The sequence below is a fragment of the Lissotriton vulgaris genome, chromosome 11 (genome assembly GCF_964263255.1).
Source record: "Lissotriton vulgaris chromosome 11, aLisVul1.2, whole genome shotgun sequence".
NCBI classification, from domain to species: domain Eukaryota; kingdom Metazoa; phylum Chordata; class Amphibia; order Caudata; family Salamandridae; genus Lissotriton; species Lissotriton vulgaris.
The window spans coordinates 491,802,555-491,874,643 of NC_141699.1; positions in this window are offsets into that span (position 1 = coordinate 491,802,555).

Here is a 72,089-nt window from a genome sequence, read left to right on the forward strand (position 1 = left end):
TTAGTAAGGTGTGTCTCTTGCAGCAACGCTATTTGCACCCCTCTACGCACCAGATAAGCGTGAATTTTGTGCCGTCTAGACATAGTGTGAAGGCCCCGCACATTCCAAGTGACGCATTTTACATTAGTGATCTCAGCCATTGTCCCAAATTGTCGCGTCCAGGTTCCCCCAACAACGCTCAGTCATAAAACGTTCATTATTCAATTCAACACCAATTACGGTCATCCCCCCCAACAACAACAAAACTTCCCCTTGAAACAAACCCCCTCCCACCCACCCCAGAATAGGACCCAAATAGCACCATCCAGTTCCCATCCAAACTGCACCCTCAGTAAACTCCCTTCCCCCAACTAATCCTACGGTAGCCACCGTAGGTATGCCTTAAGGGCCGAGTGCGGGCCGGGCGCCAGCAACGGGCCACCGAGTCTCGGGCTATCGAGACTAGACCGAGCACCAAATCATGAGTATCAGGCAGAGCAAGGCCCCCCAACCCCATCGGTGATTCACAGTCCAGCAGCAACTCCTACCACCTCCACACCTCCCGCAACATTCCCCCACCCAAATGGAATCAGCTCACCCGAGTTCATCCCAGCCCATCCAGCATGCCCTCAGCCGAGTCCGGCGTAACCACTGGTAAATTAACGCTGTCAGTCTCTGAGTCCTCAGTGTCCGAGTGGGCCCCCTCTCCGCCAGGTTCCGATTTTTCGACGATGGGACCGCCCTGGGAGCCAGATAAGTTGGACACCATTTCCAACACTCTTCGTCGCTCGGCCAAAGTCTCTACCGTCGAGGGCTTGCCCGGTTTACCGCGGCGGCTCCGAAGTCTTTTGGATCGCTGTTGTTGTCCGGGCTCCGACGTCGCCTGGAAGGAGGATCCAAAGCCATCTTTGCCAGCCCTGTACAGTTCAAGCCAAGCACAAACGTCCTCCGAGGTTTCAAAAAATTGGGTCGTATCATCAAGGATGACGCGGAGTCTCGCTGGAAAGAGGAGAGAGTATTGTATACCCTCGCTCCGCAGCTCACGTTTGACCCCTAGGAAGGAGGTCCGCTTACGTTGAGTCTCATAGGTATAGTCCGGGAAAATGTTCACTTGGCTGTTCTCCACCTGGTACAGGCCATTGTGTCTGGCGGCATTGAGGAGCAGATCCCTGTCACGGAAATGCAATAAAGGTGCCACCACCGGGCGCGGGGAGCGGCCTTGTTGAGGCGGTCTGGCCGGCACCCTGTGTGCACGCTCCAGGGTATAGAAGGAGGACAGACCCTCCGGCGCCACCACAGTTCGGAGCCAAGATTCCAAATAGGCCACCATGTCTCCATTCTCGATTTTATCTGGTAGGCCCGCTACGCGAATATTGTTCCTCCTGTTACGCCCTTCAGCGTCCTCCGCCCGTCTTTCCAAGTCACCGATCCGGGTCAGGGCATCCTTCATCGCAGCAGCCAGAGTCTTTTGCGCCGGTTCCAGGACCTTCACCGAGCTCTCTACCTCTTTGACTCTGTCCGAGAGCTTACCATGGTCCGCCCTGAGGAGGCCCAGACTCGTCGCAACCTGGGCGATGTCTTGTTGTAGGGCCGATCGCGTATCTGCGATCGCCTCCAGGATCCTATCGAACTGTTGCTGTAGATGAGGGCCTCCAGAACTCTCCGGATCATGTAGATCGTCCTTATCCGGCGCCTCCGTGTTTGAGGCGGCCGGGGTGGTCCCTTTAGGTCCTCTTGGCTTCCCCATGTCGGACGTGCCCTGCAGTACGAAGCTCGGCAGGCGAGCCACCAAATATGGGCGTCGGCTGTTGCTCGCCCGGTGAGCGGCCGCGGCGGAGTGGGCCTTCAAACGTCCCCAATGCAGTGGCGCAGATTTCTGCCACTACGCTGATCTCTTGGGATGAACCACCGCCGAGTCCCCGGAGGCCACCAGGGGGGAAGTGGGGGCGACCACCGCCAATCGACGTGGGCCTGCCGGTCCAAGCGAGGTTGCGGATTGTGGTCACCGATACAGCCGGTTCTTCCGATGGGCCACGGTGTAGTGTCGCCTATAAAGTTCCTTGGGGCGAGGTGATTACAGGATCTCAGCGGAGTACGGCTGATCGTCTTGAGTGGCTCCGCTCTCTTGGCCAAGACCTCCAGCCGCCGGGGACCATCTGGTGCCGAAAAACCGACTATTAATCCTCCAGGGATGTCTATGGTGTCCGGACACTCCCAGGCCGCCGGATGGATAGTCGTCTCTCCGAGAGATGAGGTGTGGAGAAGGCACGCGCAGAGCTGGCAGGCTCTTCTGGGCCGAGGGACTTGGCAGGTCTATCGAGAAGGCCCGGGCGCCATCTTGAGCTCCGCTCCGCTCCCTCCGCAACTTCGCTTTTCGACCAGAACAGTCGATTTTCGGGGTCACTCAGGTGCCTCACCAAGTCGGCCTCAACTCGATCTCCGATTTGTGGGGATCGGGGCGCCCCAAAACCCTCGGAACTCAGGATAAATGCGGGCTCAGTCTCGGAGCCGAGCTCTCAGGCGACCATCGCCATCGGCGTCCAAGCCACGCCCCTCCTCCTACATAACAACCATAATGACAGAATGATAATAATATTTGGGGAGAGGAGTTGGCCTAATGTCTAGGGCGGTCACAATAGAATCTGGGGAACTGAGTTTGAGTCTCTGCAATGACACTGAACTTCCTGTGACTCTGGGCAAATCCCTTAATCTCCCCGTGCCTATCAAAAAATTAAAGTGCAACTAGTGGTATGTAAGGCGTTCTGATACCTGATTCAATTGAAGATAGCCTCCTAAAACTAAGTCAATGTGAAACGTGGGTGATGGACAGAGCTTTCAAAAATTGCCCTCCACCATTGACACCCATATAGACCTTCCATGTTAAATATCATAATACTAACATACCCCTATTTATTCAAATGCTGCCTAACTAACAAAGTACAACTTACTACGAACTTTTAAACCACATCAAAGTAAAAGCTAAAAACTACTTTTCACATGAAATTATAATGGATTACAATATGCAACAAACAGCCAATTTCCGTTTGAAATTCAAAAAAAGGAAATACATATACATTTAACAGAGTTAGCAAACCACTATAACATGCAAATAGAATCCTCATTTTACCAAAGAAATGAACACAAATTAGGTCCACTTAAGGACTACTCCAAAGACACCTGATTTGGCAGGCTGTACCGCTCTGGACACAGCTACCAACCTAAATCCCAAATATCATGGTGGAATGTCTACGAGAACACAACGACTCAACTTGTCAAACCCAATCAATACTCACAGAACCTTTCAAAAAGAAAGAAGCTACCAACAACTAAGCAAAGAATAACCTGTAAACTAAATCAAAACTAAAATAACTAAACAAACTGGGGAAATGTACAAAATGCTAAATTCAAAGGCAGACTCTCTGTAAATTACAAATGAGTAAACTACCTAGAAATAATAGCCAAATCACCATTATGACCCATCGACCTATCAGAAAAGTCACTACTCACTATAGTCACTATTAAAATACAACAAAAACTAAAACCACTATTACATAAAAACATTTTTAAATATAAATCACAAAATTCTTTTTATAAATTAGTCAAAGAAAAATATAATAATAAACTACAACACAAAACCGGTAAATAAAATAAATGATCATAACATTTAATTAAAAGTATTCATATGAAACCCAGTAAGAGACATTATTAAAAATAAACAAAGCAGCTCCAGAATTTAAACACACACACATACAAAATAAAACTTTTCAATTGCGGTCAAATTAAAATACATTAGCATATTAAAATACAGCATCGCCAACTCAATAACAAACAATATTGTACTTACATTGCGTGACTGAAGTTCTTGAGCCACCTCCATCTCCCACAAATCCAATCCACAAAAAAGTCAAAATCAATGCTAACCAAAAAAATGCAAAAATTAAATATCCAAACTAATTCCCCCAAACGAATTCACAGTCATTGGTAATGGTGGGCATAGTATGCATAGTGGGGCTATGCGAAGCTACGTAAAGTGGGCATGAAGCTACGCTCACCCACGCAATTCGCGTAGCCCCACTGTGCGCCGCCTGCTTCCCTCCCACCCCCTCCCGCCCTCTCCTACATACCTAATTTCAGTAAATAATACCAGAAAAGTAAATTAAAGGCACTTACCTGGTCCGCGGCGTCCCGGGGCTCCCTCTTCTCTTTCGCGCTGCCACGTCTTCGATCCCAATATATATACTCTGGTCGGGAGCCCTTTCAATCATATATATACATATATATATATACATATATATATATATATATATATATATATATATATATATATATATATATATATATATATATATATATATATATATATATATATATATATATATATATATATATGATTATATATACATATATGTATATATATGATTGAAATTTGATATATATATGTATATATATATGATTGCAATTTGATTGCAATTTGAACACGGACCCTGGTGTGCGAGTCATTTGTGTGTATATATATATATATATATATATATATATGATTGAAAGGGCTCCCGACCAGAGTTTCTTCCTCCCAGGAACCACACAAACGACTCGCACACCAGGGTCCGTGTTCAAATTGCGTTTATTGGCGACGCGTTTCGACCAAACGGTCTTCCTCTGTATATATATATATATATATATATATGTGTATATATATATATACATATATATATATATATATATATATATATATATATAGCAAGGCCTTTGCTAGGCCGAAACATGTAGTTGTTTGTGTAAATAAACACCCTTGGACTTGGCACACAGTGTTTCTCTGTTGAACTCTGAGAGCGTGTTTAACCTTGTTTGCCTTTGGAGAATGTATATATATATATATCTTGCCTCACATAAATAATGTCCAGCCCTGACGCATTTCGTGTTTAGCCAGCACTTCTTCAAAGGGGCTAGGACTTGTTGTGAATAAAACAGGTCCTTCTTCCCAGCACTCGTTTGTAGTTAGGAACCCCGCCTCAGTGGGCGTGGCCATGAATATGTCGAGGGCCTCTCACCACATGCAAACTCTTGTTGTTTGATGTTAGCGGCATCGCCTGAGCAGCGAGAAGAGCCCCGCTGTGCCTCAGTGCAGTCCTGCCACAGCGTCAAACTGCGTCCGGCATTGGGGATGGGTACTGCTGATGGACGATGGTAACGGCTTGCAAAGCGACGGAATTGCCAGCACAACCCACTTGGTAAGTTAATTACAGAAAGGTGAAATGCCCGGCAATCCACTGCAGTATTACAAAAGGCACCACAAAGATCAACAGGCCACGCGGGTGGCCACACCCACTCTGGGTGGCGTATTGACATGATATATGTGGAGCTTCAATATCGCCACAACATTTAGCCGATAGAAAGCAGAGATCCCAGGAAGAAGTGCCTTTCAGGCACGAAACGCGTCGGATGGGCTTTTTGAATCTCTGTGTGGCACCATGCTGTTTTGCCTGTCTTCATCCATCGAATAAAAGCCTAATAAATACTTACCTGTCGAGGGCCTCTCACCACAGGCAAACTCTTGTAGGAACCTTTAGCCGCAGCTACAGCCCGAACTGCTAAATGGAATTACACCAAATTTGGCATAACGGTAGCCCTCGGTTCAGAGTCATGCCTTTTTGTTAAATGGTGTAAATCCGTTCAGTAGTTTCTAAGAAAATCAAAAGTAAAATCACATATATATCTATGGCTGCACAGGATCCGCGCACCCTCCCGATAACAAGCTGTATGCTCCAAACAAGGAAGTGTTGGCAGCCATCTTGTACCTTGGTAGAACCGAGGCACAAGAAAGCGGAGATAAAATGTGAAAAACACAAAAAGTGGCGGGGTAGAAACACCCTGACCCCCTAGGCCTGCTTTGAGGTTATATTAGGGTGAGAGGAGGTCTGCCACTCTATCACAAGGATGATGTAATTAGTGATGTAATTAGTGATGTCATTAGTGATGTCATTTGAGATGTCATCAGTGATGTCATGAGTGGTGTCACTGACCATGTCATGAGCGATGTAATATGTGACGTTATCAGCAGTGCATTGCGGGCGCACGAGTTATAGTTAGCTGAACTAACTATAACGGGGGAATTTCAATGGTTTTGTGCGAGTGAATGGATAAAGTGTATTCCATACTGGCAGCTAAAACAGCCAGGGCTGCCTTCTTTCAAAAGATATACATTCTCTCACACAGCAAATATTGCACTTCAGACACAGCAGCCAGTCCAAAACCAGAGTCAGTGAAATCAGATACATTTGACAAACTGCACAAGCCCTTCTTGACAAAAGTTAGTGAAGACTGCTTCTGGCCCAACAACCTAGATGCAGGTTTCTCAGGACATGATGAGTATCTGGATATCCTAGAATTTGGGAAAGAGGATGATATGTAGGATGGTGACTTATTGGTGGCCAAGGCTTACACTCTGAACATTCCTTCAGTTGGTATTCATCTATTGTTATGTTCCCTAACCTAGTCCTAAGTAGCAAAGTGACCTTTTGCCTATATTTTTTCTACCTTTCTCTGTGTAAAAGTTCTAGCACTGACCTTTTACCCCAGTTATGTGCTGAAGAATGTCGTTTGGTTTCTTGCGAACTAGTCACATTTATTATGCATGAGGATTCTTAGTAAAATCCCCTGCAAATGACATAGATAGCAGGATTAACATACTTTGCACAAAAGTAATCACTATCTTTCATCCTATGGTGACCAGGCTACTTTGTATAATTACAATTATTGGTTTAGACACATCTGCATAACAGTATTCACATCATATTGTTTGTATTAGAACCCTTAAGGCTACCTATTTGGTATAAAAGAACTGCACCTTCACGAGTAAGTGAGGGGAGACACTTCCACGCTGACACAAGAGACTGAGGTCCAGGCATGCTGAAGCTTCAACACGCAGCAGTCTGAAATCCCTTGATGGGTGTCCAACTCATGTCCAAGATGGGGTCCTTCATTCTCTCCCATCAGGTAATAGGGTTGGCTCTTTCCTAGTGGATTCCTGGATTTACATCCACATACATGTTAGGTACACTTAAGTACACTTAGGTAGGGCACCCATTGTAGGAGTACGCTTGATTACTGCCATGTTTATATGCCTGCATATATTCACTGATTTGGCACCATGGTAGAATTCTACCTTCTATTTACTCTGCTGGAGCATGTAATCTCTTACGTTAGCTTCTATTGATTATGACAGCAAATATGTTTATAGTAGATTAATGCTGGTTCAATAAGTACTTATTGAAAACATCCCCAAAGCTTATTCTGTTTTCTCTCTGAGACTAAGAGAGCACGATTGACTGAGAGAAAACTACTGCATTGTTTGCACGATCCCTGAAGGGTCAAGGGTTGTCAAGTTCGATGGTTGCCAGAAACCATTTGCTCCTTGGTAAGGTTAGTGGGCTTATTGTGGCACTGTGAATTAGCTGATCTATAGGCTGATATATAATGCGGGGGTCCAGAATCAGTTTTGACACCTATTCCTCAGTTTATGATGTCCAACAAATGGGCAGATACTATGTATTTTTTGGAACTACACAACACTATCGGACAAAAAAACAGAAGTCTGAATGAGATGGCAAGGAATTCTGAATTATCCAACCCTAAAAGTAGGTCTAGACGGTAAACTCTGCTCTGCTGGCGGAGTTCATAAAGTTGTGCTCAGTCCGTGCTATGCTTGGAGTGTGGAGTTTGTCCACTACTCTGCCAACCACCATGTGGCAGAGATTCTCTCACATGTGGATCACCTACGTTAAGAAGGCGAGTGCAAGTGAGAAGAAAAGAGCACTAGACTGCCTCTCTGAGAGATTTCTCAATGTGGGCAGTTGCGGCATGTCACTACCGCTCATGTTGAGAAAGTTGCATCTCAGGTTACGAAAGCTGTTGCTTGAATAGAAAATCTACTAGAGCGTCATAAAAAGTAGCCCCGTTGGTGAGCTGCATGGTGCTGTTCTAGCTGATTTTACAGTGTGGGACAAGTTTCCAGGGCTAAAAATCAGCACGAGCAGTGTGACAGACCGGAATTCTGCCACTCAGAGTACTCTGCTAAATCTCGCAGAGTTTTTAGGTACCTCCATGGAATTCTGTGGAGTTAAACTCCCCAAGTTCTTCCCACCACTACTCAAAAGAAGCAGGCTGATTCAGCAGTTATATAGACCAAGATGTAATAAGACACCTCCTATATCTAAATGAATGTCATCTTCAAGGGTGTCCAATTAGTCTAGAAATGGCTGTGCAAGCCTTAAGACTGAGAAGAGCACACATGTCTCTGAGAAAATCTCTGAGACCAAATAAATCTGGGCCAGGAGATAAATACCACAGATTGTGATCTGAAAATGGCAATGTTTACACAAGAATCCTAAAAAAAAGGTTAAACAAGTTCTGGGTTGCTTGCATGACACACATCTGGAAGTTGTGTGGCCCATAAATAAGAGCAGATAAATGGCTGAGTCTGTGAGAGCCTCAGAGAGTGTATCAGCATAGGAATCCAGATTGGGGTATTTTAATGAAGGTTGACCCCCTAATTGGGTGTGTTGGCTGAGACCGAAGTTTGTCCAGGGGTGAATCCTTGGGAAGCCTTTGTAAAGAAAAGGGAAGGTTTGTCATTACCTTCAAGGCACTTCATACACCTCAAACCTTGATGAGAATAGTCTTCAAAGACAGGGTCTTTGGAAATGCTAACCATGGGAGGGGTTACTAATCCAGTCATAGTCAGTTGCAAGGCTTCCACAAATGTTGACACAGAAGGGAAACCTTTAACCAGTGGGGCTATTGGAAAAATGAGAAGCCTATATTTCAGTGAGAGGCCCCAAAGCCTAACTGGGATAATGTGTAAAATTTTCAGATGCGTAAGGTAAATGCTTCCCATTTCCGTGTAGAGGTGGGGAACAGGAATACAGGATCTTGGCGAAACAAGCAGACAATAACAGAGAAATCTTGGAGGTTTCTGACTGACCTTTACTTAACTGTGCTGCTATACAAAAGAACTAGATACTTTTTTTAGAGACATGGGACCATCAAACGTTCAGTGAAAGTATGGGTGACGGTGCAGTGGCAGTCAAGGACCACCTCAACAGGGGTCCGACTGCTGTATTATAAGTACGGCAGTAGGCCCTCCAGTGAACCACTGCAACTGACATGGATCGTTGGTGTGGCAGTCTTGAGGGCGCAATCTGCTTGGTGGTACCCCTTAGGTACGGCCAGGCATATTATGAGTTTCCTCGCCCCCAGCGGTCCCACGGCTGTTCTTATGCCACAAAACTGCTGGTGGTGAGGAAACAAAGGGGGCCCCCTCTCACCCCTTTGCATGGGGGTGCATGCAGGTGGGGGCACATGTTGTGCCCTCCTGTGCCCTGTGGGCCTGCAACCCTGTTACTGCACTGCATGGACTGTGGAATCCATGCTGTGCAGGAACGTGCATTGGCAGTCCGCGGCGGTGCAGTTCTAAGACTCACAAATGAGCCCTTGTACTGCACCACTGTGTGATTGTAGCGCTGCCTGCCTGCCTGCCCTCAAAATTACTCATAATCTGGTGGACGGTTGGGCGGTGGTCCTGTTTGGTGGTGTGAGAACAGGGAGGTGGTGTAGTGGCCTGCTCTCACACCACCAAACTCGCAAGAAGGCCACTAATTTCTGAAGAGAAGAAGGACCTTGTGAGAAAAAGGTCTTTCCTCAGATCCTCATTCTAAAACTAAGGCTTTGTAAGCAGCTTCTTTTTGATATAGTAGAATGGCAGATGTATTCACCTTGATTTCAGCCCAAAAGGTTTCAATAGATGGCTTGACTATCAAAGCTAAACTATAGAGAGATTTCATCTGCTCTCAGGTGTCCTTCAGCATTCACATGATCTTGATTTCAATTACATATATTTGATAGATTCTGTCCTTGGACTTCATCATTGATTCCTGAACTTCAAGTAGGATGATCAGGTTGGAAGTTCACCTGTTTGTGCTGTTGTCCTTTTTCTGCCCCCCAGTGTTTAATTAAGCACAAGAGACTGCTGCCTGTCATAATGAAAGCCCAGAGGGTGTGGATGATTATATTTCTCAAATACATAGGGGCTGATTACCAGTTTGCTGGTACATCAGTCCATCAGTCTACCAAATGGAGGAAACTGCCTCACTGGCAGCCCGTACACTACATCATGAGAGCAGTGGTTCCACGTCACAACCGCTGGGGATCCATGATCCCCCGGCGGTGGCACGACATTCTGGCCCAGCAATATGCTGGTGGAGCTGCTGTTGCACCACCAAGCATATTCTGAGTTTACTCATAAGCCACAGTTTTCCTAGTGGTGAGCTCCTCATGAAAACTGTGGTGATGAGGTAACTAAGGGGATCCTACTGGGCCCCTTCTTGTCTCAGTCAGACATGTTGTGCCCCCCAGTGTGCATGTATCCCTGTTCCTGCATGGCATGGAATGCACCAGTCCATGCCATGTAGGACCAGACTTTGGCGCTCCCACAGCGCTGCCTTGCTAAGGAATATATGACATTAGCACAAATGCAATTACAATGCATGCTTTTACAACACAGTCTTTACATTGCAATTACCATTACATTGCATGATTTTACAACACAGCCCATTACAATGCATCTTTTAAAACTACCATTACAGCGCCTTCCAATACAACACATACCATTACAACACATATGATTACAATGCATAACATTTTTAGGGCAACAGTAGGGTACGTGTTGGATAGTGTAGGGGTAAAAATTACTAATCCCACTCCAATGAGTGCAACAGAAAGGGGAAGTGTTGGATAGTGTAGGGGTAAAAATGACTATTCCTACTCCAATCAGTGCAACAGAAAGGGGAAGTGTTGGATAGTGTAGGGGTAATAATTACTATTCCCATGTACCCCAAAACCCATACCCACCCAAATACTAAAGAAACCTTCATTACTTACCTTATAATGCGTTGTAATGGCATGCATTGTAATGGTATGCATTGTAATGGCATGCGTTGTAGTGACATGCGTTGTAACGGCATGCGATGTAAAGGCAGTTGCGTTGTAACAGTTGCATGGTAAAGATAGGTCATTGTAATGACTGCATTGTAATGGATGTTTCCCCTTGCTGAGGCTCACATATGAGCCTTAGCACAGCACGGCTGTGGGACCACCACAGCACCACCTATCAGACCAGGAGGAAACTCCTAATCTGGCAGGCAGTGAGTGGACAACTTTAGCAGTGCGGGAGCGAGGCAGTGGCATGGCAGCTCCCTCCCACACAGCCAAAGTCGCAATCAGGCCCATAATCTTGTTGTTTTGGAGGATTTCACTTTCAAAAAACATTGTCAATCCGAGTTGAATCATAAACATACAAAAAGGATCCCTGACTCCTTTCAGGTGATTGGATTCCCTGGGATTTTCTCAAGACAAAGGTGCCACAGTAGTGGCTCTACCATGTCAGAAGGTCAGTAACATCACTGGGAAATAAAGCAGACTGCAGAGGGAAACATTGTCACTGACAGAATCGGCCATGATTGTAGACCTCCTGGCACTTTCCACCTAGGATTTCTTCCCAGGGCCTATCCATTACAGGGTTCTGAAGCAGATAAAAGAGTGGTCACCTACACAAACACCTTTGATATTTCAACTATGTTCTCCTTCCCTGGAAGACAAGGTGGAACATCTTTAGTGTTTGGACCACATGGAACCATGGAGTTGCAAAGTCATTTTTGGGAGTGAACAGGATCTGGCTATTGAGTCAGCGAGCAGACGTTCTGGATGAGGAGTGAGATATGGAATAATATCCAGGGGGCCAAGTGGTCCCAGGAAGACAAATTATTTCACATCAACTGATTTGAATGCTTGATAGAGTCCCTTACTATCAAAGGCCACAAAAAACACCCCAGCAGTGACATATATATAAAGTGACCTTAGAGACAGGAGCTTGAGGGTACTGTCATAACTTGTGAAGGAGTGACTCCTGTTATACAACTGTTTTGAATGTCTGAAAAACGACAGCGCCTCCAGTCAGTCAAGCGCACTGCTTCCTTGCATTGCTTTGTACAAGACAAACAGTGAGTGCACCCGGCTCAAAGGCAATGGAGGGCAAAAACATGAGCTGCAGTCACATTTCAAAAGGGCACATTCGCCCTTAAGCCAGTTATTCTCCTCATTACCTGCCTTTCCACTGACTCTCGCATGGCACTGTCCAAAGCAGGAAAAGGTCGACAGAAAGGCAGACCCTGATTGGGCCAGTGGGAAGCTTGGCGGGACCTCCTCTATGGGCCGCCTCTGCCTCTCCCGCCACAGTAGCAGGAATTGTCAGCAGTGGCGATGGTCTTGTGGCAGTCTCACCACACAAATCATAATTAGACTGTGGGAGTGCCAAGGAGGCGGGGTCGGACCACCAACAACGGGACAGTGGGACACATCACACCGCCATTGCAATCACGCCCTTAGTACCAGCAGTTCTCTGATTTGGAAAGGGAAGTACTGCTGCAATAATTTTAATGCAAGAGTACCAGCACTTCTCAAGAGAAAGACAGTTGTCTAAATAGTGAGAAACCTGCACATCTATATTTCCATTTAAACCACTGCATGGAACATTTTCCCCTCCACTGGTACAGAGGTCGACGGGGTAACACTCATACACTCATACAATGATAGTTAAACTGAATGATAGCATTTCTAAACCCAAACTGCTAAAACCATTTTTAACTTTCCGAAAACATAAATCTTTTTAAATGAAACATTCCTTTCCATAAGTTAGTTATAAAATAAAAAATGCCAGCACACACTTCATCATTATGAAATAAAGCAGCTTTCATTCAACCAGGAACTGAAAAATGCAGGCAGACCTGTCTTTAACAATTTAATCTTGGCAAGCCACGAGACTTGGCCCTAGCTTAACTGATCTAGTACCCAGGAGCTATTTTCAACGTCATCTTTCCCAGTAATAGAGAGACGAGCTGGCTGTTCCCTTAGAATACTTGTGTCAATGACGAGCTGTAAAGTGCACTTTTACCACTTAACCCTATAATGTAATACTTATAAGAAATAAAATGTAAGTTTCAAAATGATCCTTCCTTTCAGAACGCATTTTATTAAGCAAAACTCTTTTCCAGAAGTTGGAAAAAGTGCAGTTTGCAGACAACAAGCTCGGCTAAACTTCTACTGTCCGCAAATCCAATGATGTTTATGCCTCTGTATTTAGGGAGGCACCAATACATATATTACAGTACTTCATTGTGTCTCCTCTTTTGCTGTATTTTACGATTAAGAGTACACTTGTTTAAGTTTTAAAGTTATAAGTGGTATTGGTTATTGAGCAGGCGAGTGAGTGAACAAGTGAGCAATTGAGTGAGAGAGAGTGAGCTGCTGAGCGAATGGGTAGGTGAATGAGTAAAATCTTCAACAAGTATGAGCAAGTGAGTATATGAGTGAGTTTGCCAGTGAGCAAGCTAGCAAGCTAGAGGGTGTTCAATTAAGCAAGCAAAAAGGCTAAATGAGGGTGGGAAGGTATGAGTGAGTGAATGAGTGAGTGAGTAAATGGGTTAATGAGTGAACATCAGTATGAAATGAGCATGTGAGTGAGAGTGAGAATCTGGATGGATGAGTGGATCAGGTAATATGTGAATAAGAATGGGAATGAACAAGTGAGAAAGTGAGTGAGTGAATGAGTAAGCGAGTGGGTGAATGAGAGTGTGTGAACAATAGTCTATGATTAAGTGAGGGAATGTGTGTGTAGGTGGTTAGTGAAAGTGATGAAAAGAGCGCAAGTGTGTGTTAGTGAATGGTTTAAGGTACTTTGCAATCTGACTTCCATACACAGTGTACCATACTTCCGCATGTAGAAGCCAGTGTCAAGAATGTTAAATGGGATTACTAATATGAATATGTTTTATGCCTCATTTGCACCTTGTGAATCTGTATGGCTACAAAAGGCAAGTATAAATGGTTAATGTGAAATTCCCTGAATAACGAGTGATGTCATTTCGGACCCGATTTGCTACAAAATTGTGAAAAATGACTACTATTATTTTTTGTTGAATTGTTACAGAATATTCAGTTATCAAAATCAATGGAATTTTCAGGAGAACTGACATTGATTGTACAACCTTTTTACTTTCACTAAAATAAGCACATGTAATTCATGTTGCCAAAAATATAAACTTTTCTTTTTCGCCATTCTTACTTTAAAAGGCCAAATCATCTATAATCACAGATCAAAATCTTCAATAAATTATTCTGCCAAACATTTAAAAATGTGGCCTTTTTCTAATATTTATGTGCCATTATGTAAAATGTAGGAAACTATAGCTCCTACTAGAGATATCAAAATCACAGTTACATTGCTATTGCAAAAATGCACCCCAACAGTGCAGTCTCCCTACGGCAAAGAGAAAAGTAAAAAAGTTTATTCAACTTGGAAAAAGTTTGTTACATTTTTTAAGTTGCATATATTTGTAAATTAATTTATGAATATATGTATTTAAAATGTACTATTAAGGAAACAATGTTACAGTACCATTTAGTACATTTTTTATTAAAAATATTATTTAAGAATATATTAAATATTATTAAAATTATTTTTCTCCAGTTTAAATCAAAACATAAATCACCAACATGTTGTAATTGCATTAAAAAGGTGTAGTATTTTTACGCCACTAAATTGTATTTATTTATATTTTTACTACTTAAATTAATTTAATCTAATTTCACATTATTTTTCTGGTTTTTGTTTTCTTAAGTCCCTAACTTATATTAGTTTTTATGTAAGGGTGTTGCAGTACCAGTGGTTGGCCATGTGTGGTCGGATCTGAGCTTAAGGAATATACTACAATTTTGCTGTCTCTTTTTGGCTATAGTGACATTGGAAGTGCAGTTTGTGACACCTGAATGGGCTTACTGTTTTGTGGGTGGGTTCTCGTCCTTTCTTAGACCCCTCACTGATCCTTTCTTAACCTCTCCTTACTTCTTCCTATTTCTTTCTCCCTTAAGTTATTAGTATTCCCCATTTGAGAGCAACTCCTTTCTGTCCCTTCCACATGTACTACTAAAATGCATACTTGCATGTGTGGATACTCTGCACTCGAGCAAGAGATCTCTGAACAAAAATAATAGAGGCAGAGAACCAAACATTCAGTACTACAAAACATACTAGGTAATGCAGTTTGTAAAAAGGCCTCATAACCTTTACAATTGGATGGGCCTCATTCACTAAAGTACTCACACAAATGCCGTTTAGTGTTGCCTATGTGGTATTATAATATGGTTCATAAGTTGATGTTATCTTTTATGCTGTGATGTGCAAGAGCTCTCGTACAAAACCTTTTAAAACGGCGTTTGGTGTCTTCCAGAGGGTGTTACTGTGTCAAGTTTCTCAGGTAAGTGGAAAGGGGTAAGACTACTTCAGAAAGTGGAGAAATTCACTGCTAAGAACATTGTCCATGGAAAATCATTAGAATCTGAAAAATAGATATATCTTTTCAACCAGAATTGATGTGGTTTAGTGCTCTCAAATTGCTGGCAGGACTGGTTCACTGCAGGCAGGTGTGACTGAACAGTTATAGAAAGTCTTTTCACGTTGCAGTCCTCCCTAATAGAGGCCAGAGATTAGAGAGGGGCTACGTACCCTTTGTTACCACCCCATTATTGAATTCCAAAATGTTACAGCAGTCTATCATGTTTCCCAAGTCAGCAGCAGTCAGTCAAACCTTATTCTGTGTATTTTCTTCAAAAGGGTGGGTATACAATGCTCTCTTCCGTCCATCCATTACAAAACACCAAGGGGCATATTACCAAGCAATAGCGATAATTATATAGACAAAAATTTACCGCTGAGCTGCGGCGATTTTTACCGCAAATAAACCTTGGTATTACCAAGGGTTATCGCAATGCGATAATAATCGACGCAATGCATGAATATCACTGAAAAGTCCGCGATATTCATGCATTACCGAGCTAATGCTCTTAGCCATGTTATCCACCTCCCATTGGATAACATGGCTAAGAACTGCTCAGGGCAGGTGTTAGCTTTGGAGATATTCGCGCTTAGCGCGAATATCTCCAAAAGTTGGTAATAGGAGATAGAGATGTTAGAGACTATTTTCAGTCGCTAACATCTTGGCACGCCCACTTTGCATCTCATTAGTGATAAATATCACTGTCATGCAAAGTGGGGCCCAAGATGGTCGCTATCTCCTACTAGCTGTCGCTAACTGGTGTTAGCGACAGCTAGGTAATAGGGAGATAATTTTATCTCCGCTTTCTTGGCTTTTAAAGCCAAAAAAGCGGAGATAAACCCCCTTGATAATATGCCCCCAAATTCCCTACCTTTCACAAGCATGTGCATACATTTACCACCTTCTCAGATCAGGTGGAAAATGCGTGTGGTAAAACTCACAGACTTTGGAACTCCATATTATTGCACAAGTGGAAAAATGTGCCCCACATGGTATTCCCAATTCCATGGTGTTTAACTCATGATTACACATTATTGGTGCACAATCACTGCACAGTAGTTGTATAAAAGCAATTGAATTGTCTCCCTGAGTAAAGTGTAACTTGTAATCAGGGGCTCAGTGTCTGGCCTGCACCAAAGTTAAAAATTAATCTGAACCAGGTAAAAAACATAATATTATAAACAACAGATGTGAGAAATTGGGTTGTATGTTGAGGAGACTGTGAGCCGTTCTCAGGCAAGAGTCACATTAACTGTTGGGGTGAACCATTGAAGACACTAAGGGCCTAATTACAAGTGTGGTGGTCTGAGAACAGCCAGACTCATGCGGTGCATCGGTGGTGGTCCAACCACCTCCACACTTGTGGTTTGACCGCCCGATTACAACTTTGGTGGTCTGTCCGCCATTGCACCATCGTAACCGCCAGGGAACCGTCTTTCCCTGGTGGTGGCACAGTGGTCAGGTGCTCAGCAATATACTGGTGGTACCGCTGCAGCACCATCATACATTTTATGAGTTTCAGTGGTGTCATGGAGGTCTTTACTGAAAAGGCTTGCAGTAATGAAACAAAGGGGCCATACAGGGCCCCCTGTTGTCCATGTGCATGGGGATGCATGCAAGGGAGCACAACATGTCCCCCCCTGTGTACATGTACCCCAGTTTCTACATTGCGCATACAAGTTTGGCAGGGTAGGAGAAGGCACCTGCCATGACAGTCTGCTTCTGCACTGCCAAACTTGTAATCCGGCCATACATTAACCTGGGCATTACCCTGTGGTGGCTTGCAACAAAAGCAGGCTTAAGGGCCAATGTGTAAAGTATTTATGCAACACACGAACACTAATAAAGTGAAAACACAATACAAGAACAATCCCTCACCAATTTTGAAAAATGAAGTCAAATCAATTTTATTGGAGGTATGTAATTTAAAGGTTTTAAGGTAAGTATAGCTCCTGAAAGCACAAAGCGCCACTCATGTTCATCTGGTCATGCAAGACCAAGTGAAAGTCACAAGCTCAGGCCAGCCACGATGGAGCATGGGCCAGGTACAGGGACCCGGTTAGTCCCACTGTAAAAGTTACCTTCTAAAATCTAGCGTGAAATGTTCCATTGACAGTGGAGGAGGCCAAGAGGACAGGAAGAGCATCACGAATGCCCATCGATGTAGCGTGAAGAGCAGGTCGGGCATCACAAATGGATTTTGCTGAAGAGCAAAGATCCTGTCAGGCATTGTGGATGGTTGTTGAAGGAGATTCATGTTGGCAGTTACACTGGGCTGTCGATGCTGTAATACAAAGTGAAGCTCTTCTGTTGCTGGCGGTCGCTGTAGTGCTGAAGAGTCACTGGAGCCTTGTGTTGTCGGTTGGTGCAGGTGGCAACATCTGAGCACAAATTGGTCTATTTGCAGTCACAAAGGGCCAAACATTTCTGAATCCCTGACATGGCAGGCACCTCTTTGGGATCAAAAGCTCGCTCAAGCAGAGGCCAGCAGGGCTCAGGCAGCAGGTCTAGTCAACAGGTCAGCTGGACAGATGCAAGGAGGTGTCTGGACCTTGTTATGTTCATGTAGCTCTAACAGTGGTCATTCAGCTGACCCTTTGAGCTACTTCAACCAGGAATGAAGGTTCAGGTCCAGTCTTCCTTATCAGCCAGCAGGACAGGCCTCAAGCAACAGGATAGCAGGTTGTCTTTCTTCTGTAGTACCCACAGGTCCTGGAGTGTACTGAAGAGTGGATCTGAGATCCATTTTAACCCCTGGCGCATTCTTTGAAGTGGGAGAAAAGTCTGGAGGCTTCCCACACAGAAGTGTCTGGATTTGTCTGCCTCCTTGCCCTGTCTGCAGCCTGGCTATAGGCACAAAAGGCTAGTATGAAGTTCTTTATCTGTGAGCAGGGCCCAACCTATTGATGTGTAAGTGTGGCTGTGCAAACCTCCATCCCCCCCATCCTGCCAGTGATAGCCCATTCAGGTGCACCAAGCCCATCTATTACGTGGCTGTCTGTGTCAGACTCCACACTGCAGGATCCGGCTGATGCACATAAACTCCACCTCCCGATCTCACCAACACACTGGCAAAAAACACAGTGGGTTCGAGCGATAGGGCGAGGGAAAAAACAGGAGACCAAGGAAGGGAAAGGAAGGGGGCTGCTGGGAAGGGATAGCTGAAAGACAAGAAAAAACAGTGCACAGGTTAGAACTGTCTACTTCGAACCCCTGTCTCTCTACCTCTTTTAGTACTTATTGAAAAGGGTTCACCTTTCTAGAATCAATGCTCTTTTCCTCCTCCCTGTATATCCTGGGTGTGGATAACCTCCTCCCTGTGTAAAGGTGTGTTTGTGTCTGCACCGATTTCCTAAGGGAGGTAAACAACAATTAGTTCTAAATCACCCCTCCTCACTTGGACGGTGTAAACTGTTGTTATCGAAGCAGCACCTACCCCTCCTTGATTAGAATGTGTCTTTAAATAAACGTGTAATTTCCACCACATACGTGTAGTCAAAACCAACCAAAGTTATGCTCTTCCAGAGAGTACATAAGTGATGCCCATAAATACAATGTTCTCCTTGAGGAATACGGCAAGACGTAGCCTCCTACTACTGTCTTCCGCTTCCTTCCAAATATCTCCAATTGTCTTCAAATATCCCCGGTCTCCCAACACGGCAAGATGTAGGCCTTCCCACTATCTTCCGCTTGGAGAAAGAACCCAAAGACACTAGTGCCGTACTTCGTAGCGGCAGTGCGCAGTGGCTAGCCCCACTACACTCCGCTCTCCGGCGAGAACACACACAAAAAGAATTCCAATGTCAGTTTAAGCAAACAGTTATTCCTTTTTTAGCATCACTGTTTAAACTTCACTGCAGCGCGTTAAACATCACGCTCTGCGTGTTACCTCACAGTACCAAAGGCGCTTCTTCTTTCAGATCGCTCTTCCTCTGAGGTTCAGCTCCCAGTTTCCCGTCCCGATGAAGAGTGGCCAGAACAACCGGCAGATGAACAAACAAAGATACGGGAAACTCCTTCCCCGCTTTCACTGGCAGATGAACAAAACCCTCGGCAAGTTTAGCGCGTTCCAAAATCACTCGCGCTGGAGCCAGCAACCTAAACCAACAAAACTTCTCTGACACACGATCACAAGAGAAGCCAGGAAACAAAGTCTGGATAGAAACAAAGCGCACTGTAGGTCACAAAATTACTAACAGGAAGCAATGGGTCCACCTGACTTTTATAGTACCCTGCCCACTATATAGGCATTGTGGGAGTTGTAGTTCCTAGACTTCAGGTAGGCGCCTTGGTAGATCCTGACAGTATGTCCCCGCCCCTAGCGCCTCCTAGGGCCAGGCTTAGCAGGAAATCTCCGATGGAAAGAGCGCACCGCCGCCGGAGCATGTACATCCGAACATGGCTCCCAGGAATCATCCTCTGCGGTATACCCTTTCCATGAAACCAGGTATTTAAGAACACCCCTGCTCCACTTTGAGTCCTTAATGCTCCTCACCTCGTATTCCATACCCCCATCACACAACACTGGTGGAGGGGCCGCCCGGCGTGAAGAAAGAGCAGGTTTCAACAACTGTACGTGGAACACCGGATGTATGCGTAAGGAACCAGGCAGTTTCAGCTTGTAAGTGACAGGGTTCACTTGCTTCACAATGGCATAGGGGCCGATAAACCTGGGGTGGAACACGCTGCGCAACTTGAACCTAATGTTCCTGGTAGACAGCCAGACCTTATCTCCCACCACATACTGACGACTCTCTATCCTGCGGCGATCCTCCCACCTCTTGTACACTTCCTTAGCCTTGTTCAAATGTATCTGAACTCCCTTATGTACCTTCCTCAACATCAGTACCCTTTCCCTGACAGAGGGTTGGTCTTGGAGATCGAGGGGTATGTCAATCGGCAATGTTTTTGCATCAAATCCGAATGTAGCCTTGAAAGGCGACATCCCCGTTGAACTGTGCCAGGTGTTATTGTAAGCCAGCTCCGCCATCCACAAAAGATCTACCCAGGATTCATGAGCTTCTTTAGAGAAACATCTCAAATATTTCTTTAAGGTCTGATTCAGTCGCTCTGTTTGCCCGTCTGTTTGTGGGTGGAAGCTGGTAGACAGATTGGACTCGATATTCAGGGCGCGACACCACATACGCCAGAACCTGGCAATGAACTGGGGTCCCCTGTCGGACACTATCACCCTGGGAATACCATGCAATCGGACAACGTTGCTAGCTAGAAGTTGCGCCGTCTGACTGGCATTCGGAAGGCTTTTACATGGGATGAAGTGTCCCATTTTAGTGAGACTGTCTACTACCACTAGCACAGCGGAAAATCCCTTGTCCAACGGAAGGCCAGACACAAAATCCAAACTAATGTGTTGCCAGGGTTGATTGGGAGTAGGCATGGTAATAAGCTTCCCCGCTGTTTTAGAGTTTAGTCCCTTTGCCCTGGCACAGATATCACACCGAGCTACCCATGCCTTGACGTTCTTACCCAGACTAGGCCACCAGAAATGTCTTTGAACTATTTCGAGGGTTTTACGAACACCAGGATGTCCCGCCAGCTCTCCCTCATGCCCCCAAACAAACGCCTTTTTCTGCAACGGTAATGAGGGCAGAAATAATTTGTTCTGATAAAAAGGCAAACCATCTCTCACCTTCCTCTCTGCTATGCCCTGAGCCCATGACATCCATCCTCCAGGATACTGATAGGTTCGTACCTCATCCAAAAAGGTTTCCGCTCTGACTATGCACAGAACTTTCCCTTCCGGAATAATGGCCTGTGTTTCTTCCACACTATCAGAAGGCATTGTCTGTCGTGATAGGGCATCTGCTTTTCTATTGTCAGACCCCGGACGAAAGGTAACCACAAAATTATATTCGGCAAAAAAAAGCATCCATCTCATTTGCCTTTGGGTTAAGTGTCTAGCAGACGACATGAATTGCAAATTCCTGTGGTCGGTATACACTGTGATGGTATGAAGGGCCCCCCATAGATATTGCCTCCACTCCTGAAAAGCCCTTTTTATCGACAGCAATTCCTTCTCCGCTATAGTATAGTTGAGTTCAGCCGAACTCAACTTTTTTGACAGAAAGGCCACCGGGTGCAACTGCCCTGTACTCCCATCTCTCTGTGACAACACCGCCCCGATCGCTTCATCCGAAGCGTCGGCCTCAACAATAAAGGGATGTTCTAAATTGGGATGTGACAGCACAGGGGCTGTAGTGAATGAGTTTTTTAGCGTTTCAAAAGCCTCCCCTGCTTCCATCGTCCACTCAAAAGGCTTACCCTTCCTCAAAAGTTTGGTAATCGGCACCGCCGTCAACGAGAAATGCATAATAAATCGGCGATAGTAATTTGCGAAGCCCAGAAAACTCTGGACCTCTCTCACATTTCTCGGAACCGGCCAGTCTCGCACTGCTTCCACCTTCCGTTCCGACATTTGCAACCCCGATGGACTGATCATTACTCCCAAAAACTCCACACTATACACCCCAAACTCACATTTGCTGAGCTTCACAAAAAGGCTATGTTCTTGCAGCTTGGCCAGTACCTTGCAAACATGTTCCACATGACATTTTTCCTCCATCGAGTACACCAGAATGTCGTCTATGTACACGACTACAAACAAGTCAATGAACTCCTTTAGCACGTCATTAATCAGGAACTGAAAAGCCGCGGGGGCATTACAAAGCCCAAACGGCATGACTAGATATTCGTATAGGCCATACCGCGTCTTGAAAGCCGTCTTCCACTCGTCCCCCTCTCTAACCCTGACCAGGTGATAAGCCCCCCGCAAGTCCAAGCGAGTATAGATCACAGCTTCTCTCACCTGATCGATCAACACGGTGATTAGGGGGAGAGGATAACGGTTTCGGATGGTATTTTTATTCAAGACGCGGTAGTCCACACATGCCCTCAGATCCCCATTGGCTTTTGCTATAAAGAAAAGGGGAGAGGCTGCGGGGGAACGAGAAGGTCTTATAAAGCCAATACTCTCATAGTGTGTAATGTACTCCCTTAAATGAGCTGTTTCAGGTACAGACAACGCATATACACGACATGTAGGAATCACTGCCCCATCAATCAAATCAATCCTACAGTCATAGGCCCTATGTGGCGGTAGCTTCTCGGCTCTGCTTTCGCTAAAGACCTCCTGATAGCTTTCATATTGTTTCGGAAGTACTACCTCCTTCTCTGCCGCTGCAGCCACCATGAATTGCAAGGCTAACACTGCCCCTGGAGAAGATACATAAGGCACCAAATGTTCCTTGCACATCCCCGAAGAGAAAAGCACTGTACGGGATTTCCAGTCAATGGAAGGATTATGGTATGTGAACCATGGCATTCCCAGTATTATTTCATATTGGGGAGCATCTATGATGTTCAATTCCACTTTCTCCACGTGTCTCCCTTCTGATACCTCTATAGACAACTCCACCTCCGCTGTCTTCTCGGTTATGAGACCCGATTTAATGGGCTGCCCATCGACCGCTAATACCTCCTCGGGATTGCCTCGGGGTACCCTAGGCAACAACAGACGGTTCACCAATCCATTGTCAATAAAATTCCCTGTCGCCCCGGAGTCCAACATCACCATCACAGAATGGGTTTTTTGTTCACACTCCAAGGACATCTCCAACACCAAATGGGACTCAGTTTCCCCTATACCAGAGGATGCCAAGGAGGTAAGTTTCCAATCGGGGACCTCTTCCGCCTTAGGCAATGAAGATTGTACTTCTTCCTTCTCTCTTGCCGTGCTAGAAGCCGCCACCCTTTGATTCTTATTCCAAGTATTAGAGGTCTTGGGTTTTGAAGGGCATTCTCTTACATAGTGTCCCTTCTTCCCACAATACATACAGAGCCCCTGTACTCTTCTACTTTCTCTCTCAGTTTTCGATAAAGGGGGCCTAATAGCTCCGATTTCAATTGGCTCCACCCCTGCCTCTGCAGAACCCGTAGCTCTAGAGGGGAACCCTACATTACGGGCATAGCCCCTGTCCCACTTCCTTCTATCCCCACTCCTCTCAGTCAAACGACCATCCAACCGCAACACCAGATTCACCATGTCAATACAAGTGGTTGGCTGTGGGTCTATGTGCGCCACTGCATCCTTCAGTTCATCTCTTAAACCCTGATAGAACAGGGACATTCTTTTACCCTCAGGCCATTCTGTTTCAGCTACTAAGCGATTGAAAGTAGTCAAATACGTTATTAAATCGCTTCTCCCCTGACGCAATGACAACAACTCTTTATCCGCACTGAAATTGGTGGCCCTTCTGTCAAAAACCTTCTCAAATTCCTCCCTGAACATATTCCAGTTGGACAGCATGGCATCGTCGTTTTTGACTAAGGGCACCGCCCAATTGGCTGCATCCCCCACCAAATATGACAGGGCAAACGCCACCCTAGAGTGATTCGTAGGAAAAGACGCCGGCTTGCATGAAAAATGCAGCATAATCTGTGTCATAAAAGCCTGTGTTTTGCGTGGATCCCCTCCATATCGTTCAGGAGTAGCTAAAGGAATAGGGGGAGGAACCGTAACTTGAATCTGCTGTGCCCCCGAAGAAAAAGGGTTCTTGGACAATTGCTCAACCCTATCCTTCAGAGCCACAGCTTCCGCCTTGGACGCTGCTAGTTCTTGCTGAACCAAAACCAAAGCCCTCAACACATCATCCAAGGTGGCCATATGTACCCCAGCCGGACCAGGCAGTATGCAATTCGTGGGTTAGTAATTCTGTCAGACTCCACACTGCAGGATCCGGCTGATGCACATAAACTCCACCTCCCGATCTCACCAACACACTGGCAAAAAACACAGTGGGTTCGAGCGATAGGGCGAGGGAAAAAACAGGAGACCAAGGAAGGGAAAGGAAGGGGGCTGCTGGGAAGGGATAGCTGAAAGACAAGAAAAAACAGTGCACAGGTTAGAACTGTCTACTTCGAACCCCTGTCTCTCTACCTCTTTTAGTACTTATTGAAAAGGGTTCACCTTTCTAGAATCAATGCTCTTTTCCTCCTCCCTGTATATCCTGGGTGTGGATAACCTCCTCCCTGTGTAAAGGTGTGTTTGTGTCTGCACCGATTTCCTAAGGGAGGTAAACAACAATTAGTTCTAAATCACCCCTCCTCACTTGGACGGTGTAAACTGTTGTTATCGAAGCAGCACCTACCCCTCCTTGATTAGAATGTGTCTTTAAATAAACGTGTAATTTCCACCACATACGTGTAGTCAAAACCAACCAAAGTTATGCTCTTCCAGAGAGTACATAAGTGATGCCCATAAATACAATGTTCTCCTTGAGGAATACGGCAAGACGTAGCCTCCTACTACTGTCTTCCGCTTCCTTCCAAATATCTCCAATTGTCTTCAAATATCCCCGGTCTCCCAACACGGCAAGATGTAGGCCTTCCCACTATCTTCCGCTTGGAGAAAGAACCCAAAGACACTAGTGCCGTACTTCGTAGCGGCAGTGCGCAGAGGCTAGCCCCACTACACTCCGCTCTCCGGCGAGAACACACACAAAAAGAATTCCAATGTCAGTTTAAGCAAACAGTTATTCCTTTTTTAGCATCACTGTTTAAACTTCACTGCAGCGCGTTAAACATCACGCGCTGCGTGTTACCTCACAGTACCAAAGGCGCTTCTTCTTTCAGATCGCTCTTCCTCTGAGGTTCAGCTCCCAGTTTCCCGTCCCGATGAAGAGTGGCCAGAACAACCGGCAGATGAACAAACAAAGATACGGGAAACTCCTTCCCCGCTTTCACTGGCAGATGAACAAAACCCTCGGCAAGTTTAGCGCGTTCCAAAATCACTCGCGCTGGAGCCAGCAACCTAAACCAACAAAACTTCTCTGACACACGATCCCAAGAGAAGCCAGGAAACAAAGTCTGGATAGAAACAAAGCGCACTGTAGGTCACAAAATTACTAACAGGAAGCAATGGGTCCACCTGACTTTTATAGTACCCCGCCCACTATATAGGCATTGTGGGAGTTGTAGTTCCTAGACTTCAGGTAGGCGCCTTGGTAGATCCTGACAGTCTGAGAGGAATATAGAAAGACCAATTTCCAATCACACCTAGTTATGTGACCCAGGAACAGGCTGCAACACCAAATATTTGGGACAAGAAAATGCTAACTTTCTGAAAGTGGTACAAAAGGGGGTGGTGATGGACGGAGCATCTGAATCAATCAAATACTCACACCCAGTCAAAAGATCTGGGTTTAATCCATCACCGTTCTTTAGCCCACTCTGCCACCCAAGTTCAGACATGGCTATATGCAAATCAGTCTGACCCTGTGCCTCATGGGAACAGTCCAGCCCGAACTGCCAAGCCATGTCTTCCCTGGACAGGAAACAAGCTTCTGAGGACCGAATCCTGGCATTCCAGCCGTCTTCAGCCCGGCTTGCTTGAAGACAGTGGCAACGTGAGCAAGGGACTCACGTCTGAGCATAACCTACCACACTTATGGCAGCCAAAAGCGGTACAAAAGAGGGTGGTGATGGACGGAGCATTTGAATCAATCTAACAACCACACCCAGTCAAAAGATCTGGGTTTAATCCATCACCGTTCTTTAGCCCACTCTGCCACCCCAGATCAGACATGGCTATATGCAAATCAGTCTGACCCTGTGCCTCATGGGAACAGTCCAGACCGAACTGCAAAGCCATGTCTTCCCTGGACAGGAAACAAGCTTCCGAGGACCGGTTTCTGGCATTCCAGCTGTCTTCAGCCCGGCTTGCTTGAATCCAGTGGCAAAGTGAGCAAGGGACTCACGTCTGAGCATACCCTGCCACACTTATGGCGGCCAAAAGCGGTACAAAAGGGGGTGGTGTTGGACGGAGCATCTGAATCAATCAAACACTCACACCCAGTCAAAAGATCTGGGTTTAAGCCATCACCATTCTTTAGCCCACTCTGCCACCCCAGTTCAGACATGGCTATATGCAAATCAGTCTGACCCTGTTCCTCATGGGAACAGTCCAGCCCGAACTGCCATGCCATGTCTTCCCTGGACCGGAAACAAGCTTCTGAGTACCGGTTTCTGGCATTCCAGCCGTCTTCATCCCGGCTTGCTTGAATCCAGAGGCAAAGTGAGCAAGGGAAACACATCTGAGCATACCCTGCCACACTTATGGCGGCCAAAAGTGGTACAAAAGGGGGTGGTGATGGGCGGAGAATCTGAATCAATCAATCAAACACTCACATCCAGTCAAAAGATCAGGGTTTAATCCATCACCGTTCTTTAGCCCACTCTGCCACCCCAGTTCAGACATGGCTATATGCAAATCAGTCTGACCCAGTGCCTCATGGGAACAGTCCAGCCCGAACTGCCAAGCCATGTCTTCCCTAGACAGGAAAAAAGCTTCTGAGGACCGGTTTCTGGCATTCCAGCCGTCTTCAGCCCGGCTTGCTTGAATCCAGTGGCAAAGTGAGCAAGGGACTCACGTCTGAGCATACCCTGCCACACTTATGGCGGCCAAAACCGGTACAAAAGGGGGTAGTGATGGACGGAGCATCTGAATCAATCAAACACTCACACCCAGTCAAAAGATCTGGGTTTAATCCATCACCGTTCTTTAGCCCACTCTGCCACCCGAGTTCAGACATGGCTATATGCAAATCAGTCTGACCCTGTGCCTCATGGGAACAGTCCAGCCCGAACTGCCAAGCCATGTCTTCTCTGGACCGGAAACAAGGTTCCGAGGACTGGTTTCTGGCATTCCAGCCGTCTTCAGCCCGGCTTGCTTGAATCCAGTGGCAAAGTGAGCAAGGGACTCACGTCTGAGCATAACCTCTCACACTTATGGCGGCCAAAAGCGGTACAAAAGGGGGAGGTGATGGACGGAGCATCTGAATCAATCAAACACTCACACCCAGTCAAAAGATCTGGGTTTAATCCATCACCGTTCTTTAGCCCACTCTGCCACCCCAGTTCAGACATGACTATATGCAAATCAGTCTGACCCTGTGCCTCATTGGAACAGTCCAGCCCGACCTGCCAAGCCATGTCTTCCCTGGACCGGAAACAAGCTTCCGAGGACCGGATCATGGCATTCCAGCCGTCTTCAGCCCGGCTTGCTTGAATCCAGTGGCAAAGTGAGCAAGGGACTCACGTCTGAGCATACCCTGCCAAACTTATGGCAGCCAAAAGCGGTACAAAAGGGGGTGGTGATGGACGGAGCATCTGAATCAATCAAACACTCACACCCAGTCAAAAGATCTGGGTTTAATCCATTACCGTTCTTTAGCCCACTCTGCCACCCCAGTTCAGACATGGCTATATGCAAATCAGTCTGACCCTGTGCCTCATTGGAACAGTCCTGCCCGAATTGCCAAGCCATGTCTTCCCTGGACAGGAAACAAGCTTCCGAGGACCGGTTTCTGGCATTCCAGCCGTCTTCAGCCCGGCTTGCTTAAATCCAGTGGCAAAATGAGCAAGGGACTCACGTCTGAGCATACGCTGCTACACTTATGGCGGCCACAAGCTTTACAAAAGGGGGTGGTGATGGACGGAGCATCTGAATCAATCAAACACTCACACCCAGTCAAAAGATCTGGGTTTAATCCATCACCATTCTTTAGCCCACTCTGCCACTCCAGTTGAGACATGGCTATATGCAAATCAGTCTGACCCTGTGCCTCATTCGAACAGTCCAGCCCGAACTGCCAAGCCATGTATTCCCTGGACCGGAAACAAGCCTCCGAGGACCAGTTTCTGGCATTCCAGCCATCTTCAGCCCGGCTTTCTTGAATCCAGTGGCAAAGTGAGCAAGGGACTCACGTCTGAGCATACCCTGCCACACTTATGGCGGGCAAAAGTGAGACAAAAGGGGGTGGTGATGGACGGAGCATCTGAATCAATCAAACACTGACACCCAGTCAAAAGATCTAGGTATAATCCATCACTGTTCTTTAGCCCTCTCTGCCACCCCAGTTCAGACATGGCTATATGCAAATCAGTCTGACCCTGTGCCTCATGGGAACAGTCCAGCCCGAACTGCCAAGCCATGTCTTCCCTGGACCCGAAACAAGCTTCCGAGGACCGGTTTCTGGCATTCCAGCCGTCTTCAGCCTGGCTTGCTTGAATCCAGTGGCAAAGTGAGCAAGGGACTCACGTCTGAGCATACCCTGCCAAACTTATGCGGCCAAAAGCGGTACAAAAGGGGGTGGAGATGGAGGGCGCATCTGAATCAATCAAACACTCACACCCAATCAAAAGATCTGGGTTTAATCCATCACCGTTCTTTAGCCCACTCTGCCACCCCACTTCAGACATGGCTATATGCAAATCAGTCTGACCCTGTGCCTCATGGGAACAGTCCAGCCCGACATGCCAAGCCATGTCTTCCCTGGACCGGAAACAAGCTTCCGAGGACCAGATCATGGCATTCCAGCCGTCTTCAGCCCGGCTTGCTCAAATCCAGTGGCAAAGTGAGCAAGGGACTCACTTCTGAAAATACGCTGCTACACTTATGGTGGCCAAAAGCTTTACAAAAGGGGGTGGTGATGGACGGAGCATCTGAATCAATCAAACACTCACACCCAGTCAAAAGATCTGGGTTTAATCCATCACCGTTCTTTAGCCCACTCTGCAACCCCAGTTCAGACATGGCTATATGCAAATCAGTCTGACCCTGTGCCTCATGGGAACAGTCCAGCCCAAACTGCCAAGCCATGTCTTCCCTGGACCGGAAACAAGGTTCCGAGGACTGGTTTCTGGCATTCCAGCCGTCTTCAGCCCGGCTTGCTTGAATCCAGTGGCAAAGTGAGCAAGGGACTCACGTCTGAGCATACCCTGCCAAACTTATGAGGCCAAAAGCGGTACAAAAGGGGGTGGAGATGGAGGGCGCATCTGAATCAATCAAACACTCACACCCAATCAAAAGATCTGGGTTTAATCCATCACCGTTCTTTAGCCCCCTCTGCCACCCCACTTCAGACATGGCTATATGCAAATCAGTCTGACCCTGTGCCTCATGGGAACAGTCCAGCCCGACATGCCAAGCCATGTCTTCCCTGGACCGGAAACAAGCTTCCGAGGACCGGTTTCTGGCATTCCAGCCGTCTTCAGCCCGGCTTGCTTGAATCCAGTGGCAAAGTGAGCAAGGGACTCACTTCTGAAAATACGCTGCTACACTTATGGCGGCCAAAAGCTTTACAAAAGGGGGTGGTGATGGACGGAGCATCTGAATCAATCAAACACTCACACCCAGTCAAAAGATCTGGGTTTAATCCATCACCGTTCTTTAGCCCACTCTGCCACCCCAGTTCAGACATGGCTACATGCAAATCAGTCTGACCCTGTGCCTCATGGGAACAGTCCAGCCCAAACTGCCAAGCCATGTCTTCCCTGGACCGGAAACAAGGTTCCGAGGACCGGTTTCTGGCATTCCAGCCGTCTTCAGCCCGGCTTGCTTGAATCCAGTGGCAAAGTGAGCAAGGGACTCACGTCTGAGCATACCCTGCCAAACTTATGAGGCCAAAAGCGGTACAAAAGGGGGTGGAGATGGACGGAGCATCTGAATCAATCAAACACTAACACCCAATCAAAAAATCTAGGTTTAATCCATCACCGTTCTTTAGCCCACTCTGCCACCCCACTTCAGACATGGCTATATGCAAATCAGTGTGACCCTGTGCCTCATGGAAACAGTCCAGCCCGACATGCCAAGCAATGTCTTCCCTGGACCGGAAACAAGCTTCCGAGGACCGGATCATGGCATTCCAGCCGTCTTCAGCCCGGCTTGCTTAAATCCAGTGGCAAAGTGAGCAAGGGACTCACGTCTGAGCATACCCTGCCACACTTATGGCGGCCAAAAGTGGTACAAAAGGGGGTGGTGATGGACGCAGCATCTGAATCAATCAAACACTCACACCCAGTCAAAAGATCTGGGTTTAATCCATCACCGTTCTTTAGCCCACTCTGCCACCCGAGTTCAGACATGGCTATATGCAAATCAGTCTGACCCTGTGCCTCATGGGAACAGTCCAGCCCGAACTGCCAAGCCATGTCTTCTCTGGACCGGAAACAAGGTTCCGAGGACTGGTTTCTGGCATTCCAGCCGTCTTCAGCCCGGCTTGCTTGAATCCAGTGGCAAAGTGAGCAAGGGACTCACGTCTGAGCATACCCTGCCACACTTATGGCAGGCAAAAACGGTACAAAAGGGGGTGGTGATGGACACAGCATCTGAATCATTCAAACACTCACTCCCAGTCAAAAGATCTGGGTATAATCCATCACCGTTCTTTAGCCCACTCTGCCACCCCAGTTCAGACATGGCTATATGCAAATCAGTCTGACCCTGTGCCTCATGGGAACAGTCCAGCCCGAACTGCCAAGCCATGTCTTCCCTGGACCCGAAACAAGCTTCTGAGGACCGGTTTATGGCATTCCAGCCGTCTTCAGCCCGGCTTGCTTGAATCCAGTGGAGAAGTGAGCAAGGGACTCATGTCTGAGCATACCCTGCCACACTTATGGCGGCCAAAAGCGGTACAAAAGGGGGCGGTGATGGACGGAGCATCTGAATCAATCAAACACTCACACCCAGTCAAAAGATCTGGGTTTAATCCATCACCGTTCTTTAGCCCACTCTGCCACCCCAGTTCAGACATGGCTATATGCAAATCAGTCTGACCCTGTGCCTCATGGGAACAGTCCAGCCCGAACTGCCAAGCCATGCCTTCCCTGGACCGGAAACAAGCTTCCGAGGACCGGTTTCTGGCATTCCAGCCGTCTTCAGCCCGGCTTGCTTGAATCCAGTGGCAAAGTCAGCAAGGGACTCACCTCTGAGCATACCCTGCCACAATTATAGCGGCCAAAAGCGGTACAAAAGGGGGTGGGGATGGACGGAGCATCTGAATCAATAAAACACTCACACTCAGTCAAAAGATCTGGGTTTAATCCATCACCATTCTTTAGCCCACTCTGCCACCCCAGTTCAGACATGGCTATATGCAAATCAGTCTGACCCTGTGCCTCATGGGAGCAGTCCAGCCCGAACTGCCAAGCCATGTCTTCCCTGGACCGGAAACAAGCTTTCGAGGACCGGTTTCTGGCATTCCAGCTGTCTTCAGCCCGGCTTGCTTGAATCCAGTGGCAAAGTGAGCAATGGACTCACGTCTGAGCATACCCTGCCAAACTTATGGCGGCGAAAAGCAGTACAAAAGGGGGTGGTGATGGACGGAGCATCTGAATCAATCAAACACTCACACCCAGTCAAAAGATCTGGGTTTAATCCATCACTGTTCTTTAGCCCACTCTGCCACCCCAGTTCAGACATGGCTATATGCAAATCAGTGTGACCCTGTGCCTCATGGAAACAGTCCAGCCCGACATGCCAAGCAATGTCTTCCCTGGACCGGAAACAAGCTTCCGAGGACCGGATCATGGCATTCCAGCCGTCTTCAGCCCGGCTTGCTTAAATCCAGTGGCAAAGTGAGCAAGGGACTCACGTCTGAGCATACCCTGCCACACTTATGGCGGCCAAAAGTGGTACAAAAGGGGGTGGTGATGGACGCAGCATCTGAATCAATCAAACACTCACACCCAGTCAAAAGATCTGGGTTTAATCCATCACCGTTCTTTAGCCCACTCTGCCACCCCAGTTCAGACATGGCTATATGCAAATCAGTCTGACCCTGTGCCTCATTTGAACAGTCCAGCCCGAACTGCCAAGCCATGTCTTCCCTGGACCGGAAACAAGCCTCCGAGGACCGGTTTGTGGCATTCCAGCCGTCTTCAGCCTGGCTTGCTTGAATCCAGTGGCAAAGTGAGCAAGGGACTCACGTCTGAAAATACGCTGCTATACTTATGGCGGCCAAAAGCTTTACAAAAGGGGGTGGTGATGGACGCAGCATCTGAATCAATCAAACACTCACACCCAGTCAAAAGATCTGGGTATAATCCATCACCGTTCTTTAGCCCACTCTGCCACCCCAGTTCAGACATGGCTATATGCAAATCAGTCTGACCCTGTGCCTCATGGGAACAGTCCAGCCCGAACTGCCAAGCCATGTCTTCCCTGGACCCGAAACAAGCTTCTGAGGACCGGTGTCTGGCATTCCAGACGTCTGCAGCCCGGCTTGCTTGAATCCAGTAGCAAAGTGAGCAAGGTACTCACGTCTGAGCATACCCTGCCACACTTATGGCAGGCAAAAACGGTACAAAAGGGGGTGGTGATGGACACAGCATCTGAATCATTCAAACACTCACTCCCAGTCAAAAGATCTGGGTATAATCCATCACCGTTCTTTAGCCCACTCTGCCACCCCAGTTCAGACATGGCTATATGCAAATCAGTCTGACCCTGTGCCTCATGGGAACAGTCCAGCCCGAACTGCCAAGCCATGTCTTCCCTGGACCCGAAACAAGCTTCTGAGGACCGGTTTATGGCATTCCAGCCGTCTTCAGCCCGGCTTGCTTGAATCCAGTGGAGAAGTGAGCAAGGGACTCATGTCTGAGCATACCCTGCCACACTTATGGCGGCCAAAAGCGGTACAAAAGGGGGCGGTGATGGACGGAGCATCTGAATCAATCAAACACTCACACCCAGTCAAAAGATCTGGGTTTAATCCATCACCGTTCTTTAGCCCACTCTGCCACCCCAGTTCAGACATGGCTATATGCAAATCAGTCTGACCCTGTGCCTCATGGGAACAGTCCAGCCCGAACTGCCAAGCCATGCCTTCCCTGGACCGGAAACAAGCTTCCGAGGACCGGTTTCTGGCATTCCAGCCGTCTTCAGCCCGGCTTGCTTGAATCCAGTGGCAAAGTCAGCAAGGGACTCACCTCTAAGCATACCCTGCCACAATTATAGCGGCCAAAAGCGGTACAAAAGGGGGTGGGGATGGACGGAGCATCTGAATCAATAAAACACTCACACTCAGTCAAAAGATCTGGGTTTAATCCATCACCATTCTTTAGCCCACTCTGCCACCCCAGTTCAGACATGGCTATATGCAAATCAGTCTGACCCTGTGCCTCATGGGAGCAGTCCAGCCCGAACTGCCAAGCCATGTCTTCCCTGGACCGGAAACAAGCTTTCGAGGACCGGTTTCTGGCATTCCAGCTGTCTTCAGCCCGGCTTGCTTGAATCCAGTGGCAAAGTGAGCAATGGACTCACGTCTGAGCATACCCTGCCAAACTTATGGCGGCGAAAAGCAGTACAAAAGGGGGTGGTGATGGACGGAGCATCTGAATCAATCAAACACTCACACCCAGTCAAAAGATCTGGGTTTAATCCATCACTGTTCTTTAGCCCACTCTGCCACCCCAGTTCAGACATGGCTATATGCAAATCAGTGTGACCCTGTGCCTCATGGAAACAGTCCAGCCCGACATGCCAAGCAATGTCTTCCCTGGACCGGAAACAAGCTTCCGAGGACCGGATCATGGCATTCCAGCCGTCTTCAGCCCGGCTTGCTTAAATCCAGTGGCAAAGTGAGCAAGGGACTCACGTCTGAGCATACCCTGCCACACTTATGGCGGCCAAAAGTGGTACAAAAGGGGGTGGTGATGGACGCAGCATCTGAATCAATCAAACACTCACACCCAGTCAAAAGATCTGGGTTTAATCCATCACCGTTCTTTAGCCCACTCTGCCACCCCAGTTCAGACATGGCTATATGCAAATCAGTCTGACCCTGTGCCTCATTTGAACAGTCCAGCCCGAACTGCCAAGCCATGTCTTCCCTGGACCGGAAACAAGCCTCCGAGGACCGGTTTGTGGCATTCCAGCCGTCTTCAGCCTGGCTTGCTTGAATCCAGTGGCAAAGTGAGCAAGGGACTCACGTCTGAAAATACGCTGCTATACTTATGGCGGCCAAAAGCTTTACAAAAGGGGGTGGTGATGGACGCAGCATCTGAATCAATCAAACACTCACACCCAGTCAAAAGATCTGGGTATAATCCATCACCGTTCTTTAGCCCACTCTGCCACCCCAGTTCAGACATGGCTATATGCAAATCAGTCTGACCCTGTGCCTCATGGGAACAGTCCAGCCCGAACTGCCAAGCCATGTCTTCCCTGGACCCGAAACAAGCTTCTGAGGACCGGTGTCTGGCATTCCAGACGTCTGCAGCCCGGCTTGCTTGAATCCAGTAGCAAAGTGAGCAAGGTACTCACGTCTGAGCATACCCTGCCACACTTATGGCAGGCAAAAACGGTACAAAAGGGGGTGGTGATGGACACAGCATCTGAATCATTCAAACACTCACTCCCAGTCAAAAGATCTGGGTATAATCCATCACCGTTCTTTAGCCCACTCTGCCACCCCAGTTCAGACATGGCTATATGCAAATCAGTCTGACCCTGTGCCTCATGGGAACAGTCCAGCCCGAACTGCCAAGCCATGTCTTCCCTGGACCCGAAACAAGCTTCTGAGGACCGGTTTATGGCATTCCAGCCGTCTTCAGCCCGGCTTGCTTGAATCCAGTGGAGAAGTGAGCAAGGGACTCATGTCTGAGCATACCCTGCCACACTTATGGCGGCCAAAAGCGGTACAAAAGGGGGCGGTGATGGACGGAGCATCTGAATCAATCAAACACTCACACCCAGTCAAAAGATCTGGGTTTAATCCATCACCGTTCTTTAGCCCACTCTGCCACCCCAGTTCAGACATGGCTATATGCAAATCAGTCTGACCCTGTGCCTCATGGGAACAGTCCAGCCCGAACTGCCAAGCCATGCCTTCCCTGGACCGGAAACAAGCTTCCGAGGACCGGTTTCTGGCATTCCAGCCGTCTTCAGCCCGGCTTGCTTGAATCCAGTGGCAAAGTCAGCAAGGGACTCACCTCTGAGCATACCCTGCCACAATTATAGCGGCCAAAAGCGGTACAAAAGGGGGTGGTGATGGACACAGCATCTGAATCATTCAAACACTCACTCCCAGTCAAAAGATCTGGGTATAATCCATCACCGTTCTTTAGCCCACTCTGCCACCCCAGTTCAGACATGGCTATATGCAAATCAGTCTGACCCTGTGCCTCATGGGAGCAGTCCAGCCCGAACTGCCAAGCCATGTCTTCCCTGGACCGGAAACAAGCTTTCGAGGACCGGTTTCTGGCATTCCAGCTGTCTTCAGCCCGGCTTGCTTGAATCCAGTGGCAAAGTGAGCAAGGGACTCACGTCTGAGCATACCCTGCCAAACTTATGGCGGCGAAAAGCAGTACAAAAGGGGGTGGTGATGGACGGAGCATCTGAATCAATCAAACACTCACACCCAGTCAAAAGATCTGGGTTTAATCCATCACTGTTCTTTAGCCCACTCTGCCACCCCAGTTCAGACATGGCTATATGCAAATCAGTCTGACCCTGTGCCTCATTGGAACAGTCCAGCCCGACATGCCAAGCCATGTCTTCCCTGGACCGGAAACAAGCTTCCGAGGACCGGATCATGGCATTCCAGCCATCTTCAGCCCGCTTGCTTAAATCCAGTGGCAAAGTGAGCAAGGGACTCATGTCTGAGCATACCCTGCCACACTTATGGCGGCCAAAAGCGGTACAAAAGGGGGAGGTGATGGACGGAGCATCTGAATCAAACAAATACTCACACCCAGTCAAAAGATCTGGGTTTAATCCATCACCGTTCTTTAGCCCACTCTGCCACCCAAGTTCAGACATGGCTATATGCACATCAGTCTGACCCTGTGCCTCATGGGAACAGTCCAGCCCGAACTGCCAAGCCATGTCTTCCCTGGACAGGAAACAAGCTTCTGAGGACCGAATCCTGGCATTCCAGCCGTCTTCAGCCCGGCTTGCTTGAATCCAGTGGCAATGTGAGCAAGGGACTCACATCTGAGCATAACCTACCACACTTATGGCAGCCAAAAGCGGTACAAAAGAGGGTGGTGATGGACGGAGCATTTGAATCAATCAAACAACCACACCCAGTCAAAAGATCTGGGTTTAATCCATCACCGTTCTTTAGCCCACTCTGCCACCCCAGATCAGACATGGCTATATGCAAATCAGTCTGACCCTGTGCCTCATGGGAACAGTCCAGCCCGAACTGCAAAGCCATGTCTTCCCTGGACAGGAAACAAGCTTCCGAGGACCGGTTTCTGGCATTCCAGCTGTCTTCAGCCCGGCTTGCTTGAATCCAGTGGCAAAGTGAGCAAGGGACTCACGTCTGAGCATACCCTGCCACACTTATGGCGGCCAAAAGTGGTACAAAAGGGGGTGGTGATGGGCGGAGCATCTGAATCAATCAAACACTCACACCCAGTCAAAAGATCAGGGTTTAAGCCATCACCGTTCTTTAGCCCACTCTGCCACCCCAGTTCAGACATGGCTATATGCAAATCAGTCTGACCCAGTGCCTCATGGGAACAGTCCAGCCCGAACTGCCAAGCCATGTCTTCCCTAGACAGGAAAAAAGCTTCTGAGGACCGGTTTCTGGCATTCCAGCCGTCTTCAGCCCGGCTTGCTTGAATCCAGTGGCAAAGTGAGCAAGGGACTCACGTCTGAGCATACCCTGCCACACTTATGGCGGCCAAAACCGGTACAAAAGGGGGTAGTGATGGACGGAGCATCTGAATCAATCAAACACTCACACCCAGTCAAAAGATCTGGGTTTAATCCATCACCGTTCTTTAGCCCACTCTGCCACCCGAGTTCAGACATGGCTATATGCAAATCAGTCTGACCCTGTGCCTCATGGGAACAGTCCAGCCCGAACTGCCAAGCCATGTCTTCTCTGGACCGGAAACAAGGTTCCGAGGACTGGTTTCTGGCATTCCAGCCGTCTTCAGCCCGGCTTGCTTGAATCCAGTGGCAAAGTGAGCAAGGGACTCACGTCTGAGCATAACCTCTCACACTTATGGCGGCCAAAAGCGGTACAAAAGGGGGAGGTGATGGACGGAGCATCTGAATCAATCAAACACTCACACCCAGTCAAAAGATCTGGGTTTAATCCATCACCGTTCTTTAGCCCACTCTGCCATCCCAGTTCAGACATGACTATATGCAAATCAGTCTGACCCTGTGCCTCATTGGAACAGTCCAGCCTGACCTGCCAAGCCATGTCTTCCCTGGACCGGAAACAAGCTTCCGAGGACCGGATCATGGCATTCCAGCCGTCTTCAGCCCGGCTTGCTTGAATCCAGTGGCAAAGTGAGCAAGGGACTCACGTCTGAGCATACCCTGCCAAACTTATGGCAGCCAAAAGCGGTACAAAAGGGGGTGGTGATGGACGGAGCATCTGAATCAATCAAACACTCACACCCAGTCAAAAGATCTGGGTTTAATCCATTACCGTTCTTTAGCCCACTCTGCCACCCCAGTTCAGACATGGCTATATGCAAATCAGTCTGACCCTGTGCCTCATTGGAACAGTCCTGCCCGAATTGCCAAGCCATGTCTTCCCTGGACAGGAAACAAGCTTCCGAGGACTGGTTTCTGGCATTCCAGCCGTCTTCAGCCCGGCTTGCTTGAATCCAGTGGCAAAATGAGCAAGGGACTCACGTCTGAGCATACGCTGCTACACTTATGGCGGCCACAAGCTTTACAAAAGGGGGTGGTGATGGACGGAGCATCTGAATCAATCAAACACTCACACCCAGTCAAAAGATCTGGGTTTAATCCATCACCGTTCTTTAGCCCACTCTGCCACTCCAGTTGAGACATGGCTATATGCAAATCAGTCTGACCCTGTGCCTCATTCGAACAGTCCAGCCCGAACTGCCAAGCCATGTATTCCCTGGACCGGAAACAAGCCTCCGAGGACCAGTTTCTGGCATTCCAGCCATCTTCAGCCCGGCTTTCTTGAATCCAGTGGCAAAGTGAGCAAGGGACTCACGTCTGAGCATACCCTGCCACACTTATGGCGGGCAAAAGTGAGACAAAAGGGGGTGGTGATGGACGGAGCATCTGAATCAATCAAACACTGACACCCAGTCAAAAGATCTAGGTATAATCCATCACTGTTCTTTAGCCCTCTCTGCCACCCCAGTTCAGACATGGCTATATGCAAATCAGTCTGACCCTGTGCCTCATGGGAACAGTCCAGCCCGAACTGCCAAGCCATGTCTTCCCTGGACCCGAAACAAGCTTCCGAGGACCGGTTTCTGGCATTCCAGCCGTCTTCAGCCTGGCTTGCTTGAATCCAGTGGCAAAGTGAGCAAGGGACTCACGTCTGAGCATACCCTGCCAAACTTATGCGGCCAAAAGCGGTACAAAAGGGGGTGGAGATGGAGGGCGCATCTGAATCAATCAAACACTCACACCCAATCAAAAGATCTGGGTTTAATCCATCACCGTTCTTTAGCCCACTCTGCCACCCCACTTCAGACATGGCTATATGCAAATCAGTCTGACCCTGTGCCTCATGGGAACAGTCCAGCCCGACATGCCAAGCCATGTCTTCCCTGGACCGGAAACAAGCTTCCGAGGACCAGATCATGGCATTCCAGCCGTCTTCAGCCCGGCTTGCTCAAATCCAGTGGCAAAGTGAGCAAGGGACTCACGTCTGAGCATACCCTGCCACACTTATGGCGGCCAAAAGCGGTACAAAAGGGGGTGGTGATGGACGGAGCATCTGAATCAATCAAACACTCACACCCAGTCAAAAGATCTGGGTTTATTCCATCACCGTTCTTTAGCCCACTCTGCCACCCCAGTTCAGACATGCCTATATGCAAATCAGTCTGACCCTGTGCCTCATTGGAACAGTCCTGCCCGAACTGCCAAGCCATGTCTTTCCTGGACCGGAAACAAGCTTCCAAGGACCGGTTTCTGGCATTCCAGCCGTCTTCAGCCCGGCTTGCTTGAATCCAGTGGCAAAGTGAGCAAGGGACTCACTTCTGAAAATACGCTGCTACACTTATGGTGGCCAAAAGCTTTACAAAAGGGGGTGGTGATGGACGGAGCATCTGAATCAATCAAACACTCACACCCAGTCAAAAGATCTGGGTTTAATCCATCACCGTTCTTTAGCCCACTCTGCAACCCCAGTTCAGACATGGCTATATGCAAATCAGTCTGACCCTGTGCCTCATGGGAACAGTCCAGCCCAAACTGCCAAGCCATGTCTTCCCTGGACCGGAAACAAGGTTCCGAGGACCGGTTTCTGGCATTCCAGCCGTCTTCAGCCCGGCTTGCTTGAATCCAGTGGCAAAGTGAGCAAGGGACTCACGTCTGAGCATACCCTGCCAAACTTATGAGGCCAAAAGCGGTACAAAAGGGGGTGGAGATGGAGGGCGCATCTGAATCAATCAAACACTCACACCCAATCAAAAGATCTGGGTTTAATCCATCACCGTTCTTTAGCCCACTCTGCCACCCCACTTCAGACATGGCTATATGCAAATCAGTCTGACCCTGTGCCTCATGGGAACAGTCCAGCCCGACATGCCAAGCCATGTCTTCCCTGGACCGGAAACAAGCTTCCGAGGACCAGATCATGGCATTCCAGCCGTCTTCAGCCCGGCTTGCTCAAATCCAGTGGCAAAGTGAGCAAGGGACTCACGTCTGAGCATACACTGCCACACTTATGGCGGCCAAAAGCGGTACAAAAGGGGGTGGTGATGGACGAAGCATCTGAATCAATCAAACACTCACACCCAGTCAAAAGATCTGGGTTTATTCCATCACTGTTCTTTAGCCCACTCTGCCACCCCAGTTCAGACATGACTATATGCAAATCAGTCTGACCCTGTGCCTCATTGGAACAGTCCTGCCCGAACTGCCAAGCCATGTCTTTCCTGGACCGGAAACAAGCTTCCAAGGACCGGTTTCTGGCATTCCAGCCGTCTTCAGCCCGGCTTGCTTGAATCCAGTGGCAAAGTGAGCAAGGGACTCACTTCTGAAAATACGCTGCTACACTTATGGCGGCCAAAAGCTTTACAAAAGGGGGTGGTGATGGACGGAGCATCTGAATCAATCAAACACTCACACCTAGTCAAAAGATCTGGGTTTAATCCATCACCGTTCTTTAGCCCACTCTGCCACCCCAGTTCAGACATGGCTATATGCAAATCAGTCTGACCCTGTGCCTCATGGGAACAGTCCAGCCCAAACTGCCAAGCCATGTCTTCCCTGGACCGGAAACAAGGTTCCGAGGACCGGTTTCTGGCATTCCAGCCGTCTTCAGCCCGGCTTGCTTGAATCCAGTGGCAAAGTGAGCAAGGGACTCACGTCTGAGCATACCCTGCCAAACTTATGAGGCCAAAAGCGGTACAAAAGGGGGTGGAGATGGACGGAGCATCTGAATCAATCAAACACTCACACCCAATCAAAAGATCTGGGTTTAATCCATCACCGTTCTGTAGCCCACTCTGCCACCCCACTTCAGACATGGCTATATGCAAATCAGTGTGACCCTGTGCCTCATGGGAACAGTCCAGCCAGACATGCCAAGCCATGTCTTCCCTGGACCGGAAACAAGCTTCCGAGGACCGGATCATGGCATTCCAGCCTTCTTCAGCCCAGCTTGCTTAAATCCAGTGGCAAAGTGAGCAAGGGACTCACGTCTGAGCATACCCTGCCACACTTATGGCAGCCAAAAGCGGTACAAAAGGGGGTGGTGATGGACGGAGCATGTGAATCAATCAAACACTCACACCCAGCCAAAAGATCTGGGTTTAATCCATCACCGTTCTTTAGCCCACTCTGCCACCCCAGTTCAGACATGACTATATGCAAATCAGTCTGACCCTGTGCCTCATTGGAACAGTCCTGCCCGAACTGCCAAGCCATGTCTTTTCTGGACCGGAAACAAGCTTCCGAGGACCAGTTTCTGGCATTCCAGCCGTCTTAAGCCCGGCTTGCTTGAATCCAGTGGCAAAGTGAGCAAGGGACTCACGTCTGAGCATACGCTGCTACACTTATGGCGGCAAAAAGCTTTACAAAAGGGGGTGGTGATGGACGGAGCATCTGAATCAATCAAACACTCACACCCAGTCAAAAGATCTGGGTTTAATCCATCACCATTCTTTAGCCCACTCTGCGACCCCAGTTCAGACATGGCTATATGCAAATCAGTCTGACCCTGTGCCTCATTTGAACAGTCCAGCCTGAACTGCCAAGCCATGTTTTCCCTGGAGTGGAAACAAGCCTCCGAGGACCGGTTTGTGGCATTCCAGCCGTCTTCAGCCCGGCTTGCTTGAATCCAGTGGCAAAGTGAGCAAGGGACTCACTTCTGAGCATACCCTGCCACACTTATGGTGGGCAAAAGCGGAACAAAAGGGGGTGGTGATGGACGCAGCATCTGAATCAATCAAACACTCACACCCAGTCAAAAGATCTGGGTATAATCCATCACCGTTCTTTAGCCCACTCTGCCACCCCAGTTCAGACATGGCTATATGCAAATCAGTCTGACCCTGTGCCTCATGGGAACAGTCCAGCCCGAACTGCCAAGCCATGTCTTCCCTGGACCCGAAACAAGCTTCTGAGGACCGGTTTCTGGAATTCCAGCCATCTTCAGCCCGGCTTGCTTGAATTCAGTGGCAAAGTGAGCAAGGGACTCACGTCTGAGCATACCCTGCCACACTTATGGCGGCCAAAAGTGGTACAAAAGGGGGTGGTGATGGACGCAGCATCTGAATCAATCAAACACTCAGACCCAGTCAAAAGATCTGGGTTTAATCCATCACCGTTCTTTAGCCCACTCTGCCACCCCAGTTCAGACATGGCTATATGCAAATCAGTCTGACCCTGTGCCTCATTTGAACAGTCCAGCCCGAACTGCCAAGCCATGTCTTCCCTGGACCGGAAACAAGCCTCCGAGGACCGGTTTGTGGCATTCCAGCCGTCTTCAGCCTGGCTTGCTTGAATCCAGTGGCAAAGTGAGCAAGGGACTCACGTCTGAAAATACGCTGCTACACTTATGGCGGCCAAAAGCTTTACAAAAGGGGGTGGTGATGGACGCAGCATCTGAATCAATCAAACACTCACACCCAGTCAAAAGATCTGGGTATAATCCATCACCGTTCTTTAGCCCACTCTGCCACCCCAGTTCAGACATGGCTATATGCAAATCAGTCTGACCCTGTGCCTCATGGGAACAGTCCAGCCCGAACTGCCAAGCCATGTCTTCCCTGGACCCGAAACAAGCTTCTGAGGTCCGGTGTCTGGCATTCCAGACGTCTGCAGCCCGGCTTGCTTGAATCCAGTAGCAAAGTGAGCAAGGTACTCACGTCTGAGCATACCCTGCCACACTTATGGCAGGCAAAAACGGTACAAAAGGGGGTGGTGATGGACACAGCATCTGAATCATTCAAACACTCACTCCCAGTCAAAAGATCTGGGTATAATCCATCACCGTTCTTTAGCCCACTCTGCCACCCCAGTTCAGACATGGCTATATGCAAATCAGTCTGACCCTGTGCCTCATGGGAACAGTCCAGCCCGAACTGCCAAGCCATGCCTTCCCTGGACCGGAAACAAGCTTCGAGGACCGGTTTCTGGCATTCCAGCCGTCTTCAGCCCGGCTTGCTTGAATCCAGTGGCAAAGTCAGCAAGGGACTCACCCCTGAGCATACCCTGTCACAATTATAGCGGCCAAAAGCGGTACAAAAGGGGGTGGGGATGGACGGAGCATCTGAATCAATAAAACACTCACACTCAGTCAAAAGATCTGGGTTTAATCCATCACCGTTCTTTAGCCCACTCTGCCACCCCAGTTCAGACATGGCTATATGCAAATCAGTCTGACCCTGTGCCTCATGGGAGCAGTCCAGCCCGAACTGCCAAGCCATGTCTTCCCTGGACCGGAAACAAGCTTTCGAGGACCGGTTTCTGGCATTCCAGCTGTCTTCAGCCCGGCTTGCTTGAATCCAGTGGCAAAGTGAGCAAGGGACTCACGTCTGAGCATACCCTGCCAAACTTATGGCGGCGAAAAGCAGTACAAAAGGGGGTGGAGATGGACGGAGCATCTGAATCAATCAAACACTCACACCCAATCAAAAGATCTGGGTTTAATCCATCACCGTTCTGTAGCCCACTCTGCCACCCCACTTCAGACATGGCTATATGCAAATCAGTGTGACCCTGTGCCTCATGGGAACAGTCCAGCCAGACATGCCAAGCCATGTCTTCCCTGGACCGGAAACAAGCTTCCGAGGACCGGATCATGGCATTCCAGCCGTCTTCAGCCCAGCTTGCTTAAATCCAGTGGCAAAGTGAGCAAGGGACTCACGTCTGAGCATACCCTGCCACACTTATGGCAGCCAAAAGCGGTACAAAAGGGGGTGGTGATGGACGGAGCATGTGAATCAATCAAACACTCACACCCAGTCAAAAGATCTGGGTTTAATCCATCACCGTTCTTTAGCCCACTCTGCCACCCCAGTTCAGACATGACTATATGCAAATCAGTCTGACCCTGTGCCTCATTGGAACAGTCCTGCCCGAACTGCCAAGCCATGTCTTTTCTGGACCGGAAACAAGCTTCCGAGGACCAGTTTCTGGCATTCCAGCCGTCTTAAGCCCGGCTTGCTTGAATCCAGTGGCAAAGTGAGCAAGGGACTCACGTCTGAGCATACGCTGCTACACTTATGGCGGCAAAAAGCTTTACAAAAGGGGGTGGTGATGGACGGAGCATCTGAATCAAGCAAACACTCACACCCAGTCAAAAGATCTGGGTTTAATCCATCACCATTCTTTAGCCCACTCTGCGACCCCAGTTCAGACATGGCTATATGCAAATCAGTCTGACCCTGTGCCTCATTTGAACAGTCCAGCCTGAACTGCCAAGCCATGTCTTCCCTGGAGTGGAAACAAGCCTCCGAGGACCGGTTTGTGGCATTCCAGCCGTCTTCAGCCCGGCTTGCTTGAATCCAGTGGCAAAGTGAGCAAGGGACTCACTTCTGAGCATACCCTGCCACACTTATGGTGGGCAAAAGCGGAACAAAAGGGGGTGGTGATGGACGCAGCATCTGAATCAATCAAACACTCACACCCAGTCAAAAGATCTGGGTATAATCCATCACCGTTCTTTAGCCCACTCTGCCACCCCAGTTCAGACATGGCTATATGCAAATCAGTCTGACCCTGTGCCTCATGGGAACAGTCCAGCCCGAACTGCCAAGCCATGTCTTCCCTGGACCCGAAACAAGCTTCTGAGGACCGGTTTCTGGAATTCCAGCCATCTTCAGCCCGGCTTGCTTGAATTCAGTGGCAAAGTGAGCAAGGGACTCACGTCTGAGCATACCCTGCCACACTTATGGCGGCCAAAAGTGGTACAAAAGGGGGTGGTGATGGACGCAGCATCTGAATCAATCAAACACTCAGACCCAGTCAAAAGATCTGGGTTTAATCCATCACCGTTCTTTAGCCCACTCTGCCACCCCAGTTCAGACATGGCTATATGCAAATCAGTCTGACCCTGTGCCTCATTTGAACAGTCCAGCCCGAACTGCCAAGCCATGTCTTCCCTGGACCGGAAACAAGCCTCCGAGGACCGGTTTGTGGCATTCCAGCCGTCTTCAGCCTGGCTTGCTTGAATCCAGTGGCAAAGTGAGCAAGGGACTCACGTCTGAAAATACGCTGCTACACTTATGGCGGCCAAAAGCTTTACAAAAGGGGGTGGTGATGGACGCAGCATCTGAATCAATCAAACACTCACACCCAGTCAAAAGATCTGGGTATAATCCATCACCGTTCTTTAGCCCACTCTGCCACCCCAGTTCAGACATGGCTATATGCAAATCAGTCTGACCCTGTGCCTCATGGGAACAGTCCAGCCCGAACTGCCAAGCCATGTCTTCCCTGGACCCGAAACAAGCTTCTGAGGACCGGTGTCTGGCATTCCAGACGTCTGCAGCCCGGCTTGCTTGAATCCAGTAGCAAAGTGAGCAAGGTACTCACGTCTGAGCATACCCTGCCACACTTATGGCAGGCAAAAACGGTACAAAAGGGGGTGGTGATGGACACAGCATCTGAATCATTCAAACACTCACTCCCAGTCAAAAGATCTGGGTATAATCCATCACCGTTCTTTAGCCCACTCTGCCACCCCAGTTCAGACATGGCTATATGCAAATCAGTCTGACCCTGTGCCTCATGGGAACAGTCCAGCCCGAACTGCCAAGCCATGCCTTCCCTGGACCGGAAACAAGCTTCGAGGACCGGTTTCTGGCATTCCAGCCGTCTTCAGCCCGGCTTGCTTGAATCCAGTGGCAAAGTCAGCAAGGGACTCACCCCTGAGCATACCCTGTCACAATTATAGCGGCCAAAAGCGGTACAAAAGGGGGTGGGGATGGACGGAGCATCTGAATCAATAAAACACTCACACTCAGTCAAAAGATCTGGGTTTAATCCATCACCGTTCTTTAGCCCACTCTGCCACCCCAGTTCAGACATGGCTATATGCAAATCAGTCTGACCCTGTGCCTCATGGGAGCAGTCCAGCCCGAACTGCCAAGCCATGTCTTCCCTGGACCGGAAACTAGCTTTCGAGGACCGGTTTCTGGCATTCCAGCTGTCTTCAGCCCGGCTTGCTTGAATCCAGTGGCAAAGTGAGCAAGGGACTCACGTCTGAGCATACCCTGCCAAACTTATGGCGGCGAAAAGCAGTACAAAAGGGAGTGGTGATGGACGGAGCATCTGAATCAATCAAACACTCACACCCAGTCAAAAGATCTGGGTTTATTCCATCACTGTTCTTTAGCCCACTCTGCCACCCCAGTTCAGACATGGCTATATGCAAATCAGTCTGACCCTGTGCCTCATTGGAACAGTCCAGCCCGACATGCCAAGCCATGTCTTCCCTGGACCGGAAACAAGCTTCTGAGGACCGGATCATGGCATTCCAGCCATCTTCAGCCCGCTTGCTTAAATCCAGTGGCAAAGTGAGCAAGGGACTCATGTCTGAGCATACCCTGCCACACTTATGGCGGCTAAAAGCGGTACAAAAGGGGGAGGTGATGGACGGAGCATCTGAATCAAACAAATACTCACACCCAGTCAAAAGATCTGGGTTTAATCCATCACCGTTCTTTAGCCCACTCTGCCACCCAAGTTCAGACATGGCTATATGCACATCAGTCTGACCCTGTGCCTCATGGGAACAGTCCAGCCCGAACTGCCAAGCCATGTCTTCCCTGGACAGGAAACAAGCTTCTGAGGACCGAATCCTGGCATTCCAGCCGTCTTCAGCCCGGCTTGCTTGAATCCAGTGGCAATGTGAGCAAGGGACTCACATCTGAGCATAACCTACCACACTTATGGCAGCCAAAAGCGGTACAAAAGAGGGTGGTGATGGACGGAGCATTTGAATCAATCAAACAACCACGCCCAGTCAAAAGATCTGGGTTTAATCCATCACCGTTCTTTAGCCCACTCTGCCACCCCAGATCAGACATGGCTATATGCAAATCAGTCTGACCCTGTGCCTCATGGGAACAGTCCAGCCCGAACTGCAAAGCCATGTCTTCCCTGGACAGGAAACAAGCTTCCGAGGACCGGTTTCTGGCATTCCAGCTGTCTTCAGCCCGGCTTGCTTGAATCCAGTGGCAAAGTGAGCAAGGGACTCACGTCTGAGCATACCCTGCCACACTTATGGCGGCCAAAAGTGGTACAAAAGGGGGTGGTGATGGGCGGAGAATCTGAATCAATCAATCAAACACTCACACCCAGTCAAAAGATCAGGGTTTAATCCATCATCGTTCTTTAGCCCACTCTGCCACCCCAGTTCAGACATGGCTATATGCAAATCAGTCTGACCCTGTGCCTCATTGGAACAGTCCAGCCCGAACTGCCAAGCCATGTCTTCCCTGGACCGGAAACAAGGTTCCGAGAACCGGTTTCTGGCATTCCAGCCGTCTTTAGCCCGGCTTGCTTGAATCCAGTGGCAAAGTGAGCAAGGGACTCACGTCTGAGCATACCCTGCCAAACTTATGAGGCCAAAAGCGGTACAAAAGGGGGTGGAGATGGACGGAGCATCTGAATCAATCAAACACTCACACCCAATCAAAAGATCTGGGTTTAATCCATCACCGTTCTGTAGCCCACTCTGCCACCCCACTTCAGACATGGCTATATGCAAATCAGTGTGACCCTGTGCCTCATGGGAACAGTCCAGCCAGACATGCCAAGCCATGTCTTCCCTGGACCGGAAACAAGCTTCCGAGGACCGGATCATGGCATTCCAGCCGTCTTCAGCCCAGCTTGCTTAAATCCAGTGGCAAAGTGAGCAAGGGACTCACGTCTGAGCATACCCTGCCACACTTATGGCGGCCAAAAGCGGTACAAAAGGGGGTGGTGATGGACGGAGCATGTGAATCAATCAAACACTCACACCCAGTCAAAAGATCTGGGTTTAATCCATCACCGTTCTTTAGCCCACTCTGCCACCCCAGTTCAGACATGACTATATGCAAATCAGTCTGACCCTGTGCCTCATTGGAACAGTCCTGCCCGAACTGCCAAGCCATGTCTTTTCTGGACCGGAAACAAGCTTCCGAGGACCAGTTTCTGGCATTCCAGCCGTCTTAAGCCCGGCTTGCTTGAATCCAGTGGCAAAGTGAGCAAGGGACTCACGTCTGAGCATACGCTGCTACACTTATGGCGGCAAAAAGCTTTACAAAAGGGGGTAGTGATGGACGAAGCATCTGAATCAATCAAACACTCACACCCAGTCAAAAGATCTGGGTTTAATCCATCACCATTCTTTAGCCCACTCTGCGACCCCAGTTCAGACATGGCTATATGCAAATCAGTCTGACCCTGTGCCTCATTTGAACAGTCCAGCCTGAACTGCCAAGCCATGTCTTCCCTGGAGTGGAAACAAGCCTCCGAGGACCGGTTTGTGGCATTCCAGCCGTCTTCAGCCCGGCTTGCTTGAATCCAGTGGCAAAGTGAGCAAGGGACTCACTTCTGAGCATACCCTGCCACACTTATGGTGGGCAAAAGCGGTACAAAAGGGGGTGGTGATGGACGCAGCATCTGAATCAATCAAACACTCACACCCAGTCAAAAGATCTGGGTATAATCCATCACCGTTCTTTAGCCCACTCTGCCACCCCAGTTCAGACATGGCTATATGCAAATCAGTCTGACCCTGTGCCTCATGGGAACAGTCCAGCCCGAACTGCCAAGCCATGTCTTCCCTGGACCCGAAACAAGCTTCTGAGGACCGGTTTCTGGAATTCCAGCCATCTTCAGCCCGGCTTGCTTGAATTCAGTGGCAAAGTGAGCAAGGGACTCATGTCTGAGCATACCCTGCCACACTTATGGCGGCCAAAAGCGGTACAAAAGGGGGTGGTGATGGACGGAGCATCTGAATCAATGAAACACTCACACCCAGTCAAAAGATCTGGGTTTAATCCATCACCGTTCTTTAGCCCACTCTGCCACCCCAGTTCAGACATGGCTATATGCAAATCAGTCTGACCCTGTGCCTCATGGGAACAGTCCAGCCCGAACTGCCAAGCCACGCCTTCTCTGGACCGGAAACAAGCTTCTGAGGACCAGTTTCCGGCATTCCAGCCATCTTCAGCCCAGCTTGCTTGAATCCAGTGGCAAAGTGAGCAAGGGACTCACGTCTGAGCATACCCTGCCACACTTATGGCGGCCAAAAGCGTTACAAAAGGGGGTGGTGATGGATGGAGCATCTGAATCAATCAAACACTCACACCCAGTCAAAAGATCTGGGTTTAATCCATTACTGTTCTGTAGCCCACTCTGACACCCCAGCTCAGACATGGCTATATGCAAATCAGTCTGACCCTGTGCCTCACCGGAACAGTCCAGCCCGAACTGCAAAGCCATGTCTTCCCTGGACCGGAAACAAACTTCCGAGGACCGGTTTCTGGCATCCCAGCCGTCTTCAGCCCGGCTTGCTTGAATCCAGTGGCAAAGTGAGCAAGGGACTCACGTCTGGGCATACATGATTCAGATGCTCCGTCCATCACCACCCCCTTTTGTACCGCTTTCAGCCGCCATAAGTGTGGCAGGGTATGCTCAGACGTTAGTCCCTTGCTCACTTTGCCACTGGATTCAAGCAAGCCGGGCTGAAGAGCTGGAATGCCAGAAACCGATCCTCGGAAGCTTGTTTCCGGTCCAGGGAAGACATGGCTTGGCAATTCGGGCTGGACTGTTCCCATGAGGCACAGGGTCAGACTGATTTGCATATAGCCATGTCTGAACTGGGGTGGCAGAGTGGGCTAAAGAACAGTGATGGATTAAACTCAGATCTTTTGACTGGGTGTGAGTGTTTGATTGATTCAGATGCTCCGTCCATCACCATTCCCTTTTGTACCGCTTTTGGCCGCCATAAGTGTGGCAGGGTATGCTCAGACATGAGTCCCTTGCTTACTTTGCAACTGGATTCAAGCAAGCCGGGCTGAAGACGGCTGGAATGCCAGAAACCGGTACTCTGAAGCTCGTTTCCGGTCCTGGGAAGACATGGCTTGGCAGTTGGGGCTGGACTGTTCCCATGAGGCACAGGCTCAGACTGATTTGCATATAGCCATGTCTGAACTGGGATGGCAGAGTGGGCTAAAGAACGGGGATGGATTAAACTCACATCTTTTGACTGGGTGTGAGTGTTTGATTGATTCAGATGCTCCGTCCATCACTTTCCCCTTTTGTACCGCTTTTGGCCGCCATAAGTGTGGCAGGGTATGCTCATACATGAGTCCCTTGCTCACTTTGCCACTGGATTCATGCAAGCCGGGCTGAAGATGGCTGGAATGCCAGAAACCGGTCCTCGGAAGCTCGTTTCCGGTCCAGGGAAGACATGGCTTGGCAGTTCGGGCTGGACTGTTCCCATGAGGCACAGGGTCAGACTGATTTGCATATAGCTATGTCTGAACTGGGGTGGCAGAGTGGGCTAAAGAACGGTGATGGATTAAACTCAGATATTTTGACTGGGTGTGAATGTTTGACTGATTCAGATGCTCCGTCCATCACCACCCCTTTTTGTACAACTTTCTGAAAGTGGCATTTTCAGAATTTTGACTTAAAATTTGGCTTGACCATTAAATAGGCCTGGGCATAGTTCGCAGAGTTTTGCTACGTGGAACTCTGTGAAGTTGCAGAAAAACTGTACGAAGTTCCGCTAGTGGCGGAGTGCAGTGCGAACTGCAGTTTTTCCTGGTATTTTTGCCGCTCAGGTAGAAAATATACCTGAGCGGCAGCTTGCAATCGCAAACTTACTGTACGCGATCGCAAACTTACCCTTCAAGATAGCGATTGGGTAAAAAACTATGCTGCACTGCAGAATTTTCTGCACTCTGCACTCCGCGGAGCTCGCAGAGTGCAGAAAACTCCGCAAAGAAATACAAAATAGAACAACCTCTTATCAGGCCTGTCTGATTTGTCAAATGATAGTAACTCTAATCACAGTATTTACACAGAACAGAATTTTTTTATTTTTCATTTGAATTTTGTTTATTTATCAAAAATGTTTTGTACATTTCCTTTTCTTATTTTCAAGCTTTCTTTATGTAAAAAACTAGCAGCCTGTCCCGACGTTGCCCGGGAGCAATTATGGCTTAGGCCGCCCACCCGCCCTGACGTAGTGCAGTGTAATGGCTGTATGTTTACTTTTGGACGCTTTTGTAACCTGCACACGTTTCTTAACCTGCACACGTTTCTTTCTCCGTGGCTCGCTCACCGCTCCTCACTGCCCACATCACTTTTTCTGACCTGCACACGTTTCTGTCACTTTTTCCTCCTGTAATGGGCTGTTTGCTAACCGCTCCACGTTTCTTTTTCGGTGGTTCGCTCACCACTCCTCCCCGCCGCCGCTGGCGCACTGCACACGTTTCTTAACCTGCACACATTTCTTTTTCCGTGGCTCGCTCACCGCTCCTCACTGCCCACGTCACTTTTTTTGACCTGCACACGTTTCTGTCACTTTTTCCTCCTAAAATGGGCTGTTTGCTACCCACTCCACTTACCTGCACATGTTTCTTTTTCCTGTGGCTCGCTCACTGCTCCTCTCTGCCTCCGCTTTCGCCTTACCTCATCCGCTGCTCAGCGCTCCTCCCCGCCACTGCTCCTCACTGCCTGCCCTCCGATCGCCGCTCATGTCCGCTGCTCCCCGCGCTGATCGTCACTGCTCCTCCCCGCGCTGATCTCTGCCTCTCCTTGCGCTAGTGTACGCCGATCCTCCTGATGTCAGAACGCACGTCGCGGCCGGCCGGCGCTACTTTGAAGGGACTACTTTTTTTTAAAGTTTTATTTTTTAAATAACGTATTTATTTGTGAATTATATAGCCTATGTCCATCTGCACACCCTGAGGATTACAACAATGTATCAGGTGTGTGGATTGGCGCTGTGGTTCCCGAGTTTACCTGGCTCAAAGGTCTGTGTTCTCTCTTTATAATAGTCGTATAGATTGCTATTGATAAGCACTTTACATAAAACATATTCACAATGTTATTTCAAAAAGGAGAAATACCCTCCTTAGCTTTTCTAAACATTAATTTGTATTTTGGTAACCCCCAAAAAAGAGAAAAATGTTATGTTCTATCATTCAACCATTCTCAAATTTCATTCCTCGCATACATGCCAACTATCACACTACACGTACAAATTCAGAAGAAGACCACATCTGAGCAAAAGTCCTACTACACTATTTCTGCTTGTCTTATATCAGTGCATTCCATAGTTTGAACACAAACATAAGACAACTCTGCCAGAAAACTCAGCAAACTCCGCGAACTGAGCGAAGTTCACTGCCCAGGCCTACCATTAAACAGGATTTTAAATTAAAATTCCTCAGATACTAAACATGAGTCTCCTACCAGCTTTTAATCAAAAGTGCATGTAATTTTATAACCCAATGATATACTTTAGGAGAGGTAGGCATCACAGTAGTGAAAAATTAGTTGGTGAGTTTTCCACTACCAGGACATGTGAAACTTAAAAGTGAATGTCCAAATTTTAAATTGCAATGTACCCTGCAATGTGGGCTATTCAGAGCCTACCTAATGCGTGACTTATATGTAATAAAGAAGGGAGTTTTAGACTTGGCAATGGGGGTTATATTAGCAAAGTAGAATTGGCAGATTAAAACTGCAGGCAGGCTGCAATGTAAGGCCTGAGACAAATTTTACAGGGCTACCTAAGTGGGTGGCAGAGTAAGCGTTGCAGGCCCACTAGTAACATTTAATTTATAGGCCCTGGGTATCTGGTATAGGGATTTATAAGTAACTTCAATATGCCAATCCGGTGTAAACAATATTACCATGTGTTAGGGAGTGAGCACTAACATGTTGGCACATGTTAGCAATAGTAAAGTGCAGGGACTCCTGAGACCAAGAAAACCAAATTCTGAAAAAATAGGAGGGTGAAGGCAAAAAGTTAGGGGGATGGACCACGCTAGGGATAACAGGTCTAACATCAGTGTACTTATCCACTGCATAATATGTTTTTTCACACATTATGGCATTATTTCACATGTAATTATTCATAAAGAGAGAAAAAAGCTGCACAATAGCTATTTTGTTATAAATGGTCCATTCAGGGCAACCCGATATGTGACGTATAGTATCCTGCAGTCTTGCTCACTTCAGACTGCAACTAAAAAAGTCAGTCTTTCACAAAAAAGTCAGTCTTTCAGTATTAAACATTTTATAAAATAATACCACAAAATGAAGCAGTGAGGAATTTGTTGGTTTTTGTGCAGTACTTTCTTCATTAGTTTCAATTTCCAAACTGGCACATACCATGAAAGGAATCATAACCAATATAAATGAACTCTTTGTTATGCATAAAATATTTCATAATTGGTGCCTAAATCCCATGACCAATTAGCACCATGGATTTGTGCACTCAATTGTGAAAGAAAAACTCAAACTCAGCACAGTTTAAGCTTGAATATTAACTATAGAAGTCTTGGCAAACAATTCAGGAAACCTGAAACCCATACAGAATGTAATTATCAACAAGACTCAATCATCCATATCAAGGTAAATCAATCAGTGAAACAAAGTAATCCATATAAATGCAAGAGTTGACAGGGATATGCTGTATAGCAGAGAATCTGATGATGCAGAATTACTTCACCCTAAAGAAGGGTTATTGGAATAAAAGCCAACCTAATGCTACTTTTTTCGGGAAAGATTTAAACCAGGTTTGTCAGAGTTTACACAAAGACCACTACCAGATGAAAGACATAGGCCTGATTCCCAAATCTATTTCGATGTGTAAGTCTAATTTTACATAAATTTCAAATGAACAAAAATAAATTTTTCCCCCTAAAGCGATTTACACACATGGAGGTTTTTCACATAAGTAAATCTCACACAATGGGTAGGAGTGATCATGTCTTATCTCTTTGATTGGACTCTTACTCCTCTCAAGAGAAGGAGTAGTGGCTTTCTACATTGGAAAAAAGAAGGAAATAGCCTCCAAATTCAGCTGACATAAGGAAATGCAATAAGAGCTTAACGAATTACATAAGAAATTAAGGCATGTTCAGTTAATATTCTACCTACATGGAAAATGACACATTAATAAACACATTTAATAAATCAATGATTGTCAGTTGCACAACATGAGTTTTTCACGTTAATAGTGTGTGCTAATTGCATTTACTTTCTATGTAAAAATTCTTCCTAGTCGATGACCTAAATACATCACGTTTCACAATATTATATTTCAAGAACCAAACACTCCATGTCAACACAACAAAGGATTATATGCAGACGCGCTCTACATTGTTATTGTAATGCACCCCTAAAAATAAAATGCAGTTTTCGCTACATCACATATATATAGATACCGTAATCTGTATGAACTGTCTTTTAGACATCTAACTATGTAGAAGAAAAACAATGAACTGGGCAACGTATTTAAAGCCTTTATTTAAGTAACTAGCAGCCTTTCCCGACGTTGCCCGGGAGCAATCATGGCTTAGGGCGCCCGCCCGCCCTGACGTAGTGCAGTGTTATGGCTGTATGTTTACTTTTGGACGCTTTTGTAACCTGCACACGTTTCTTAACCTGCACACGTTTCTTTTTCCGTGGCTCGCTCACCGCTCCTCACTACCCACGTCACTTTTTCTGACCTGCACATATTTCTGTCACTTTTTCCTCCTGTAATGAGCTGTTTGCTACCCGCTCCACGTTTCTTTTTCCGTGGCTCGCTCACTGCTCCTCCCCGCCGCCGCTGGTGCCCTGCACACGTTTCTTAACCTGCACACATTTCTTTTTCCGTGGCTCGCTCACCGCTCCTCACTGCCCACGTCACTTTTTTTGACCTGCACACGTTTCTGTCACTTTTTCCTCCTGAAATGGGCTGTATGCTACCCGCTCCACTTACCTGCACACGTTTCTTCTCCCTGTGGCTCGCTCACCGCTCCTCTCTGCCTCCGCTTTCGCCCTACCTCATCCGCCGCTCAGCGCTCCTCCCCGCCGCTGCTCCTCACTGCCTGCCCTCCGATCGCCGCTCATGTCTGCTGCTCCCGCGCTGATCGTCACTGCTCCTCTCTGCGCTGATATCCGCCTCTCCTTGCGCTAGTATACGCCGATCCTCCTGATGTCAGGACGCATGTCGCGGCCGGCCAGCGCTACTTTGAAGGGACAACTTTTTTTTTAAGTTTTAGTTTTTTAAAAAACGTATTAATTTGTAAATTATATAGCCTATGTCCATCTGCACACCCTGAGAATTACAACGATGTATCGGGTGTGCGGATTGGCGCTGTGGTTCCCGAGTTTACCTGGCTCTAAGGTTTGTGTTCTCTCTTTATAATAGTAGTATAGACGTGCAAGTATTTTAGAGGATACTCTTACATGGTTTTCCCAACAGGTGTTATATAGAGCAAGAAATCATGTAGTCAGGAAGTAAACATACCACATAATATATCATTAAATATCTTCAGAAATGGTAATGAATGTGTAATATTATTAACATATACTAATAGACACGTTAGATAACTGAAAGAAAACAGAGACATGCTAGCATAATAGACGAGACCTCTACTAATTTGGAACAGAATAACATTCTGTAATGCATTTATTTAACATATTTTCAGTAAACAAACACATCACTAAAAACATTCCAAAACAGTTTTTTAGTAGGGGTGAACCTAGAATTGCCAGATAATAGGATCAGTGATATAAAATGGCCTGATGCTGTTATGGACACGAGTGCAGGGTCCCCCCACTGAACAAAAGGAAAAATACAATAAAAATACCTAATATCATTTTATTTTTCCTTTATACTTCAGTGGTTCTCTGCCAGGATAGGGATGGCAGAGTAGGGAGAGGAGTGGTTTTCACTCCTGAAGTGCTCAGGGCTGCTTGATCGGCCTCTCGGGTTGCCCAAAGCAGTTCTGCACACTTTGCATACCCTCCACCAGGCTGCATTATATAACCTAGTGAGCAACATGCAAAATCTCCCAGTCCCCGTCTGAGTGCAGATCTGCGGGTGCTTCCGACTGCTGGCCAGGAGTGCAGGAAGATGTCAGTGGGACGGAGGACAAAGGAGAGGTGGCGGTTGCTTCAGGTAAGTGTGTTTTTAATGTTTTCTTTTTTGCTTCCCCCTACCTCCCAACCCGCCACCCGGGTCCAGTAGCAGCCGCTACTGCATTAGTGGATCATGTGCATGGCAGATATAATAATCAGAAATAGTTTTCCATGTAGGACAAGGAGCATATATGTGCAAACTATACATTGGGCAGAACATGGTGGAATATGACTAATTTACACATGGTGTAAACTAATAATCCATCTGGGCCTATGCTTTTTTAAATAAATAGAGCTGTCTCAAATTGGTTGTTATTGATGGTCCCTCTTGGAATCATTCAAATAAATAATTCAGTTGAGTAAATGTATACAAACAGTAATCAGTACAGAGCAGTGAACAGGCTGATTCTGTAGTTTAGTTTCATCTTCATCGATTTGGGTGAATTTTTGTTTTATGGTTTGTTTGGTTTATCTAAATACACTTTTTTGTATGTTTGCTATTACTGGACTCGCACATTACATGAGGCACCTTTGTATATGTTCACTGGCATGCTCATTTTGAGAAACATCATGATATGGTCTGTTGTCCTGCTCCATTTTATCTTCCAAAAAATATTTCTCAATCATGCCAGACCTGAATTGAAGTAAAGAACATATATCATGTCATACCTTCTCTTTAGCATGGTCTCCATTCTTTGCGATGTAGGGAATGTTTCGTCGCAGGGCTAGGTTGTGGAGAATTCAGCAGACAACCATGATTTGACATACCTTACTGGGTGAGTAGAGGAGAGCGCCCCAGTCTTGCCCAGGCATCAGATTAATTTCCTTCAGGAGCCCAAAAGCTCACTCTGCTGGCATCCCTGTTCTGGGCCTCGTTGAAGCAGAATTCCCTTGGCGTAGTTGGATTCCTCAGGGGTGCCACCAACCATAGTGATTCTGAGTCTCCTACATGGAAGACAGCCACAGGTTCAATAATTAGTTACACACTTTGTGATTATACTACCTGACATCACCCACACAAAGTTAGGACAGATCATACTTACCAACAAGCCAGGACCTCTCTGGTAGTAGCCATGACATCGGATGGGGTATGGTGCTGTTCCACAGTATGAAGTAATCATGGGTTGATCCTGGGACCCGGGCACTGAAGTATGATATGTCCCAAACCGGTAGGCAGGCAGCTTGCCCTTTGATAGAATGGGGCTTCCTGTTCTGATAAACTTGTTCATTGGCTTGCGTTGGCACTAAATAAATATTGGTGCCATCAATGACTCCAACCATATGTGGGCTGTCACAGAATCCATAGAAATCCCCCTTCACATTGGCTAAATCCTCACATATGGGGAACCTGATGTAGCTGTCAATGTGTTTCATCAATGCTGAAAGTCTTTTAGTACATCACTGAACACTGGCTGTGACATGCCACCAGATATAGCCACAGTGTGCTGAAAGGAACATGTGGCCAGAAAATGTAATACTACCATAAGACTCACAATAGGTGGGATACATGTGGGATTAGTGTTTTGAGGAAGGAAATCAGACTCCAATTTATGACATAAATCCTGTATTGTTTGCCTAATTTACCAAAGCATCTTAATGACATGCCTTCCTTACATGGTCTGAAGGTCTGGAAATGGGTGGTACACTGGAGGCTGTCATCTCCTCCTTCTCTCAGGGTACCTATGTGTGGATTTAAAACAATTTTGAACATTGATCACAGTGTGCAGAAAAACATATATGTGGAGTAAGCCAAAAGTCATGTGACAAATCATAACTAATTCAGATAGCATTACACATAATTCACATAATAGTTGTCTACTGTCCATCATCCAACTATAATCCCTATTTTGGTCATCACAAGTGTCTGTTATAGAAATGTACACATTATACATTCAAACGTATCATGAGCACCCTAATATTGTATATTTTGAAATGTATTCACAAAATACCGCCGCCGGTGGTGAACAGGGCACCATGGTAATATAGGGTCAGATGTAGGAGCCCTAATACCGGTCGGAAACGGCCGATTTTGGCCATTTCCGACCGGTATTAGGGTTTTCAGATGTAGGGGCATGTTATTTGAAGAATCAGTAATTTTACAGATTCGGTAAATATACCGATTCTGTAAAATACTGAATCAGTATATTTACCGAATCGGTAAATCCATATGTAGGTGACACTCCTAAGAGTGCCACAGGCCCTTAAGAGTCGGAGTTTTACCACACAATCCTATTGTGTGGTAAAATACTGAATTCAGGTGTGCATGCACATCTGTGCATGCACACCTGTGCAATGTGACACACAGACATGCCCTTAGGGCATGTCTGTGTGCCACATGGCACACATGCCTGTATTTGGGGTGATAGAGGGTGTCAAAGTGACACCCCCTGCACCCTTGCTGGAATCTGTATTTACTGAATCGGTAAATACCGATTCGGTAATGCCCATTGATTCCTATGGTCTTCAATGCCCATAGGAATCAGTAAAAACCGAATCTTAACGATTCGGTATTTACCGATTCTGTAATACCCACCCCCCCTCTATTTTACCACTTCTTAAATACCGAATCGGTAAAATTCGGTATTTAAGAAGTGGTAAAATAAAATTAACTACATCTAGGCCATAGTGTTTATGCACAAAAATGTAGTACACTGATATTTTTGTAAAGCAAATTATAGAGAAATGGAGTAAAGCTTCATGTAAACATGTTGCAACACACTTGTAGTGGTGGTGCTGCATTTAACAGTTACCAATACAGTAGTTCTAAACATTAAAATGGCGGATGCCTGACTTTGCATATAGGACATGCTGAACCTCCAGCCCCCAATGGAAGTTGACCTCAAAGTGTGATCCACGGCGGACACAGCCATAGACTAACGTTGGTGATTGTGATGATCATGGATCAATGGATGTTTCCATCTATGCTGATGACAGCGTACATGTATGCAACAGTTTAAAAAATAACTCACCTTTTGACACTGCTGCTATCCACACATCCTCCATTTTAGCTGCTTTTTACTGCCTCTGGTAGTAATTGTGCAAGGTGAGAGGGCCCCTGCCTTCTCTCTAGAGGAGCTGGAGAAGCTGGTAGAAGAAGTGCTGTCCCTGTATGGCCAGCTCTATTGCTCACCAGAGGAGCATGTAACTATCTCACATACATATTTTACTCTGTTCAACTCCATCCTTTCTATTTCCACAGACTACAATGAGCCTCTGAGTCCCACAGTGAATTCAGAATGCTGTTGTAACATTTTGTGGTTTCTTTTTAGGACAATCATGTCATGGATTGTGTATCTAGTGTACTTTGTAAACTTAACATCACCATTGTGATATGTGTTCAGCCCCAGATCCTACTTGTGTTGCATGCACATATCTATGCATGTATACTTTTCATGGTACCTATGATATATTTGCAAATCTGATCATGCTAAATGTCCCCCAAAAATGTATAAGCTTTACAGCATGAGCTGTGTATGTATACTGTAAGAAGCAGTTGAAGATTATGTTAGTTATGTGTACAGTGAATCCAAAGAGAGGGACAAAGGGGCAAGTTCAGAGAGGTCCAACATCCAGGCCCCAACAGAGCTGTATGCAAAAAGGGTATGGAGTTCCTCTAAGGACAAGTGTAAGAACAGGGAGATACTACAGGTGGGGGTCAACCATGAGTAACCCCACACTGGAAAGAAAGGAGGGGGAATTCCCCTTTTCAGAACTAGGCCTCTCACACACCTAGCGAGCTAGGTGTCATGTGTCATCATATGAGCCTGTCCCTTGTCAGGTCGGCGCTGCAATACCTGAGGGGCATCCAGTACAGGGCTCTTTATCAGGGATCTTTAGTTCCTTGGGTTGTGTGCAGTGGGGGTTAGGGGCCTAGTATGTGTAGATGAGGGAGGGAAGTGAGTTAAAACAGGTCAGTCCTAGCAGTTATTTATTCAAAAGGTAAACTGCCTGTTTAAAAGTAAAGAGAGTGGCAGTGAACTAGAGGCAAGGTATCTAGCTGTGCCCTACTCTCGATCGATCAACATGTTTCATGCCATGAGTGTCAAGAGGATCTGGGAACTTTTTCAGGACCAAAGTGAACGCTATCTACACAGTGTGGTAAATGAAAACTACATACCACGTGCTCAGGTCAATAACCTCTACCTTGTCTACTGATGACTGCAACAGTATCTGGTGGTCAAAATGGACACCAATTTGGGTCCAGCGTCCTAAAACGCTCCGTCTGCGACCTACCCTGCCACCGTAACTGGTTCCGGCCACAGGGTAGGTCCCAGACGGCGACCACAAACAAGAAATGCCACGAAATTGCAAAATAGACCAATCCTTCCTCCTAAATCCCCTCTCTCCCAACCCACTACTTTTTTACAACATTTCTCCTTAATCTCCATCCCATCAAATCCTCCCCGGGTCCCTTCCCATCTCTCGTCTGTTATCTTCCCACCTGAATCCAACCCTTTTCTCCCACAGCAACAAAAAAAAAGGCCTCCTGGCATCAGTTTCACCCTGTCACGGAACACGAAGTCTATAACATCATCTCTAAGCTTAAACCATTCTCTCACACCAAAGACCCTATGCCCTCTAACCTTGTGCAAGACCTAAAATATATCATTGCCCCACTCTGGACCACCATTATAAACTTATCCCTGACCACGGGTTGTGTTCCCGCCTCCCTCCAACTGGGTCAAATCACACCCATCCCAAAAAAAAACAAAGCAGATCCCAACGACCCAAATAACCTCCGACCTATCTCTAACCTCCGTCTTATCTCCTAAGCCCTTGAAAAATGTGCCCTGCTCCAACTGGATAATCACATCAACACTTTCAAAATCTTTCACTAACTGCATCAGGCTTCAGAAAAGGATGCAGCACAGAATCTGCCATGCTCAATATAGTGGACGACATACATCACTCACTCGACAAGGGGGAGTCTTGCCTACTCATCCTCCTCAACCTTTCTGCTGCTTTTGATACAGTTAACCACACTGCTTTACTTAACACTCTTAAAGTCCGCTTTGGCCTCAATGGCCATGTCATCAACTGGTTCACCTCCTTTCTCCAACATAGACCCCAATAAATCAAAATCGAGAACTGCTTTTCCAACCCCACTCCAATCTCCCCTGGTGTCCCCTAGGGATCCATTCTTGCTCCTGCTCTCTTCAACCTCTTCATGGAACACCTCACCCTCATTCTCAAACAAGCTGGAATCCATTACTACCTCTATGCCGAAGACGCTCAATTTTACTATAAGATTAAATCCCATTCTGATGTCCTACACCTCTATGACACCCTGACCAAGATCCAATCATGGTTCCACCACAATCATCTCAAACTCAACCCTAAAAAACTGAAATAATTCTCTTCTCCCCATACAAGATATGGATATCCGACCTTAATGGTTTCAACTGCTCTCTCACCACTTCCAATTCAGTTAAATCTCTAGGCATCACCATTGATAAAATCATTGCCCTTACATCCCACATAAAAACTTCAGCCAAAGGAGCACTCTTCATTCTCCGTCATCTCAAGAAAACAAAACCCTTCATCCCGGCTGATGACTTCAAAACTGTTGTCCGATCACTGGTCCTGTCGAGAATCGACTATGGTACCCTATCCTCGCTGAAACACCTAAAATCCATCTTGCTCCACTCAAATCTGTGCTCAACCTAACTGCTAGACTTATCTCTAACTACAGAAGTTTTGACCACATCTGTCGGCCCTCAAAATCCCCAAATGGCTACCCATCAAGGCAGGCATTTCCCCATAATTATTGGGGGTGGGCCATGTATGACGCACAAGAAGAGTTATTGTTTCTTTTTGGTCTGATAGTAGTTGCATGCAGATATTCTTTGCCTATTGTCTTTATAACCAGGCACTCAGCTGAGTTCAGTCCACTACCGATTTACTGTCATAAGCAAACACATGGCTGAGTAAATTGATACATCAGCTCATGCTATTTGATGTTGTGTGTGACAATAGTACTAAACAGGCCACTTGTCTTCAGCGTCCCAGGAGTGATGCTCCCTCACTGCTGTGTCTCATGTGATGGTGGCCCTCTACATGAGACATAACAAACAGTGCACTTTGGATGCAGTGACTGAGCAATTGTTTCTCTTGTTAAGTGGGAAATGTACAGTGACATGAGATAGCAACCTATCACTGGTGCCCTCAGTATTTATGCCTGCATGTATACCTTTCCCTGTTGTAGTATCATCTGCACTACTATTTTGTACATGATCTATGTGTCTTCATAGGTTGATGTCTGTCTGATTCCATCACAAATGTGTTTGTGGGCCAATCTGTATTTTACTAAATGTATTTGTGATGGTTATACAGTTCATGTGATACCACAGACAGGAGTGTGTAGACATTAGTGGGTGGGTCATAAACATCCTAAGCCATTACCCAATAGCAATAGTCATGTACAATTGATGATGCAATGAAGGACATGAAAGGTAGAATTACAGTGATTTCTCACTTTGTGAATTGCCATGCCATTGATGTGGGAGTATTCAGTTATGTGAATTGCACGTTGATTTGGCAAGGCTTATTCACTGTCTGGTGACTTGCATCAGGGAGTGAAATGCAGTAATGTAAGGATTATATGTCAGTATTTACACTCAGTAATACAATGGAATTTGTATTTTTGAGATAAAATGGGACTATGATGTGCCTTCCCATTAGGACACAGGTGAAACCACCTCTTCATGTCATGGAGATTCCCTGCGTCTCAACCACCTTAAATGGTCTATTGCCTTTTATATATGCGATGTAAGAATGGTGTTCTCGCCAGTACCAAGCTGGATTTGGGATGCCCTTAGGCCTAGATGATTCATTATGACGTTGAGATTTGTAAACAAATCTCCCAAATATTTGGGCCAGATTGTCTTCAATCTACATTTCTGTGCTACATGTGATACATAGCAAATTTAACTAGGTACAGCTTTCATGAGACTGTTCTGACACTGGACATCTGATGAAGTTTCAATTAGGATGTGTCAACAGTGTGAAATGAGCATTTAAATATCTCCTTCTTCCTGCTATTATACATCCTATTTGATGACATCAAGCTGCTATGGTATACTACAAGAAAGAAACAACCTATACAAGTTGATCAAGTATCCTACTAGATACATGAGGATGGATTTGAGAGACCTTCACTCATGCAATTGAGGTGTCTGTGATTATGTCTTCACTGTGAGCAACTGTTTTCAGGTCATATAGCATGCATGCTTGTGCTCATGCTAATGTTGAAGCCTATATAGACCTTGTAGCTGAAGACTTCTGTCTGTACACTTTATTAATGTTCAGTGATTAGAGCTGTTGGGCAAATGTGTTAGCGCACATGCAATTTCATCTCAGCATCACCCCAGGCAAGTGGATGAGACAGGGTCCAAATTGCTGGGGAAGCAGCTGGTCACATTGATTGCGATTGTGACATGACAGACACGGAGAGACCCAGGTATTGAAGGGTGAGAGGAATACTACATAGGATGAAAGCTTGACTTTTTCATCTACAGAGTCATCCTCCAGTGTGTGACAGATCCCACAGAACCTGTATCCACACCATCCCAGTCCACCACCCCAAGTTCCATCTCTACCCTCCCTGCTGCTCTCCACCCAGTTGGGCGGGTTTGCTCTGTAAGAGGGGAGCTATCTCCTTCGTTCCAGACATCTCAGCAACTGCCCCTGTTAGCCCTGCTGTCCTTAGTTAGGAGGCTATTGGCCTCCTGAGAAACATATCTGTGGGTCAAACGGCACTACTAAATGTCATCCAGGTACAACGCAGCCAACTGCAACAGATGGTGGCCTGCCTGGAAGGCATCCACAGGGCTATGTCTGTCCTACAGAGATCTTTTCATGTTCTGGCCTCCTCCCTTACGGCAGCCTTCCAACCATCCCAAATTTTACCACACCTCCCTTCTCTTTCCATCTAAATTTCCTGACACAATTCCCTATTTCCATGTCTGTCCCAAGCACACTCACACATAAGCATGCACACACTTTAACATCCCCAAGCAGCAAACATAAACACCAGAAAACACACAGGCAGGCATCCACTCAAATGACACTCACCCCCATAAACATAACTCCAGACCCAGAGCCACAGACACATCCACAACACCAAGCATTACAACAGATACCACACCTGCACACACAGGCGCATCTGCAACACCTAGCATTACAACAGATACCACACCCACAGCGACAGACTCATCTGCAATACAAACCTTTACAACAGACCATGCGCACACCGACCCATCCACCAACCCAAGTATTACAACAGACTCCACATCCACAGTCCCATCCAAAACACCCAGCATACCCACCACATCCATATCACATACCCCTAATAAATGCAAACTCACCCACACAGCAGACACCTACAAAACATAAACAAGGCACATCAGACACACAGACACATGCACCAACAACACACCCACCCAATCCTGACACTTCCACTTCCACTCCCTCTACCTCTCAACCCCTACTCCTGACCATTTTACCTGTGAAAATGTCTTACTTGCCCTTGCGCTTAGCCCTTTCAAACACGCCCCCTCCAAAAGCCACAAGGGCCGCATTTTCCCCAACCCATCGTGTCCACATCCCAAACCACAGCTGCGAGACCTAATCCTCCACTACTAAACCCGGCCATACCCCTAATAAAAACAAAACTTCACCCAAAACCGAACCCACCCCTCTTAGATAGGATCCTCGAGTTGCCTGTCTTGCCAAATGGATGCCACTTTGTGAGGAAGGTCACTGTCAGTGTCATTAAGGGCAACGTTAGTGGAAATTGAGTGTCCTTGACCACGCTATATGAAAAAGGCCATCTGCTTTTGGTTTACTACATGTTCGTGTGTTTGGAAAATAAAACACCTCTTTCTCCCAAACCCTACCCCCCTCCCGAACATCCTTCCCATTTTCTCTGTGAAAGCATTTAATTTGCCCCTGCCCTTAGCCCTGTCAACCACGCCCCCACTTCCAAAGCCAAAAGGACCTCATCCATACCCCAACCCATCCCTTCCACATTCCAATCCACACCTGAGAAACCTGATTCCCCCACCAATAAACCCATCTGTACCCCTCACAAAACCAAAACTCCACCCACAACCAAACTCACCCCTCCAGAGGCTGACTGCACACCTCTGAAGTAAAATCTTTAAAGTGCCTTCCATACTCAATGGATGCCCCTTTGTGAAGATGTTTCCTGGCAGTGTCATGAAGTCTAAGTTTAGTGGCACAGAAGTGTGTTTTGTGGCCCTTAGGGTCATTCTAGACATTGCTAAGTCAGCATGAGCTCTGCTGCCATGATGCTGCTTTTGCTCATGTTACTACATGACTTTCTTTTGCAAGACTCTGTCTGTGTATTTCACAAGAGAACTGTCTGCTTTCTGAGCACGATGTGCAAGGTGGAAAAACATGCCCCTTGTTATTCTGTTCTGGTCAGTCCCTATTACCTAGACAAGCATGCTACCCACAGCTGCACTGCTAGTGAGCTCATGCTTTGATATTACAGATTTGCATGTTATTCACACACACTTGGAGGGAAACCTTTCCTTGGAAAAGAGCTATGGTGTTCCTATGATGTAAAGCTACCATCTAGGTATGGGGTCTGCTGACAAAGCCCAGCGATCTTCCTTTTTATAATAAACCTCAACTTACCAAGGGGAGGGTGCTTAGGCCTTAAAGTCTTTTTTCCATTGTGTACATATAATGACGTCTCCCTTCATATTCTATGGTATTGCGACATTGCTAACTGTGCTAGGTTTATGGATTTTGCTGCTGGTAGTGGCTCGTCTACTGCAGATCACTGACAGAATATCGACCTCCAAAATATCGACCTACAGGAATATGTAGTCAAAAATATCGAGGGCAAGAATATCGACATCCTATCTACAACATGGTAAGTACAAAAAAATCGAACAAATAATATAGATGTTAAAAATATCGATGTTAAAAATCGTTTTTTTTCTTTTAAAATATGAATGTAAAATAAAGTATATAACACTAATAAATAAAATCTACATAGTTAAAAGTATCTATTAATGTTTATAATTAATACATAATACATATATAATAATAATACATTAAATAAATATATACAGTAAATATATAATATATATGTACTGAACAATAAGTTGTAATATTTATTTTACTAATTTATAAATTAATAAAGTATATTCTAAATTACAAATACATTTACAAACATAAAATAATAACATAAATACAATGTAAAAAATATAAAAAATGATATATACTTTTAATATTTTTACAATTAATTATATAAAACTTTGGATAGAGTAAGGGTAAAAATTACTATTCCCACTCCAGAGAGTGCATCAGTATGGAAAGTGTTCGATAGCGTAGGGGTAAAAATTACTATTCCCACTCCAGAGAGTACAACAGTAGGGAAAGCGTTGGATAGCGTAGGGGTAAAAATTACTATTCCCACCCCAGAGAGTGCAACAGGAGGGAAAGCTTTAGATAGTGTAGGGTTAAAAATTACTATTCCCACTCCATAGAGTGCAACAGTAGGGAAAGCGTTGGATAGCGTAGGAGTATAAATTACTATTCCCACTCCAGAGAGTGCAACAGTAGGGAAAGCGTTGGATAGCGTAGGAGTATAAATTACTATTCCCACTCCAGAGAGTGCAACAGTAGGGAAAGCGTTGGATAGCGTAGGAGTATAAATTACTATTCCCACTCTAGAGAGTGCAACAGTAGGGAAAGCGTTGGATAGCGTAGGAGCATAAATTACTATTCCCACTCCAGAGAGTGCAACAGTAGGGAAAGCGTTGGATAGCGTAGGAGTATAAATTACTATTCCCACTCCAGAGACTGCAACAGTAGGGAAAGCGTTGGATAGCGTAGGAGTAAAAATTACTATTCCCACTCCAGAGAGTGCAACAGTAGGGAAAGCGTTGGATAGCGTTGGAGTAAAAATTACTATTCCCACTCCAGAGAGTGCAACAGTAGGGAAAGCGTTGGGTAGCATAGGGGTAAAAATTACTATTCCCACTCCAGAGAGTGCAACAGTAGGGAAAGCGTTGAATAGCGTAGGAGTAAAAATTACTATTCCCACTCCAGAGAGTGCAACAGTAGGGAAAGCGTTGGATAGCATAGGAGTATAAATTACTATTCCCACTCCAGAGAGTGCAACAGTAGGGAAAGCGTTGGATAGCGTAGGAGTATAAATTACTATTCCCACTCCACAGAGTGACACAGTAGAGAAAGCGTTGGATAGCGTAAGAGTAATAATTACTATTCCCACTCCAGAGAGTGCAACAGTAGGGAAAGCGTTGGCTAGTGTAAGGGTAAAAATTACTATTCCCACTACAGAGAGTGCAACAGTAGGGAAAGCTTTGGATAGCGTAGGGGTAAAAATTACTATTCCCACTCCAGAGAGTGCAACAGTAGGGAAAGCGTTGGATAGCGTAGGAGTAAAAATTACTATTCCCACTCCAGAGAGTGCAACAGTAGGGAAAGCCTTGGATAGCGTAGGGGTAAAAATTACTTTTCCCACTCCTGAGAGTGCAACAGTAGGGAAAGTGTTGAATAGCGTAGGGGTAACAATTACTATTCCCACTCCTGAGAGTGCAACAGTAGGGAAAGTGTTGGATAGCGTAGGGGTAACAATTGCTATTCCAACTCCAGAGAGTGCAACAGTAGGGAAAGCGTTGGATAGCGTAGGGGTAAAAATTACTATTCCCACTCCAGAGAGTGCAACAGTAGGGAAAGCTTTGGATAGCGTAGGGGTAAAAATTACTATTCCCACTCCAGAGAATGCAACAGTAGGAATAGCGTTGGATAGCGTAGGAGTAAAAATTCCTATTCACACTCAAGAGAGTGCAACAGTAGGGAAAGCGTTGGATAGCGTAGGGGTAAAAATTACTATTCCCACTCCTGAGAGTGTAACAGTAGGGAAAGTGTTGGATAGCGTAGGGGTAACAATTACTATTCCCACTCCTGAGAGTGCAACAGTAGGGAAAGTGTTGGATAGCATAGGAGTAACAATTACTATTCCAACTCCAGAGAGTGCAACAGTAGGGAAAGTGTTGGAAAGCGTAGGGGTAACAATTACTATTCCAACTCCAGAGAGTGCAACAGTAGGGAAAGTGTTGGATAGCGTAGGGGTTAAAAAAACATACTTATAAATAAAAGCTTTTTTTAATTATAAAAATATAAACTATTAAATAAATATTAACCATATACAATACCTATACATAATTATAAAAAACATGATTAGCTAAATATATTTAACCAAAAATGTATATAAAAAAATACCATTTTATAATATTTAATTACCAAATAATAATTAATTAACAATGATATTATTAACAAAAAAAAATAATTTAAAAACATTATTACTTAATTTAATTAACATTACTTCCCACCCTATTCCCCTATAAACCCACTACCCACAACAGAACACATTTATCTATTTATGAATTAATTACAATTATTTACCAATCAATTAAAATTAATTACCAATTAATTGAAATTAATTACCAATTAATTAAAATTAATTTAAAATTCCTACTAATTAATAATTAATTAAACATAATTAAATAACTTCCCACCCTATTCCCCTATAAACCCACAACCCGCTACAGAACATATATATCAATTAATCAATTTATTAAAATGAAATACCAATTAATTAAATTTATTTACCAATTATTTAAAATTGTTTAATAATAACTACTAATTAATTTTTAATTTAACATAATTAAATTACTTCCCACCCTATTCCCCTATAAACCCACAACCCGCTACAGAACATATTTATCAATTAATCAATTATTTAAAATGAATTACCAATTAATTAAATGTAATTACCAATTGTTTAAAATTAATTAATATTAACTATTAATTATTAATTAATTTAACCTAATTATATTACTTTCCACGCTATTTCCATATAAACCCATAACCCGCTACAGAACATATTTATCAATTAATCAATTAATTAAAATAAATTTCCAATAATTAAAAATAATTACCAATTAATTACAATGTATTAATAAATCCTACTAATTAATAATCTATTTAACATAATTAAATTACTTCCCACCCTATTTCCCTATAAACCCACAACCCGCTCCGGTACTAAAACATATAATTTGCTTATAAATAAATGTATTAATATATAAAATTAATACACATATAATATTAATTATTTCAAATACTTAAGTAAAACATATAACACATACATATTAAAAAACAAAAAAATAATACAAATATCGATATTAGTGTCATCGAAATTAGTAACATCGATATATATATGCTATCGATATTACTAACTTCGATATTACTTACATCGATATAAAGATTTTCGATATTACCACCATTATGGTCGATATTCTGTCCTACGATATTCATGACAGCGATATTCTGCACCTTCGAAATTTCTAACACAATATTTTGGTAGGTCGATATTTAATACTCGATATTTTGACTGTGTACCGTCTACTGCATTATAGAGCACAATAGTTAAAGTAAACATTTTGAACTGTACAATGACTCTGACTATCTCTATCTAATTTCTAATTTCTAATTTAAAATATTTCTAGAGCGCAGCGTACACCTTGCGGTTTCTTGGCGCTGTATTGTGGAAAAGTACGAGTGAGTGAGCGAAAGGGTATGTCTTGCTACTGCGATTCCTTAGAGAGTCAGGTGTGCTGTGTTCGCGGTTGTCTAATCATTTGTAGCTTCGTGATTTTGTCAGAGCACGAATGAGACACTATAGCTAGTCGGTTCTGGGATTTTAGGCTCTAAGGTGGTTGGAAGGTACAACCACTATACACTGAGGTCCTGTTTTCCTGTGCATAGTTCTGTGTATGTGCAGAATCCCTGCAACAAGTGTGCTGAGCTACTCTATTTGAAAATGGACTGCCCATTTGTCTTAGTTTTACTACATTTTCTTGTGCCTGCAAAATAAATATTTGCTTTGTTTAGAACACATTAGTCCTGCCATTATATTTGTACCTATTTGATCTGAGTGGATACTTTGTGATTTGTTACCAAAGTTGTGTTTGTTTCAACCCGAGTGTTGATCCATTTAAAGTAGTTAGTATGATCTGACCTTGGAACCAGCACAGGAAAAGGGCAAGTGGTCAATGGATAATTGTGTGGGATGAAATCCAATTGGGGCTGACAGCATTGGGCGGTATTTTATATGGTAAGTATTTAAGCTTGGCCAATGTTAACATCATTTAGCTTGCACTTCTCACTCTGATGTAGGTTTGATGTGTGCAAGGTAGGCATTTGTATTTCCACACATGGAGGGTGTTAAATTGTCATACCATTGTAGAGATATTTATGGACATGTGTCCATTTTTGAGTGTTCCTTAGGCCCAATTTATCTAAATTAGTGACAAGTGCTGTTGCTGCTGTGTTTGCTTTCATGACTTGCACTGACTGATGTCCCACATATGCATGACACTTGGTTATGCTATTGGTTGTCCCTGATATACTTCAATCCACAGGTCCTGTGTGCATAGATGTTTTGAGACATGTGCTAAGTAGACTTTGCCCAGGGCCCCTGCCTTTCAGGGGTCCCCCTAGAAGAGGCATACCTATTCTGCAGAGAGTGTTTACATTGTGCCCTTTGAATGTTTCTCACATTGAATATTTGGAGTTCCATTTACCTTACATTACCTTTTAATGTGGTTGATATGTGAGAGTCCATTACAGAGATTTAGCAAATAATGTGTGTTTCAGTTTCATGGTGATGGGGCATAGAAGTTAAATGATGTTTGCCTCTATCAATTCTCGCTATCAAAAGTGATTTACAATAATATTTTTGATGAAAACATGAAAAAACTGGCTAAGTTGAAAATCCTGAGATTTCATTCTGCAATGTAAAAGCATACAGAAGTGTTTTGAAACATGTCAATGTGAAAACTTAAACAAAAGAGAGAAACAAACAATATTTTCTTATGCATGTAATTATGTTTTTTGAGAATATAAACCTAATTAACATAGAAAGTGTGGCGATCATACGTTCTAAAATGTGTCAGAAGTAAATAATGTCTGCATAATAAAGCACCTGAAATGATTAAAATGCTTAATTCAGAAATACTCAATAGTATATAAACCTGCAGCTTATTCAAACGTTATGTGACACAAATTCGAACTTCAGAATGATGTGTTAAAATATGTTTAAAAAATGATAACCATGTTAATGATTTTTTTAACAGTGCCTAATATTGACATATAACCTTTAAAAGAGAATAGTGATTGAAATAATCAAGGAAAGTCGAAAACATTTATTAATGTATGAGATATACCGTGAAAATGATTCTGCAGATTTTCATGTAGGCCTCATATATTTTTTTCTTTCGTGCTCAAAAGGCAGAATCTAGCTGAAGGTGTCACTTTAGATGCTGTGAGAACTTTTCGTGAAGTTTCTTTTACTGGACTCTACCACAATGTGCTCACTTTTGATTTAGCAACATATTACAAAAAAAGTATCAATACTATTGCAAACCCAAAGAAAGTGCCTGGGTACGGACGGACTGTGCATAAAATGAAGTTCCCTTACTTCTGAGGAAAGGATGGAAATATAATACAATTGGAATTTAATGAATTTGCAAAGGATTACTTAATTTTTCCAGATTTCTTAGTCAGGTATTGATCATAGGATGAGCAGCCCACTGTGAACAACCAATGGACCATATGAGGTGATGGAAATGATACTTTGTGGGTATAAACCGTGAACTTTTGGAAGTATATTTGCGCCTTGGAGAATGAGTCGGTGCTGGCTATCATTTTCCATTTTCCCTGCCTGGCATGCTGTCAGACTGACCTTTGATTTTTCCCTTAATGCAAAACTTTCAAACTGAACTTTCCTGACTGTTCTGAAACCTGCACTTTGCTGGCTAATAAAGTTGAGCAGGAATAACCTTTCGGCTGAAGGGTTCACTGACTCCTTCCTGTGGCATGCTGTGCTTCAGTACTGACTTATTCAGATCCCTATCAACGACAAACAATATATCAATCATATTTGGTGTGTATGATCTAAATGCTGAGTCTCAAATTTCTCATGTTTTTCTCTCTTCCTAGGCAACCAGCAAATGTTCAAATTTGAATCTGCATTGTATTGTGTGGCTATTTGTACAAATGAAATCATGTTAAATCTGATTATGAAATGTGATTTCATGTTCTAACCATTGAAATTGAGACTTTCAATTAATGTTTCTCATGAACAAACATTATCGTATATACGTGTCATTATTGGGTGTAAAGATTTTTATCCAAGGTATGTGCACTGATAAAACAGTGAGTTGGGGAGAACCTGG